The 68130-nt window shown below is 38.6% G+C and overlaps 9 protein-coding genes and 3 pseudogenes across 18 annotated transcripts; 6 read left to right on the top strand and 6 right to left on the bottom strand.

Annotated features, from left to right (window-relative positions):
- Positions 1–5832: 5832 nt before the first annotated feature.
- LOC137741966 (phytochrome A-associated F-box protein-like) lies at positions 5833–9574 on the bottom strand (annotated as a pseudogene).
- Positions 9575–15171: 5597 nt separating this feature from the next.
- On the top strand, positions 15172–16430 carry LOC137741967 (universal stress protein PHOS34-like; annotated as a pseudogene). Its single transcript, XR_015953037.1, has 4 exons — positions 15172–15500; positions 15663–15757; positions 15923–16044; positions 16197–16430. The product of XR_015953037.1 is annotated as a universal stress protein PHOS34-like (transcript).
- Positions 16431–18374: 1944 nt separating this feature from the next.
- On the top strand, positions 18375–21105 carry LOC137742468 (universal stress protein PHOS34). The gene is made up of 4 exons (XM_068482343.2): positions 18375–18631; positions 18758–18852; positions 18980–19101; positions 19193–21105. Exons 1-4 carry the CDS (start codon positions 18442–18444, stop codon positions 19278–19280), a joined length of 495 nt encoding a protein of 164 aa, XP_068338444.2. The 5' UTR covers positions 18375–18441; the 3' UTR covers positions 19281–21105.
- Positions 19514–20836, bottom strand: LOC137742467 (phytochrome A-associated F-box protein pseudogene; annotated as a pseudogene). The gene has a single exon (XR_015953345.1). The product of XR_015953345.1 is annotated as a phytochrome A-associated F-box protein pseudogene (transcript).
- A 1946-nt stretch (positions 21106–23051) lies between the features above and the next one.
- Positions 23052–27701, bottom strand: LOC137741513 (serine/arginine-rich splicing factor SR34B). Of its 5 annotated transcripts, XR_015953143.1 has the most exons (16): positions 27562–27701; positions 27173–27266; positions 26777–26842; positions 26622–26696; positions 26436–26544; positions 26304–26350; positions 26141–26198; positions 25438–25487; positions 25231–25287; positions 25025–25146; positions 24839–24940; positions 24592–24685; positions 24432–24517; positions 23835–24340; positions 23437–23525; positions 23052–23284 (listed from the first exon to the last, which is right to left on the bottom strand). XR_015953143.1 is itself a non-coding variant. In XM_068481219.2 (14 exons), the coding sequence occupies exons 2-14, from the start codon at positions 27260–27262 to the stop codon at positions 23281–23283; spliced, it is 903 nt and encodes a 300-aa protein (XP_068337320.2). In that variant the 5' UTR covers positions 27263–27266; positions 27562–27701; the 3' UTR covers positions 23052–23280. The 5 variants fall into 5 exon arrangements, 2 of the variants coding, with proteins under 2 accessions (XP_068337320.2, XP_088535457.1); XR_015953141.1 differs by lacking the exon at positions 24592–24685; XR_015953142.1 differs by lacking the exon at positions 24592–24685 and having other exon boundaries at positions 24463–24517.
- Positions 27702–28477: 776 nt separating this feature from the next.
- LOC137741514 (NADH dehydrogenase [ubiquinone] iron-sulfur protein 5-B) lies at positions 28478–31115 on the bottom strand. Its single transcript, XM_068481222.2, has 2 exons — positions 30824–31115; positions 28478–28795 (listed from the first exon to the last, which is right to left on the bottom strand). Exons 1-2 carry the CDS (start codon positions 30971–30973, stop codon positions 28694–28696), a joined length of 252 nt encoding a protein of 83 aa, XP_068337323.2. The 5' UTR covers positions 30974–31115; the 3' UTR covers positions 28478–28693.
- A 1203-nt stretch (positions 31116–32318) lies between these two features.
- Positions 32319–34471, top strand: LOC137743496 (uncharacterized). The gene is made up of 2 exons (XM_068483398.2): positions 32319–33126; positions 34025–34471. The coding sequence occupies exons 1-2, from the start codon at positions 32421–32423 to the stop codon at positions 34135–34137; spliced, it is 819 nt and encodes a 272-aa protein (XP_068339499.2). The 5' UTR covers positions 32319–32420; the 3' UTR covers positions 34138–34471.
- A 5316-nt stretch (positions 34472–39787) lies between these two features.
- Positions 39788–40876, top strand: LOC137742324 (complex 1 family protein / LVR family protein). Its single transcript, XM_068482166.2, has 2 exons — positions 39788–40123; positions 40566–40876. The coding sequence occupies exons 1-2, from the start codon at positions 39883–39885 to the stop codon at positions 40640–40642; spliced, it is 318 nt and encodes a 105-aa protein (XP_068338267.2). The 5' UTR covers positions 39788–39882; the 3' UTR covers positions 40643–40876.
- A 182-nt stretch (positions 40877–41058) lies between these two features.
- LOC137742323 (peter Pan-like protein) lies at positions 41059–43666 on the bottom strand. Its single transcript, XM_068482165.2, has 8 exons — positions 43546–43666; positions 43343–43422; positions 43032–43211; positions 42634–42864; positions 42343–42435; positions 42068–42255; positions 41417–41610; positions 41059–41315 (listed from the first exon to the last, which is right to left on the bottom strand). Exons 2-8 carry the CDS (start codon positions 43358–43360, stop codon positions 41185–41187), a joined length of 1035 nt encoding a protein of 344 aa, XP_068338266.2. The 5' UTR covers positions 43361–43422; positions 43546–43666; the 3' UTR covers positions 41059–41184.
- A 1234-nt stretch (positions 43667–44900) lies between these two features.
- Positions 44901–45903, top strand: LOC137741538 (pectinesterase inhibitor 6-like). The gene is made up of 2 exons (XM_068481236.2): positions 44901–45435; positions 45556–45903. Exons 1-2 carry the CDS (start codon positions 45172–45174, stop codon positions 45886–45888), a joined length of 597 nt encoding a protein of 198 aa, XP_068337337.2. The 5' UTR covers positions 44901–45171; the 3' UTR covers positions 45889–45903.
- A 12398-nt stretch (positions 45904–58301) lies between these two features.
- Positions 58302–62606, top strand: LOC137741606 (UDP-glucuronic acid decarboxylase 2). 2 transcript variants are annotated; one of them, XM_068481304.2, is made up of 7 exons: positions 58302–59197; positions 59605–59752; positions 60239–60318; positions 60511–60594; positions 60683–60757; positions 61817–61909; positions 62012–62606. In XM_068481304.2, exons 1-7 carry the CDS (start codon positions 58574–58576, stop codon positions 62228–62230), a joined length of 1323 nt encoding a protein of 440 aa, XP_068337405.2. In that variant the 5' UTR covers positions 58302–58573; the 3' UTR covers positions 62231–62606. The 2 variants fall into 2 exon arrangements, with proteins under 2 accessions (XP_068337405.2, XP_088535427.1); XM_088679301.1 differs by having other exon boundaries at positions 58457–59202; positions 59610–59752.
- Positions 62607–62838: 232 nt separating this feature from the next.
- LOC137741605 (caffeoylshikimate esterase-like) lies at positions 62839–67535 on the bottom strand. 3 transcript variants are annotated; one of them, XM_088679302.1, is made up of 9 exons: positions 67321–67522; positions 67230–67285; positions 66952–67042; positions 66751–66783; positions 64596–64742; positions 64373–64503; positions 63994–64131; positions 63566–63664; positions 62839–63412 (listed from the first exon to the last, which is right to left on the bottom strand). In XM_088679302.1, the coding sequence occupies exons 2-9, from the start codon at positions 67248–67250 to the stop codon at positions 63029–63031; spliced, it is 1044 nt and encodes a 347-aa protein (XP_088535428.1). In that variant the 5' UTR covers positions 67251–67285; positions 67321–67522; the 3' UTR covers positions 62839–63028. The 3 variants fall into 3 exon arrangements, with proteins under 3 accessions (XP_088535428.1, XP_068337404.2, XP_088535429.1); XM_068481303.2 differs by having other exon boundaries at positions 67230–67535; XM_088679303.1 differs by lacking the exon at positions 63994–64131 and having other exon boundaries at positions 67230–67524.
- Positions 67536–68130: the final 595 nt, after the last annotated feature.

Genomic DNA, 68130 nt, shown 5'->3' with positions numbered 1-68130 from the left:
GTTTGAGTGTTTCCTTTTGTACTAAGTTTGTGAGTGAATAAAAACCTTGTGTAATACTTTGAGAATTCTTTCTTTCTCTTGCCTATCAATTCCGCTGCGTTACATTTTTCTTTGTGAGATAAACATCTCTAGAATAGTGAAGCATTTTTAAACCCCAACAAAGTGGTATCAGAGCTATGGCTAGCAACACTATGGCAGCCTTCCAAGTTCCAGTGCTCGACAACAACAACTTCGATAATTGGAGTATCAAAATGAAGGCCCTTTTGGGTGCACACGATGTTTGGGAAGTCGTGGAGAAAGGCTACACTGAGCCAGAAGATGAAGCTACTCTGTCTCAACCCCAGAAGGAAAGTTTGAAAGATTCAAGAAAGAGAGACAAGAAGGCTCTCTATCTCATCTACCAAGCATTAGATGACAATGGCTTTGAGAAGGTCTCGAGTGCAACCTCTGCCAAGCAAGCATGGGAGAAGCTTCAAACCTCTTACAAAGGAGCCGAACAAGTGAAAAAGGTTCGTCTTCAAGTATTAAGAGGTGAGTTCGAATCTCTACAAATGAAAGGGTCTGAATCAATCTCTGATTATTTCTCAAGAGTCTTAGCCGTTTCCAATCAATTAAAAAGAAACGGAGAAAAGTTAGAAGATGTTAGAATTATGGAGAAGATACTACGCTCGTTGGACCCCAAGTTCGAGCACATTGTCGTGACGATTGAAGAAACTAAAAACTTGGAAGAAATTAGTATAGAGCAATTAATGGGTTCGCTACAAGCATATGAAGAGAAACATAAGAAGAGGCAAGGGAATGATGAGCAGCTCCTTAAGACGCATGTTCAGCCAAAGAAGAAAGAAGAAAGCTTCGACAACGAGAGAAGCCGATACGGAAGAAGTCGTGGCCGAGGTCGCGGACGTGGACATGGGCGTGGATGTGGTTGGAACTTAAACAACCATAGCAACTACGAAAGAGGAGAAAGCTCAACAAAAGGTCGCGGAAGAGGACGCTCAAACTCGAGGTATGAAAAATCTCATGTTCAATGCTATAATTGTCAAAAGTTTGGGCATTATGCTTGGGAATGTAGAGCTCCAAACAGCAGACTTGATGAGAAGGTCAATTATGTGAAAGAAGAGAAAGAAGAGAATGGTGTTGTGCTACTAGCATGCAAGAACAATGATGGAGACCAAGACTATACATGGTACCTTGACACCGGCGCTAGCAACCACATGTGCGGAAGAAGAAGCATCTTCGTAGAGCTCAATGAATCAGTGAGTGGTAACGTTTCTTTTGGAGATGAATCCAAAATACCCGTAAAAGGAAAAGGTAACATCCTTATTCCCTTGGAAAATGGCGGTCACCAATTAATTTCAAATGTCTATTACGTGCCCAATATGAAAAGCAACATTTTGAGTTTGGGTCAACTCTTAGAAAAAGGTTATGATTTTCATACGAAAAATTATATCCTTTTTCTTAGAGATGACAAAGGAAGATTAATTGCCAAGGCGAAAATGTCAAAAAATAGAATGTTTCCCATGAACATTCAAAACGATGTTGCAAAGTGTCTCAAGATATGTTACAAAGACATATCTTGGCTTTGGCATCTTCGTTTTGGGCATCTTAACTTTGGGGGATTGGAGTTATTATCCAAGAAGGAGATGGTGCGAGGCTTACCGTGCATCAGCCACCCTGATCAAGTTTGTGAAGGATGTTTACTTGGGAAACAGTTCAGGAAAAGCTTTCCAAAGGAGTCGACCACAAGAGCCCAGAAGCCACTCGAGCTCATTCACACCGATGTGTGCGGTCCAATAAAACCAAGCTCTTTGGGTAAAAATAATTATTTCCTTCTCTTCATTGATGATTTTTCAAGAAAAACCTGGGTGTATTTCTTGAAGCAGAAATCAGAAGTCTTTGGAGCATTCAAGAAGTTCAAAGTCGCTGTAGAAAAGGAGAGTGGTTGCAAGATCAAAGCCATGAGATCTGATCGAGGAGGAGAATTCACTTCGAAGGAATTTCAAGAGTTTTGTGAAGCAAATGGAATTCGTCGACCTTTGACAGTTCCAAGATCCCCTCAACAAAATGGAGTGGCGGAAAGGAAAAATCGAACCATCCTCGACATGGCTCGAAGCATGCTCAAAAGCAAGAAATTGCCTAAGGAATTGTGGGCAGAAGCTGTAGCATGTGCTGTCTACCTATCCAATCGGTCTCCAACAAGGAGTGTGTGGGGAAAAACTCCACAAGAAGCATGGAGTGGAAGAAAACCAGGTATTTCTCATCTAAGAGTTTTTGGAAGCATAGCCCATGTACACGTACCAGACGAGAGGAGAACCAAACTCGACGACAAAAGTGAGAAGTTCATCTTCATCGGTTATGACACCAATTCAAAAGGCTATAAGCTGTATAATCCAAACAATGGGAAGACGGTGATCAGTCGAGACGTGATGTTCGATGAAGAAGGAGAATGGGATTTTGGCCCACATGCATGTGATCTTCACTTCTTTCCTCAATTTGAAGAAGAGAATGAACAAGGGATGATGGAGCAAGCAAGAGAGGTTCAACAAGAATCCACTACTCCACCTACTTCACCAACATCAACCAATAATGGTAATTCGTCAGCATCAGCATTGTCAAGTGAGAGTCTAAACGAAAGAGAAGTACCACGCACAAGAAGTATACGAGATCTTTATGAGGTAGCTGAAAGACTTGATAATCCTACACTTTTCTGTCTCTTTGCTGATTGTGAACCAGTCGACTTCCAAGAAGCAGTGCAAGATACTAAGTGGAGGAAAGCAATGGATGAAGAAATTGAAGCAATCCAGAAGAATGATACATGGGAACTCGCTATTCTTCCGAAAGGACACAAAGCCATCGGAGTCAAGTGGGTGTACAAGACAAAGAAAAATGCCAATGGAGAGGTCGAAAGATACAAGGCAAGACTAGTGGCGAAAGGCTATAGTCAAAGAGCCGGAATCGACTATGATGAGGTATTCGCACCCGTTGCTCGGTTGGAAACTATACGATTACTAATTTCTTTGGCAGCCCAAAACAGTTGGAAGATTCAACAAATGGATGTGAAGTCCGCCTTCCTAAATGGAGTTCTTGAAGAAGAAGTCTACATTCAGCAACCGTCAGGCTATGAGATCAAAGGGCATGAAGACAAAGTTCTGAAGCTGAAGAAAGCCCTCTATGGGTTAAAACAAGCGCCACGAGCATGGAATAGTCGCATCGACAAGTACTTTCAGGAAAACAACTTCATCAAGTGCCCTCATGAACATGCTCTCTACGTCAAAGTCAAAGATGGAGATATTTTGATTGTGTGCTTATATGTGGATGATCTAATCTTCACCGGGAGTAATCCAAGCATGTTTGAAGAGTTCAAGAGAGTGATGACCAAAGAATTTGAGATGACCGACATCGGGTTGATGGCATATTACCTAGGCATTGAAGTCAAGCAGAACGAAGAAGGAATTTTCATCTCCCAAGAAAGCTACACAAAGGAGATACTGAAAAAGTTCAAAATGGACGACTGCAAGCCCGTGAGCACGCCAATGGAGTGCGGAGTCAAACTAACCAAGTATGACAAAGGAGAAAGCGTAGATCCAACATTTTTCAAGAGTCTAGTTGGAAGCTTGCGCTACTTGACTTGCACAAGACCAGATATTCTCTATGCTGTCGGATTAATCAGTCGCCACATGGAGAATCCCACAACAACACATTTGAAAACGGCCAAAAGAATTCTTCGATACCTCAAAGGTACTGTTAACTTTGGCTTGTTTTATTCAAGTTCTGATAACTACAAACTTGTTGGATATAGCGACAGTGATTGGGCAGGAGATTCCGACGATAGAAAAAGCACTACTGGATTTGTGTTCTTCATGGGAGACACTGCATTCACATGGATGTCGAAGAAGCAACCAATTGTCACTCTCTCTACCTGCGAAGCTGAATATGTAGCTGCTACTTCATGTGTCTGCCATGCAATCTGGCTGAGAAACTTGCTGAAAGAATTGAGAATGCGACAAGAAGAGCCAACAAAGATCTACGTCGACAACAAGTCTGCAATAGCTCTAGCAAAGAATCCAGTATTCCATGACAGGAGCAAACACATAGATACCCGTTATCATTTCTTAAGAGAGTGCATTGCAAGAAAGGATGTGCAAGTGGAATACGTGAAGTCTCAAGACCAAGTTGCCGACATATTCACCAAGCCACTCAAACAAGAAGACTTTGTCAGACTAAGAAACTCAATTGGCGTCACAAGACAAGATTAAGGGGGGATGTTGAATTGTAATCTTGTCTTGGCCCAAAGATAATTGATCCGGCCCATACACAAAGAAAGATCCATGCACATGCTAGAGAATTCTAGCAAAGTTCAAGTTGGTGGAAGAGTCTAGAAGAATGGTGAGGATTCCACCAACATACAAGATTAGTGTAGATAATTCTAGCTTAGGAAGGTAGTGGAATTATCTAGATATCTCTAGCATGATGTTTTCATACTTCTCCAAGGTTCCATCCATGCCTATAAAAGGAGAAGGCATCCACACCATTTGTAACAACCAAGAGAGCAAGTAGCAAGAAGTGAGAGTGTCAAGTAAGAAGTAAGAAGAAGCAACAAAGCTTCTAAGAGTGTTTGAGTGTTTCCTTTTGTACTAAGTTTGTGAGTGAATAAAAACCTTGTGTAATACTTTGAGAATTCTTTCTTTCTCTTGCCTATCAATTCCGCTGCGTTACATTTTTCTTTGTGAGATAAACATCTCTAGAATAGTGAATCATTTTTAAACCCCAACAGATATTCACATCTGTATATTAACTTACTAACTAGTTGGCGCTCGAGCTCTTTCTATATACGCATAAATATTAATTTGGTATAATGCAGCTATATATACTCAACTTAGTGAAATGTGTAGGAGGAGCAAAAGTTTTGCCAATTCTGGAGGCAGACTTACAGAAGATAGCCATGCGAGTTGTCGAGAAGGCGAAGAAAATTTGTGCCAGTAAACAGGTAATGATCCTCATGAAACGTACCTACATCTGGGATGTCACAGTGCCGATTTCTCCAATTCTGCAGGGAAATGCTCATAACGTTCTCCTTGAGGCTAATATTTTTGTTTAATTTGATGTTTATGTAGGTGAATGATGTGGTGGTGGAGTTGGTGGCTGGGGATGCTCGAAACGTTCTCTGTGAGGCTGTAGAAAAACACAAGGCATCCATCTTGGTTTCTGGAAGCCATGGCTATGGAGCTATCAAAAGGTAACTCCATTTTCTTGCTGCTTCTCTTCATGCAATGCAAATTTGCAGTCAGTAACGATCAATCGACTCTGGTTCTCTCCTTCTCTTGCAGGGCCATCCTAGGCAGCGTAAGCGATTATTGCGCTCATCATGCTCACTGCACTGTGATGATTGTGAAGAGGCCGAAAATAAAAAAACTAAAATCTGCCACTCTCCAAAACGTCTCTACTAAAGAGCAGTAGCTGTCCGGCAGTATGCCGGCATATAATTTCAGGCATGGTTACTGTTTTGATCCTTGTAAAGAAATGTTACTCGATGGAAAATGTATTATTGTCTATGGATCCCGAGCATCTACATTTAGAAGTTGTGCATTTACTGCATATCACTACGTCTACACGATTCTAACAATTCAAAAACTTGACACACAACGCATTCAAAATCTCAATATAAATTTAGGATCTTATTAAAATCTTACGACATGACATTGAAATAATACAATCTTATTGAAACGCAAACAACAATACAACAAAAAAGGTTTTGAAAACACAACAATAACAGCAGCAAAAACTCTTGAAAAAATTGACATACATCGAAATAAAAACACATTCCTCTCTCCTCAGATCCTCGAGAGCGAAAACTCTATGGTGCTTCAGAGTATCTATCCTCCGAAATTTTTAACCGTTTAGATATTAGTACATGCCTTCATTAGAGAGCAATTTCCATCTAGAGTACAATGGCAGGTCGGTCCAAGCCCCAGAGACATGTCCATTTTCACAGACATAAGCTCGAACAACCGGCTCGCCGTCGTCATGGTACCCGAAAACCCGCCTCAAGCAGAATGCAGAATGCAAATCCCAAGTGTCCTTGCAGGTGCAAAACCCGCAATTCAGATCAATCTTGCTGCGGTTCCCATCCTTGATCGTCCTCCACACTTGGGACCCCTTGAAATCCTTGAAAATCCCTCTGAAAAGCATGTAATTTCGCTTCTCTTCGATGTGCACGCAGCCGGGCCAATCACAAATGTACAAGTGATCGCCGCAGAACCGGCTGTGGAGAAGCATGTTGTAACAACCCGTCCTGAAATTTACGGAACAAAAAAGATATTTTTGTATTTTCATCAAGTTTGGAAGTATTTTTAATTTTAAAATGATTTTTGGACCTTAAATGGTGTGCCCAAGGAGCCCATCCCCTGATTTTGTCCCCCGAGCCTCTCGTCTCTCCTCTCTCTCAGTTTTCTCTTCTCTCTCATTTCCCTCACTCCCTTTTCCCTCATCCCTGGACCTCTCCATCCCCGTGCACTCCCTCTATGATCTCCCCCTCTCTTCTCGATTTCATCACTCACACAAGCAACAGCAACCCCAAACCAACATCACTGGACGTAGGAACCTCGGGAAAACTCAAGCAAACCTTCATGGAACCCCAACAGTGATGGTGTCACTGTTCATCATCTTTTCCGACGTGTTTCGTGGTTTTCCGACGTTGGTAAGCTTCTAAAAACCCTTGGGTTGTGTTTTAGGGTTAGATCGAAGGTTGTTTTAAGTGGTGTATACGTGTGAATCACCGAAAATAGCTCGGAGTAGCTTTTCCAAATTTTCCAGCAAGCACCGCCCCTTTCGAGGAAATTACAGGCCAAACCACGGTGATTTGGCCGGCGTACAAGGTATCAATCTCTTCGTCTCGCTGAGTACTACAACTTTCCTTTTTGTTTCACCCAATTTCGTTGAGTATTGAAGAAGTTATATCCATTTAAATCTTACCCAGTTTCTGGCGACCTCCGCGGCTTTCGAGGGGTTTTTCGGCCAAACCACGGTGAGTTAGACGTCTTGCGAGGTACCATTCTCTTCGACTCTTCGAGAACTACAAATTTCATTTTTGAATCACTTGATTTCATTGAATTTTGATAAAGTTATGAACGTTTAAATTTAAGGAACTTTCCGGCCGAATTCCGGCCTTCTTCTTCCTTGGGTCCGGCGACCCATCAAACATAGGCCTTTTGGGCCTTTCTTGCCGAGCCCAACCTAAACCCATTTCTCCCTTTTTGTTTTGTTTTAATTTTAATTGTTTTGGATTAAAGGCATTTGGGCAGTGTCTAAGGCTCGGGCCTTAGGCCCGTCATCTTTTTCAAACCAAGCCTTTAAAGGCTTAAGGCCTTCGGGCCATGTCCTTTTACCTCGGCCTTTGAGGCCGGGCCCTAAAACCAAATCCTTTAAGCCCATTTCCTTAAAAACCTTAAACCCTTCTAATCCCAAACCTTTAAACCCTAAACGCTTTGTGACCCAAGCCCAATCCCTTTTAAAACCCAAACCCATCAGAACCCAAGCCCAAGTCCAAACCCTTTAACCCAATCTGGATCCAAGCCCAGACCCACTTAACCTGTTGACCTGAATCCGGTCTGACAGTTGACCCGATCAACGGTCAGCGTTGACTTTGACTTTGACCGGTCAACGTTCAACGTCGACTTTGATTGTTGAATTTTTGGGTTTTCGTGCGGAACCCCTCCTAGGTTAATTTCAACGTCCTGAACCCGTTTGCAATGTCCGTTTTCCCAAAATAAGTCGTTTGAGTAGAGTTTGACTAAATATACCCTTTATGTGCTTAGGGGTAATTTATTGTGGCGTTCTGTCTCCGCTAGTTGCGTGGCTGATCGGCGACGAAGTACTGTGAGTGGACCCCTTCTAAAAATGCATGTTTTGATAGTAGAAATGCATACATGAAAAGCATGATTTGATGACTATGTTTTATGAAACGTTTTATGAGATAACATACTTACTGAGGCTAGTTTGAATTATTACTATTTTTCCTATAACCCATGTTCTTATAGAATATCCGATGGATGACGATATGATATTTAGAACATGTTTAGAACACCTCTTTATAGTATAGATGATGGATGACTTTATACTATGAAGTTGTTTTTCAATATATGTATGTTCACTGGTTTTGTACTTACCTAGTGGTCTTTTCCGTTACGGGACGTAGGGATAAATTTCGGTCCGTCCCGGGTGACGGTTTGGTGTTGACATAGGGCCTGGAGTATGTTTCCTCTGGCTATTAGCACAGGGACGGAGAACCAGCATGGGGCCTGAAGTGTATTTTCCTCTGACTGTCTGCTCAGAGATGGGGAGTCGACATAGGGCCTGGGGGTTATCAGACATTCACTAGTGATTATTATATATACAAGTTATGATTTGAGACATTGCACGACATGCTAGGTTTCAGAAAACCTATGTTTATCATGATATATGTGTTTTCATAAAACATGGGGGTTAGTACGTTGATAACTGTTTTATTTTATATATATATATATATATATATATATCAACGTGGTCCACTCATATTTGTTTTGCGCCCCCTTCAGGACTTAGAATCGAGGCATACAATACTAACATCAAGGCACTTTCGCATCGGCATCTTCGAGTCTTCTCGGTGTAAGACCCATTCTTTTATTCATTCAATTTTATATTATTTCCTTTAGTGTTTTAGGATTAGTTGTATGCTCTAAACACGTTCCTTAACTGCATATTCATTATTCTTTTATATTTATAAGCCTTATCTACCCCTTGTTTTCAACATTTGCACTCAATAAATGGCTTTCGTCACCCTCGGGTGTCGACCAGCACGTGCCTATCCTGGTATTCAGGGAATATCTGGATCGGGACGTGTCACTTGTTGCCCTGCTCACGGCTCAAATTCCAAACCCCAGAAGCTAAATGCGACCTTATTGGTCTGCAGACCTTCATTTTCTTGCAAATCGAAAATTTGTTGCCCACTCGAACGAAGCCATTCTCGACGGAGACTTGATCCTCTACCACCTCCGTCACCGCTGATTCTAATTGGGAATTATCTTGCTCTTGATCATGGGCTTCAGAATCGTTATAGATTATCGAAATAAAGATCATCGAACAGAGACCAAGAACAATAATTTCCAGATGAACCACCCTCCTGAATCGTGCCAATTTGGCTCAAGGACTCCTCGGTCGGAGGCTTCGCCGCTAGAGATACGCCGACCGAACCGGAGTCCAATCTCCGGTAATCCTCGTCGAGACCGAGCTCGCGCTCGAGCCCAAAGTTGGAGTTCTCGAAGAAGACGTCAGAGTGAAGGAGGCCGGTGCAACAGACAGTGAGCTTGTGAAGGGCAGCCTAGCCGCTGAGAGGCTCGGAGGAGCCGGCAAGAAGATTGAAGACTACGGAAGGGATGACCTTGTAGCACTTGGTGTTCCAGCAGACGTTTCAGATCATGGAGGATAACTTGGTACAGGAGTAGGCGAGCCGAGCCCAGTTCCACGGGTCCTCCTCGAGCTTGAAGAGGATGTTCAGAAGGACGTCATCAGAGAGCTTCGAGAACAAGGTTCCAGCCATCGGAATTCAAACTTGTCTGAGAAATGATGGTTTAAAATGACGAAATTGACGTTAGTTTTGGGTATTTTGGTGAATTTTGTGAGATGGTTAACGGAATTTCCGTTTGTTTGGTTTGATTTGTTTTTCAGTTTGTTTCCGATGAATTGATTTGGGGAGAGAGAGAAGGGGAAGTTTGCGATGAACAGTGTGTGTGAGAGTGGTTGGTTAAAGAGGATGGCTAGAGAGAGCGAGCAAGGTGATTTCCTTTGCCGTTGGAATTTGGTGGCGCTAAAATGACTCTTTGGGGGACTATTTGATTTATATTATTTTGATAAGACGATACTTTGAATTACTTTAAATTGGAATCGTAGTGACTCGAACTTAAGTACAAAGTTTGAGAAAGGCTCGTACATGGCAGTGTAATATTGAATCGAAACATCATGCAACATGAAATAACTGAAGTGAAATAGGTTGGTTCGATTTTGATGTTCCAAAAACCAAACTGGTTTATATTTAATTATTTAAATCATATACAAATACTCAAAATCGGGAGGTCAGAAGTTTCGAACACCTTACCTCCAAGTTGAGAGTATTTGCTTTAGCCAACTTGACAACAAGCTTTATGTTGCCATAATCGTATTAGTAATATATTTATATTGATTCTGGATCTTTAATTCTTTATAAGATTTTTAAACACAAAACCCTAGCCGTCCCATTTACTCCCATTTCATCTCCTCTTCGTTCTGCTTTCTTAGTTTCTTCTTCTCTTCCTCCAAATCAGACTCTCTATCTCCCTCTTCTCCGGTTCTCCTCGCGAATTTCTTCAAGGACGGTATCGGCCTCGGCAGCATCTTCCACAGCGGCGTTTAGGTTCCTCCTCTTCTCTCTCTGTGTCTTCCTCTTGTGTACTCGCGGTTGCATGTATATGTATGTAATATGAAAGTGGACGTGTAATTGGTAGTTGGAGTGCTGTGAATTTGGGGGAGATTTAGGGCTTTAATCTGAAAGTAGACATGTAATTGCTAGTTGAAGTTAATAATTTTCTTGATTGATTGTAAACCTTTGATTTGAGCTTGATCTGAATGTTGAAAAAGTTTCAATTTTCGCTATGTTAGTTTGGATTTTCGGTATTTGAGTGGAGCTCCTTTAGGCTTTAGCTGTAGAAAGAAAAAATGGGGTTATTTATATTTCGCATTTGGCCATCTAGGTCAGTTCAAGATATGAAATTTATGGTTGTTTTTCTGTGATGGGTATATTATGTGGTTATGTAGATTTAGCTTCAGAGATTTGTATATGGTTATATTCTGTTTATGGCTGCGAACCAATTGTGAACTTTGTCTACATGTCCTTGCTTAATTTGTGGAATCAACCGTCAATGGTGTTTAACCAAAGTTCCTTTTGGCATTTGTATAGGAATTTTTTTTTGCTATTGAAGAAGAGAAAGATTTTTTTGTGGGGGGGGGGGGGGGGTGGTTAAAAACCCCATAAAAAAATTGAACCGAACCTAGCCCTAATTTTGGGGCTTCTGGTAATCATTCATCATGTTGACATGTTCATCAATGAGCTCGGGATAGGCATGCTTATGTAGGCAGCCCAATAGGTCATGTGTCATTATTTTATAAAATAATAAAAAATAATTTTATTTGTAATTTCGGATAGAATTTTAACCAATCTCGTTACATCACGTGTCATTATTCGAAAGTACAATTTTTGGTGATAGATTTTGATAAGATTTTTATCCAATTCCATCGCATCACGTGTCGTTACCTTTTTAGAATCGTTGATGATAGATTTCCGATAAGATTTTTAACCAATCCCGTCACAACACGACGTGCCATGTGGCATTATCTCCAACATAATCCTTTCTTTTTTCTCCATATAATCTATCATCCATCCTAAGAAATCACACACTCTATCCTTATTCATAGTTTCTGCTTCTTTCTTACAATGTTTTCTTCAAGGATGTTGTGGGAAATCGATGAGTAAGAGAAATAATTGTTTAAGCAAAGGGAAGAAATGTTCAATCTCCAGGTGGCAAAAATGAGACGGAAGAGGAAGAGGATGAGGAGTGTAGAATAAGAGATGATGAAGCAACAAGCCAAAGAGGTTGACGAGAGCCAGAGTAGGCGGTGCTTACCTGCCGCCGAAGAACCAAATGTCAAGGTGGAATATGACATTTCCCCGTCCCACCCCAAACACGTCATCCAATTTTGCATCCACCCAGGACGAACAAAAAGCCAGGAAAATGATGGCTGTTAAACTCTCGGAATTATGGATTGGCTTTCCCATGTCAACATCATCGCCGCCAGTGCAGATCTCGTTTGGAAATCTGGTCAAGCACTATTCAAGGCTATGGAAAATGGTCTAAAAGAAGTTTTGAAGGGTGAAACCTGTTGCTTTAACTCGTAGACTCAGAAGCACTTTGCTTCCCTGGTTTGCCAGTCCGGTGAGAATATGTGATGTAACAAGACTGGTTAAAATTCTATCCGAAATTACAAATAAAATTATTTTTTATTATTTTATAAAATAATGACACTTGACCTATTGGGCTGCCTACATTAGGATGCCTATCCTGAGCTCGTTGATGAACATGTCAACATGATGAATGATTACAAGAGGCCCTAAAATTAGGGCTAGGTTCGGTTCAATTTTTTTTTTTTTTTTTTTTTTTTTTTGCCCCCCTCTCTTCCTCTTCTTTAATAGCAAAAAAAAATTCCTATACAAATGCCAAAAGGAACTTTGGTTAAACACCATTGACGGCTGATTCCACAAATTAAACAAGGACATGTAGACAAAGTTCACAATTAGGTCGTAGCCATAAACAGAATATAACCATATACAAATCTCTGAAGCTAAATCTACATAACCACAGAATATACCCATCACAGAAAAACAACCATAAATTTCATATCTTGAACTGACCCAGATGGCCAAATGAGAAATATAAATAACCCTATTTTTTCTTTCTACAGCTAAAGTGTCACATCCCGGCCCGGGCGGGACTACTTCCCGGGCCCGCTCCACCATCGTAGCACGATATTGTCCGCTTTGGGCCCCAACCACGCCCTCACGGTTTTGTTTTTGGGAACTCACGAGCAACTTCCCAGTGGATGGATTGCTCTAGCCCTCTTCTCGCTTAACTTCGGAGTTCCTATGGAACCCGAAGCCAGTGAGCTCCTAAAAGGCCTCATGCTAGGTAAGGATGAGAATATACATATAAGGATCACTCCCCTGGGTGATGTGGGATATCACAATCCACCCCCCTTAGGGGCCCGACGTCCTCGTCGGCACACCCGCGACCAGGGTTAGGCTCTGATACCAAATTGTCACATCCTGACCCGGGCGGGACTACTTCCCGGGCCCGCTCCACCACCGTAGCACGATATTGTCCGTTTTGGGCCCCAACCACGCCCTCACGGTTTTGTTTTTGGGAACTCACGAGCAACTTCCCAGTGGGTCACCCATCATGGGATTGCTCTAGCCCTCTTCTCGCTTAACTTCGGAGTTCCTATGGAACCCGAAGCCAGTGAGCTCCCAAAAGGCCTCGTGCTAGGTAAGGATGAGAATATACATATAAGGATCACTCCCCTGGGGATGTGGGATGTCACATAAAGCCTAAAGGAGCTCCACTTAAATACCGAAAATCCAAACTAACATAGCGAAAATTGAAACTTTTTCAACATTCAGATCAAGCTCAAATCAAGGGTTTACAATCAATCAAGAAAATTATTAACTTCAACTAGCAATTACATGTCTACTTTCAGATTAAAGCCCTAAATCTCCCCCAAATTCACAGCACTCCAACTACCAATTACACGTCCATTTTCAGATTACATACATATACATGCAACCGCGAGTACACAAAAGGAAGACACAGAGAGAGAAGAGGAGGAACTTGAACGCTGCTGTGGAAGATGATGCCGAGGCCGATACCGTCCTTGAAGAAATTCGCGAGGAGAACCGGAGAAAAGAGAGAGTCTGATTTGGAGGAAGAGAGGAAGAAACTAAGAAAACAGAACGAAGAGGAGATGAAATGGGAGTAAATGGGACGGCTAAGGTTTTGTGTTTAAAAATCTTATAAAGAATTAAAAATCCAGAATCAATATAAATATATTACTAACTTCCTGATTTTGAGTATTTGTATATGATTTAAATAATTAAATATAAACCGATTTGGTTTTTGGAACATCGAAATCGAACCAACCTATTTCAGTTCAGTTTTTTTCGGCTTCAGCTCAGTTTTTTAAACCCACCCCTACCCAAAATGACCCATACTCGAATTTTTATAACCTAGGATAGAGGGATTACCCGAATTTCAAGTGCATTGGAAATTAGCAGACCAAGCCATATCCCCCATAGACAGTACAGCAACTGCCGCACCAGATAAGTTTAAGTGCGTTGGAAATTAGCAGACCAAGCCATATCCCCCCATAGCCAGTACAACAATTGTCTCTCCATATAAGGCTGTCTGGGGAATTGGCTTTGATAAATTGATTGAATCCACAAGGTAGTACCTTGATCACAATAAACAGGAGATGTAGAATATGATCGCCTCCACTAAAAATTTAGAAAAACAATTGAGCCAGGTGACTAAGAGAGAAAAGGAAAGATTCCTAGTTAAATCGTCCCCAATCCAAGAGGATCTGAATAATGCAATGCATTCAGGTTATTTGCAGTGGAAAGAATCATAAGAACCATGAATAGGAAAAACATGAAGAAACAACTACAAATAACTCACGACCAACATCTAAATAGGCCCCAGCAGAACCTATTTTTGCTAGGGTGGGTATGGGTCGAGTGGGGCCCAAATTTGGAGGGATTGGACCAGAGCCGTTTTAAAATGCAACGAGACATTTTGGGCCAGGTATAAGATTTCTAAGATTTGGACTTTTATAATTTGCCATTTCCTCCTTTGACTATAATTTTAGCTGATTATCCCCTAAACTTTTATAAATAGTCAATTTTCTTTTTGATGCTAGATTTTAAAAATTTTCATCCAATTTTTTATCCATTTTGATCATCAAACAACACATGACAACTGTATAGGGGCAAAAAAAAAATGGAAAATTGGATGACAAATTTAACATCTAACACTAGGGGATAAATAGGCTATTTATAAAATTTCAAGGGGGTGATTGGCTAAAGTTAAAGTTTATATGGGAAATTGGCTAATTATAAAAGTTTAAACAGTTAATCGACTAATATTAAAGTTCCAGAAGAAATTGGCACCTCTATACAAGTTCAGAGGAGCAAATCGACAAATACCTCTTTTACTAAAGATTGGTTACAAAAACATTTTTACAAAAACGCTTTCAATTATTTTAAAAACAGTTCCAAACAAGCCCTTAATCTAACCAAACAAGAGTGACACTATTAATAGCCTTAATCAACAATTAACAATTACTAATTATCCATTGCCAGTAGCAGAGAAACAGGAATACCATTAAGCTGTATTCACGCGCCAGTCTGTGATTGTTTTGCCTTAACCGCCCGTCGTTTCTTTTTAGAGATAACCCGAATGATTAGGAATTAAGCTATATTACGTCCACCAAATCAGACGACGCTGTTTGTACCAAGAATGAAGAATCAAGCAAGCAAGCTCGCTCGTTCGAACCGATTCCATTGAAAGCACAAGTCCTTCGTATAAATAGCTGGCCAGAAAAGCTCTTATTCCAAACGCTAATAAAAAAAAAGCTGCTTTTCTAGAGAGAGAAACGGGAACACAAGAAAGAAGGTGAAGAACTAGAGAGAGAAGGGTAAGCATTAATGGCGGCAGAGAAGCAAGTGATGGTGATCGGGGCGGACGAGAGCGACCAGAGCTAGTACGCTCTGGAATGGACTTTGGACCACTACTTCAAGCCCTTCGGCGGCGACAAAGCTCCCTTCAAGCTCATCATCGTCCACGCCAAGGTCCAGGTTTCCACTGCCGTCGGCTTGGCCGGCCCGGGTAAGAATCTAACTGCGACATGAAGTGATTTTCACCACCTCTACAATGCAAAGTAGAGGAATAAACTGCTGCCGCGGAAAATAACAAATGTGCAGAAGTCGCTTTGTTTTCATTGTTTAGTTGATTATGATTAGCAAATTTGCATGTGTGCTAAAACTGCAGGAGCGGCGGAGATTCTGCCGATCGTGGAAGCTGATTTGAAGAAGAGTGCTGCCCACGTAACTGAGAAGGCCAAGGAATTTTGCGCCTCTAAATCGGTATTTAGATGGTTTCCATTCTATATGATGGTTTCAACACGAGATTCGTAATTCTTATGCTATCATAGAACACAGCGGAGCCAAATGATTGCACACCGATGTGATACGAAGAAATTGCCCTTCGCTAGCAGCTTTTCTGAGCACTACATATTCTAATGCTTGCAGGTGACCGATGTGGTTGTGGAGGTTGTGGAAGGAGATGCTAGGAACGTTCTGTGTGATGCTGTTGAAAGACACCACGCATCCATCTTGATTGTGGGAAGTCATGGCTATGGAGCCATCAAAAGGTATTCCCTCAAACTTAATCTAATCTTTTCGAGTTGAACGAACAACCATCACTAATTCGCACGATTAAGTTTGAGCCGAGCTTGAGGTTTTTCATGGAAAATGATGTTACTTATCCGTGGAAATCTTAATGTTGTATTTGATTCTGGTGCAGGGCCGTTCTGGGAAGCGTCAGCGATTACTGCGCTCATCACGCTCACAGCACCGTGATGATCGTGAAGAAGCCTAAAACCAAGCACTAAGCTTTCACTGGGTATTCAGTTAAGCACGACAAAAAGTCCGTCGTGCTTGAAAAATTACAATACACACATAATAAATTCGTCCTTTTGAGAATTGAATCTTGAAAGGTTATATGTATATATATACTTTGTGCTTAGAGTTTGATCGTTCAAACTTCGGAAGTCTCGCATGTATTTATAGGTCGAAAGTTGAAGCCTTCAAACTTTTGTATGACAGTCGATCCGTGTATCAAAAATTTGATTGGTAAAGTTATGATATAAGTTATACTTTCATTGCTGTTTCTTAATCTGTGCGCTACCTACATAAGAATCAAGGTGTTAAAGTTTCAGAGAGACAGGTTGTGGTCCATCACTAATAGCATCGGTATTATTCCCATTTAATCATCCGTGTAATCAAAAGGTGTGAGATTTTTATGCAAAGGTCTCAATGCATTTACAAGTGGAAGTATTTGATATAATGAAGTCATGATTTGTTTTGTAAGATGGTTGATGTCAGACTTTTTGCTTTATTCTACACAAGGAACATAAAAACGCAAAGGGGTGTGTTATCCACACATAATTTTATACTTTTCACATACCTCTTGTTCATTTGATCTTCATATGTGGAAAGAAAAAAAGGTGTGTAGATAGCACACTCCAAATGCAAAATGAGAAAACGAGATTGTGAAGAAAAAAAAAAAAAATTTAACGAAAATCTCTCGGTACTGTTCACTTTAACGAAAAACCATATTTGTACACTAAAAAATCAATTCTGGTACTATTCACTTTATTCTTTATTTTGTCATTTTCATTCAAACTTAAAATTTTCAAATTTTTTTCATTAGTTTTCTTAAATAAAATTATATATATATATATATATATATATATATATATATTCTTGGGCGATAAGAAAAGATGTCAAATCGCATCGAGAACCTAAATTTTCAATCGAAAAATCACTTAGGCCGCATAATGATATTGGGCGGCGTTTGTGCAACAACAGACGACATCAAAAGGGTGTTGGAGTTGTTGGTTTGGGAGAAACCAGGGTGGATATATACGTCGTTGTTTATGGGAAAACGACTGCCAAATATTGTGTTACAAAACTCCAAAGGGTTGAAGATAAGAGTGAAAAAGGTACAATAGAATCAGTTATAAAAAAAAAATAATAATAATTAAATATAAAATTGATTGGACGAAACAAACAATAGGTCATGCACAAGCAATACTAAGGGATAATGATTGTCTGCCCTCTCACTTTCGGTGCCTTCCGTGCTCTCCTGTTTGTGTGGTCACGGTTAAACCACGTCAACATTTTATATTACTATTCATTTTTGTCTTATTATCTCTATAAAAATAACAATATAAAATATTAACGTGACTTAACCGTGACCACATAAAAAAGGGGGTCACGAGAGGGTAGACAATCCTTGTCCATACTAAAGAGATAAGTAAGTTGAACACATGACCTCATGTGCAAAAGTAACTCAACACTTTAAATTAATTGAACCACAAATACTTTGCGATTGACCTTTTATTCTAGGTCCACGACCATTTTTTATTTTTTATTTTTTGAAGAAAATTCGATACTAGATTATTGGAAGAACTCATGTCAATACAAAGATTGAGAAAAACTGGAGCCCAAAGGCATTAGGTAGAAATTGAAGGCTTAGACTGGTCATACTACACATAAAAGTTTTGATTGTCGTACTACAATAGTAACTTACTCTTTAATCCATGCTAAGCTGACACAAAGAATCAAGACTCGGAGATTTAGTTATCAACGAAGTATGTTACTTCCTCATCCCTCATAACCATCAGAAATGACCAACTTCTTGATATACAAGATGTTTTTATCATTTCTTATATTATACTAGCCAGCTTCTTAGATTAAGGTATCTATTGGTAAAATCTTCTATTTTTTATCTTTAAATATAGACTCGAACTATTTTTATTCCAGCCGACGGTAAGACAGATATATTCCACCAACATATCCAACAGCGCCAGTGGTAATGTGTTATTTTAATTAATTATGATTAAGATGATCATTAGTGGGGTCTAGCCAATAATTAATTCCATATACTGTACCTACAATATAAGTAGGCACAGAAGATGAGCAAATTATTCCTACCTAAATATTATTACGATTTAGAAGATAATTGCTATCGAAACAAAGCTGCAATGGCGAGTAACACTGTCGAGAACTCGAAGCAAGTAATGGTGGTTGCTATGGACGAGAGCGACCACAGCACGTACGCGCTCGAATGGACTCTCAGTCACTTCTTTATCCCCTATGCATCAAACCCTGTTTTCAAGCTCGTCGTCGTCCATGCCAAGCCCCCTCCTCCCGCCATGGCCCTTGTCGGACCTGGTATGTAGATATTCACGTCTATGTATTAACTTACTAACTAGTTGGCGCTCTAGCTCTTTCTATATACGCATAAATATTAATTGGGTATAATGCAGCTATATATACTCAACTTAGTGAAATGTGTAGGAGGAGCTAAAGTTTTGCCAATTCTGGAGGCAGACTTACAGAAGATAGCCATGCGAGTTGCCGAGAAGGCGAAGAAAATTTGCGCCAGTAAACAGGTAATGATCCTCACGAAACGTACCTACATCTGGGATATCACAGAACCGGTTTCTCCAATTCTGCAGGGAAATGCTCAAAACATTCTCTTTGAGGCTAATATTTTTGTTTAATTTGATGTTTATGTAGGTGAATGATGTGGTGGTGGAGTTGGTGGCTGGGGATGCTCGAAACGTTCTCTGTGAGACTGTAGAAAAACACAAGGCATCCATCTTGGTTTCTGGAAGCCATGGCTATGGAGCTATCAAAAGGTAACTCCATTTTCTTGCTGCTTCTCTTCATGCAATGCAAATTTGCAGTCAGTAACGATCAATCGACTCTGGTTCTCTCCTTCTCTTGCAGGGCCGTCCTAGGCAGCGTAAGCGATTATTGCGCTCATCATGCTCACTGCACTGTGATGATTGTGAAGAGGCCGAAAATTAAAAACTAAAATCTGCCACTCTCCAAAACGTCTCTACTGAAGAGCAGTAGCTGCTGTGTCCGGCAGTCCGCCAGCAAATAATTTCAGGCATGGTTGCTGTTTTGATCCTTGTAAAGAAATGTTACTCGATGTAAAATATGTTATTGTCTATGAATCCCGAGCATCTACATTTAGAAGTTGTGCATTTATTGCATTTCACTACATCCACGATTCTAACAATTGAACGACTTAACACACAGACGCATTTGAAATCTCAATATAAATTTAGGATATTAATAAAATCTTACAACACGACATTGAAATAATACAATCTTATTGAAACGCAAACAACAATAAAACAAAGAAGGTTTTGAAAACACAACAATTACAGCAGCAACAACTCTTGAAAAATTTGACAACATCGAAATAAAAACACATTCCTTGCTCCTCAGATACTCGAGAGCGAAAACTTTATGGTGCTTCGGAGTATCTATCCCCCGAGATTTTTAACCGTTTAGATATTAGTACATGCCCTCATTAGAGAGCAATTTCCATCAAGAGTACAATGGCAGGTCGGTCCAAGCCCCAGAGACATGTCCATTTTCACAGACATAAGCTCGAACAACCGGCTCGCCATCGTCATGGTACCCGAAAACCCGCCTCAAGCAGAATGCAGAATGCAAATCCCAAGTGTCCTTGCAGGTGCAAAACGCGCAATTCAGATCAATCTTGCTGCGGTTCCCATCCTTGATCGTCCTCCACACTTGGGACCCCTTGAAATCCTTGAAAATCCCTCTGAAAAGCATGTAATTTCGCTTCTCTTCGATGTGCACGCAGCCGGGCCAATCACAAATGTACAAGCGATCGCCGCGGAACCTGCTGTGGAGAAGCTTGTTGCCCTGCTCACGGCTCAGATTCCAAACCCCAGAAGCCAAATGCGACCTCATCGGTCTGCAGACCTTCCTTTTCTTGCAAATCGAAAATTCGCTGCCCACTCGAACGGAGCCATTCTCGACGGAGACTTGATCCTCCGCCGCCTCCGTCGCCGCTGATTCTAATTGGGAATTATCTTGCTCTTGATCATGGGCTTCAGAATCGTTATAGACTGTATCGAAATAAAGATCATCGAACAGAGACCAAGAACAATCATTTCCAGATGAACCACCCTCCTGATTCGCGCCAATTTGGCTCGAGGACGCCTCGGTCTGAGGCTTGGCCGCCGGAGATACGCCGACCGGACTGGAGTCCAATCTCCGGTAATCCTCGTCGGGACCGAGCTCGCGCTCGAGCCCAAAGTCGAAGTTCTCGAAGAGGACGCCGGAGTGCAGGAGACCGGGGCAGCAGACAGCAAGCTTGTGAAGGGAGGCCCAGCCGCCGGGAGGCTCGGAGGAGCCGGCAAGGAGATCGGAAACGACGGAAGGAATGACCTTGTAGCACTTGGTCTTCCAGCAGACGTTTCGGATCATGGAGGAGAACTTGGTGCAGGAGCAGGCGAGCCGAGCCCAGTTCCGCGGGTCCTCCTCGAGCTTGAAGAGGATGTTCAGAAGTACATCGTCGGAGAGCTTCGAGAACAGGGTTCCGGCCATCGGAATTCAAACTTGTCTGAGAAATGATGGGACAAAAGGACGAAATTGACGTTGGATTTGGGTATTTTGGGGGATTTTGAGAGATGGTTAACGGAATTTCCGTTTGTTTGGTTCGATTTGTTTTTCAGTTTGTTTCCGGTGAATTGATTTGGGGAGAGAGAGATGGGGAAGTTTGCGATGAACAGTGTGTGTGAGAGTGGTTGGTTAAAGAGGATGGCCAGAGAGAGCGAGCGAGGCGATTTCTTTAGCCGTTGGAATTTGGCGGCGCTGAAATGGCTCTCTGGGAGACTATTTGATTTATATTATTTTGATAAGACGATACTTTGAATTACTTTAAATTGGAATTGTAGTGATCGAACTTGAGTACAAAGTTTAAGAAAAGCTCGTACATAGCAGTGTAATATTGAATCGAACTGTCATGCAACATTAGAGAATTTCTTCAAGAAAGCAGACATATCTTGACAACAGAATGAATTAATTTTAGAACTGCACTACTATGACTAACTAACTTAAAAGAAATACGTGCAGTTTGATTCCTTTTCATTTGTTTGTTTGTTTTTTTTTTTTTTTTAATTAGAAAATTTGTTTATTTTGTGACCCCTCGAGAAAGGATAGAATTCAAAAGCAGGATATACAAGGTAAAGATGGAGTGGCCGTAATTGAAGATAAGATGCGAGAAAATGATTAAGGTGGAGAGAGTCTTTAAAAAAACATAAAGTATTTGGAACTAACAAAAAACTCAGTGCAAAACCAAGCACATGACGTTTTAAAATTATACAAACAATTCCACTTAGTAAGATAGGATTCTATTGTTATTTGTGACCGCACGAAATTCCTCATGAGTGTACGTGGGACTTAAAAATTGTATATTTCACTGTCATGTTGTCACACACACTTATTTTTGGGGGACACTTTACTTCCTCATCACTTGTGAGCCTTTTGACCACACTTTATTAGGAGGAAACGTGTGGCTCTCCCCCACCCCACCCCCACTTTCTCATATGACATTCGAGGAATTGTGATGCTCTTATCCAAACTTGTTGAGAAAATCCATCATTTGGTAAAATAATAGTATATTAACACTTTGTGTTTGATTCACTTGCCTCAAGTATAATAATTGAGTCATCTAGTTTTCATTGTGGCCATGTTTGATTCGTGGAATAAGATTGGTTAGTAATCCAACTCTCGTGTCTGATCACAAAGTAAGTTCATTAAAAAGAGAATTCTCATGTCCAATTAAGAAATAATTCTTTTGAAAATGAAGTACTTGTGTTTGATAAAATAAGTTTACAGGTAACGAAATTCGTGTGTCTAACTAGGATACAGTACTTTGCAAATGAAACTCTCGTAGCTAATCACAACATATATTTTAAAGAAAACTAATGAAAAGAGTTTGAAAACTTTTGAGTTTTAACGAAAATGACAAAAAGATGTTGTAAATAAATAATACCATGATTAACTTTTTAGAATAAAAATGTAATTCTTCGTTAAATTGAACAGTGCATGAATTTTTCGTTAAAGTTTCCTATATTATATTTTATTTCGTGATTAGAAATGAGACTGGAATGCGGCTGCTTTTGGTCGCAAGTGGTATGCGGTGTTCGATGTAGGACATTTGAGTCCACAAATCTGAACGTTGTCGTTTTCCTCACTCTAGGCAAAATATTGAATGGCATAACCACCAATCAAAAAAGGCCAAAAAAATTTCAGCGTGCCCGAAACAAAAGACAGTACCCCATTTGTTATTATCCTATCTTCCGCAGATTGCACTGCCACCGCTAGTTTGCATCATGTGCATTTCATAACACCTTACTGCTACAACACGTGACATTCTCCCTTGCAACTAAACATAATTCATCGTCGCCCATCTAATTGATGCTTGCTACGTCTCCAAAAAGAGAAATACTCATCCAATAGACAACAAGTGGTGAATCTATCAAAATTCAAGAGTATCTCTCTAACACTTTCATATCACTTGACACAAAATAGTGCATCAAAATAGATAAAGTCGGGCACACGCGAGTCAGACCAGTTCACCAAGGCAGCGTGTCATCCCTCTTGCACCCAAATTCATATCACATATCCCCTAGTTTAGAATATCACACTGTCAAAAGAACATACGAGGGCCTTCAACATACATTTTTCCGTTGCTGGATGTTCATTCGAGTATATCATCAATCGCGTCAATGTTAAACAAACAAATGAACAATGAGACTTCAAGCAAAAATGTAGTAAAGAATCTCAAATGCATTACAAGGTGCAAAGACGGTAAAACGCCAGTTTCGGTTAAACAATAGCCAACAATGTAACAGACAGTGATTTGAAAATGAATCTATCCATAAACTTACAAGTCTGCTAAATAAAAGGTGCCCGTATTACAGTCCCTTAACAAGGATTGTAAACCTTTCTCCGAGCGATAACTTCAGGTCAGGGATAACATCATATCACCTATCAAATAGAATTGCAATCAGAGTCTAAAACGAATTGTTGCACAAGTTCAACGTTCACAAAGCAATAGCAATTCGAGGAAAATGTGTCAAGAGAAGAAAAAGATGGTGCGACACTGATGACACTAACAAAATAATGCTCGAGAATGATACCGTGACAAACTCTTGCTCCTGCTCCTGCTGGCACTACGCTTCTTTGGACTTTTACTAAGGTGCTTCTTCGGGCTTTTACTTATGCGTTTCTGATTATGCCAACAAAACAAAATTATAAAGGGCCAAAGAGCCGTAATCCAATTGCAGTTATCACACGAATCCAATGTCAAAACAAATCCAGAGAGGCCGTCATTAGTAAAGGAGAAATCAAATCAGCCAGCCAAACTTTATAAACATTAGACTTCACTTCATCCACTATCACAGTACAAAAATGTCATAAACAAACCTCAATAATATCTTAAATTAACCCCAGAATACAAAAAACTACCGAAATGGGGCAAGTAACAAGATATTGAACTACTTTTTAAGTGAAACAATATTACAAAAATAAGACTTACTGAAGGCACTGGAGATTTGCTTCTTGATCTTGATCTGCAAAAGTTCCAGAAACAACCGAATTTAATAACCATGTTCCTATTACCAATTTGATCCAAGGTCCTTGATGCCTCTTCCATGTGAAGTTACCACATCCAATAAGGATAGAAGAAAAAAAATATAAACATTTAGCATACCAATAGAAGAAAAAAATGAATGAAAGAATTGACCCAAACCCCACCAAAACAGATCACAAAATCAGAGGGAGAAATATTTGAAAAAAAAAGAAAAATTTATAATTATTTATAAGACAACAGTGGGAAAGAAAAGGAGCATTCTTCCCTACTGTAACACAAGAATCCAGCATATCCAGATAGTGTGACCTATTAGCCTGGCAAAATGTTGGAGCATGAAACGAAAATCAAATTGTCTCTACTGCTCATTGACGATGACTTCCAAGTCCCAATGGCACTTAGTTCACAGATATCCAGCTTTACTAGTGCAATCCAAGACTTCCATTGATCCCAATCTAGCACCCATGGACATTCACAATGCCAAAAGCATTAGAACAGAGGCACCATGAACGTTTTGCAAAGATGCCTATCTAAATAACAGCATACCTCCATAGAAAAAGAGTTGTAAGCAATTGACCTTATCCAATCAAGATCCTAAAATCCAATCCCCAGTTCGCCGCATATATCCATATCTAAAAGAAAAACAAAGGTAATTTTCATGCAAGCAAAAAGGGAAAAGAAAATAAAAACTAGTTGGATATCTGACTCTTTCTTGGCAACCCCAACTGCTGAGCAGGAAACAATGGAATTGACCAACACGAAAAGATTCCAGCACAAATGAGATAATTCATACTTTAGAACTGCAAGAAGACATTTAATTCTACACATGATATCTTATTGCAATAGTAATCTCCATCATTATTCACCACATGGACCCATGAAAACCCAGATCAAACGTAATCAACATACCAATAGGTAACTGACTATTTCAAAAAAATAAAAATAACCCATACCCTGATGGAGAGCGAGACCTTGATCGTGAACCGGGGAGAGAAGCAGATCTTGATCGAGATCTAGCAAGTGAGCGGCGTGAAGATTTGGTTTTTGGAGACTTGCTGCAATCATATGTAAAAGTCACAACATTAAATAGAAATGTTTATTCCCCACATCTAGAGTTGTGGAATTGACAATGGTCAAACCTCCTGCTTCTGTCCCGGCTATAACTTGGACTACGACTGCGACTGTAGCTCCTGCCTTTTGAATGAGATCGACCGTGACTAGGGCTCCTAGATGAGTCCCTCTTCGCATCATATTCCCTCACCTGTTTAATAAAATGAGATAATAAACGAATTTAACAAAAAGTATAGAAGGTAAGGAGAGAGATTTTCAACTGTAAGATTCATACACGAACAGATTGGCGGTCAAAAGCATTCCGGAACTCAGAGCCATCAAGCTTTTTGATCTGCAGAAAACAAATTTATGAAGCTTGAGATTCTTACATAGATGCTTCAGAGACATCAACATACTAATATTTCACACCTAGAACTCATGCTTCGTAGAAGGTTAAAGAAACTATGTATATCTGGAGTGAGAAAGTAAAAGGAACACTTACCGCATACTTCATATCTTCTAAGTTCGTGTAATCCACAATCCCAGTTGTGCCTACAAAAAAAAAAAAAAAACATAGGATAAAAGCTAAAACGATTGAAATATGAAGACCCATGAACCACTAAACAATATTAAAATGACACTATATGAAAGAGCAGAATATATCCCAAAAACAGTCTGAACATTGGTTGAGAAGCACTATGAACCACTGAGCAACTTTTATCGTACCACATATCATAAATTTTTCTAAGTCACCAACATGACAAAACCAGCCAAATCAACAAAAACTAGCAGGAAACGGTAGGAGAAAAACTGGAAATTCTATTAAGCTATGTAGGAACTCGAAAATGCTAATTCTAAGAGCATCTCCAATGGGATCTCGAAATGACCTCCTAGCCAAAATATAGGGAGAGAGCTGGAAACTTTCATCTCTAAAGAGTGAGAAAGGAGTTCATAGCATTAATTACGAATGTTTGAATAATATTTTACATGAAAACTTAATTCTTATTGGTTCACAATCATAATGACTCCATAAATTAGCAAGTATGCTAAGAGTATAAATTTTCTAGAGAGCTCCTAAAGTAACTTTTTAACTAAATTTTGAATTAAAAATGGAGATCATGATTGGAGATGCGCAAAAAAATATCCAAGCAAATATCTGACACATGATACCAAAGGAATACCCTCGAATATGAAAAGCAACTTACCACTACCATCACGAAAAACTTGGGAGAAACAGACATCTCCTGCCCGTCGCATGTGATCCTAAATAAAATGCATCACATGTGTCAGATATGAATTGACAGTTACCACATCAAGGGAGAATTATAATGAAAAAAAAATCTTCATCTGATAAATACAATAGCACACCTTAAGATCTTGCCATGAAGCGGAAGGGGGAAGTTCACTGACTAACACTGTGGGCGGAGAAGGTTTAGAAACACATCAGATGCATCCTACCACATATAAAACAGCACAACGTATATCAAATGAAATACACACCACGATAATCTGAGCGCCTAGACATCCCACGTCCACCTCGACCACCACTATAGTTACTTTGACGATCTGAAGAAGATGAATGCCCACGCCCTCCATGTGCAAGTTCAACCTACAGAGATATACATCAGAATACTATGTCTAGGCAAAGTACCATGGCTACCATGAAAAGTAAGCATAATAGCCTACCCGTAAACGATGCCCATCAAAATCATAGCCATCACGACCACGGAGTGCATCTTCAGCATCACGAGAGTCTTCAAACTGTACCAAAGAACTTGTTCAAACACAGAAAAAATGAAACATAAATGAATAACGTAAAGAAAGTAGCCAAGGGATCTCACCTCAACAAATGCATAACCAGGAGGCCTTGGAGGGACCTTCAGGTCAATATGGGCTATGCGTCCATACTGTGGAGAAAATTAGAAAATTCAGTCAGTCTATTCATGGCTATTATTTTAAGTCCCATTATTTAGAAGCAAGTTTTTCAAAAGATAATATGATTGTTCACACCCGAGAAAGATAATACGAAGGTTAAGTTTTGCGAGAGAAAAAAACACGTGCTTTTCCATTCCTAATCTCAAAATTCTATTCGTTTTTAAACAACATGAAACCCATCAATGTACAGTTCTACTTCTACACATACAAGTACAATCAAATGAATTCCAAACAACAGTTTCCCATCAAAAAACCGCGTAGCATTGCGTCCGCATATCAATTCAAACAACAAACTGAATTACCTTGAAAAACAAGTCTTCCACCTCTCTCTCGCGTATATCACCGGGCAGATTCCCAACATAGAGAGTTCTGCTTGTACTACGACTGCTCATTGTACTGCCAAAAAACAAACAAACCCGTTGAAAATTCGGATACGAAAAACTCCAAAGTTGCATCTTCTGTAAACAAATTGAATTCCTCAAGGATCCTATTTTCTTAGATAAGGCATTCAATGGAAAATAAATTAAAAATTCAAATCACAGAAATTGTTTAATTTTATTGAGTTCAGTCAACGAGAATCCGAAAACGATAATCAAAATGCAAATTCACATTCGATTTAAATTCTATCATCCTACGGTTCTTGCGAAACGAAATCGAAAACAATATGTATTACGATTTTAATTTCTATTACCTTCCGATGAAAATTGGGGATCGCAGCGAAGCAGAGAGGGGCCAAAAGGGCTGGAGTTTCAAGGGTTAGGGTTTTGAAATTGGAGAGAAGATCTGTGGGGCTGCCAGATATAATTATGGGTTCGGATAACCTGTTGCGCTGAGTACGGCAGTATATACGACTCTGTTTTTGGTTTATTAGTTTAAACCGCCCGATCGTTAATCGGTTTTGCGAGAGTTTGTATCTGGACCGTTGAATCTCACGCGGGACCAAAGAGTGCACACCGCACTTGCGGACGTGGTGTAACGAATCTGATTACGAACTGCAGTGACTTGTCCTCGTCGTACTCGTAGGTTTGTGTTTCGAACTCAAACTATTCAAAACCAACGATGATGTTGCAAATATGAACTTACTCTAGCTAGAATAATGAACAAACTGCCGTTTAACCTTTTGAACTGTTATACGAGTTAAAATCAACACCTTAAATATTTTTTTAGTAAATTAATCCGAACTATTTAAAATTAGCCAATTAATACTACACCATCAGATTCGATGAAATTTCATCTACTTTTCCGTCAAATTCTGGCACGACTTTATTCTCAAGAGTGAATCATATGTTGATTACGTGTCGGTATCTGGCGAAAAAAAACGGATAAAAGAACACGGAGCACAGCCATACAAGAAGTAACAATCACCCTTTCAAATGTAAGAGACATATAACAAAATCCTACTCATTCCCTTCGTTTTGGACAACAAATTCCTTATTCATTGCCCCACAAGAAGTGACAGAAAGGACAGAACATGGTAGATAGACATTCGATGTATGGAGAATTCGACATCTAAAAAACCGTAGCATAGCTTTCAAAACCACACGAAGCAATTCATAAATTTCAGCCTGTAGGAATACTTCCGGAAAGAGAGAAAAATAAACAAGGAATTTGAAAAGGAATCGGGTTTATATTCCACGTCATATTAGTCTAGAGAGGGCAGAAACACCAGTTTAAGTCACCAAGCAAATGAATGTCGAATCTGCAGCTACTAAAAGCAAAACTAAATTGACCATAATCAAGTAAAAGACAAGTCTCGGCAAAGATACAGCGTTCGTTCTCCACACATTTATTACTCTTTCAGTTCAAAAGATGGTCGATTTCTGCTATGGATGCTGATGCTTATGAACCTCTCCACCCTCCTTGGCCCGTGCAGCTGCCCTTATTTTACGCTGCTCCTCCTTGTAAATTCGATTCCTTCGTTGAAACTGCGATAATAGATATGCAATAAATTATGATGCAAACAAGACAAAAAACTTCTCTCTTTAAGAGAGAGGTAAATATTATTGTAGTAAATGTTCTCCTACGACGAACCACATTACCAAGTTGCAAAGTCTCATACTTGTTGTTCAGCAAGTTCCAAAAAGTTATGACATGATTATGTATGTTCATACCCTGAGATGAATGGCTCATGCGTGCAGTGAAATAAAGCCATTTTACAAGTTTATTACCTTGACTTGGGAACCTAATCATGAGAGGGATGAGAAAGCCATCTTGATTCCAAAGTTTACAAATCAGGGAAAATACTATATAGCTTCACCTCACCCGACACTATATGATGACAATCATGTACTTTTTGACATTTTCTTCTCACCTTTGCTGATGAGCAAAACTTTGTAGAAGATTGTCTTGTTCAAACTATACATTATATTGCCAATTGCGTTACCAATTATATAATATATGCCAATTATGTTGTCAATTTGTTATTATGTTTAACCTCCTATTCTTAAATGCTACAGATAGTGTATAAAGTCATAGAACTCAACATTTAACATAAGGTTGAACCATTTTGTACTCGATGAAATCTAAAAATATAGTGTGATTCACAATAACAAACAGAATCAGCCATACACAACACATAAGTAAACCCAAGCAACTCCTATGTTTCTATCTCCCAAATATTTGATACATAAAACTTCATCTTTTTTCTCTTGAATTTTAGGAGATACATAGAACTGTATAGTGCACTCGGATTCAAGATTATTCCCAAGCGGTTCTACAGTTATATGTTACTACAAGGTGGAGAATAGAAAAATAAAAAAGAACCTGAAAATGCATCTGCAAGTCCCTACAAAATAAAGGAGAAAATGGAATAGAAAATAGAGGTGGCAAACTCGTTACTCGTGCAATGTAAGACCATTGGCATTTGATTTCATCCTCAAGCTAATTCATGGGTTATGACACTAGCTAATTTCACCATCGTGAGGCCTTTTTTCATGTAGATAATCCAGAATATGTTTACATATGTTTCACGTAGATACTACATCATCAGGATATAATGTTGATTTGATATTGGGTTAACGATCAAACTATGGATCATATCATATGGGGGACATGGACTACAAACCACACAGAGGAAACTGGAAAGCTAAGGTCCCGTTTGATAACCATTTAGTTTTAGTTCTAAGTTTTACATTACCTCCACCTTTATTCAGTTTTCCTCTCTCCCACATACAATACTACAAAAACTGAAACCTAAAAACTAACAACGAAATGGTTATCAAAAGGGCCACAAGTAGTCAATATTAAAGGCTCTCATTGAAGATGAGCCATCATTCTATTACATAAAAATCATCCATGAAAATAACTAGTCAATCTCCCGAATCCCGACCAAAAGAAAAACTCGTTTAGCTTTGCAATTTTGACCTATTCATCAGTTAACTCTTTAAATGCCTAACAACAACAATGTCGCATGAAATATTTTGAAAAGCTATTATGCACAATGCACAAGCAACGCCATGCTTCAGTTCTGCATACTACTTTCTCTGTTTCTAGGAACGATTCTAATTTTACTAGTCCCCTTCCTTTCGAACCAGAAAAAAGGTATAGTTTTCCTTAATCTTCCAAACAACCATCCCTCTCAATCTTCGCAGTAGCCATGCCACTCAGGACACAAACACTTCAATCGCAAATGCAGACTTCGAAGATGAATGATATGTAATAAGCGAAACCATAATCATAAAACCAATTTTTCAGAAAACCCTAAATTAGCTATCCAATGAAGACTTGGAATGCAGCTGTTAATCAAATCCTATGGCTTTAAACACCACATTATCTACAGCAAGCTAGAAACCCGCATCGACGGATCATTAAATCAATTGAGGAAAACCAGAGCTCAAATTAAACACATCTGAGCTAGATTAACAAATAATTAACCAACAATAATACAACCGATCTGAGTAACATTAGAAATGAGATTAGCAAAAGCTAATTAATTGGAAGAGAAATTGACCGACCTCTTTGGAGTGGTGGAGGCACTCGAGGTAGTCTTCGCGGAGGAGGACGCAGTCCTTGGGCTCACGGCAGCGAGACATGCACTCACTGAAGTCCACCCAGAAATCGTAGCACCGCCCTTTGTTGCCGGTGATTCCCCACCCCGATGCCATTTCTTTCTCTCGCGCGGCGGATGATCGAGTCGAATCAGTTGTATCGACGGTCGGTGGAGGTCAAGAGTTATCCGCGATTGCGGTGGTTGGTTCCCTCTAGCTGCTGACTGTAGGCGGTATCAACGGTGTTGGTCTATCATGTAAACCGATGTAATTTTCGCCTGTGAAAATAGTCCTTAAAAAATAAAGAAATAAATTAGTTATTCAGTTGATCACGTCTGTCGATCTCGTACTATTTGTGTAAATGGACGGTCAAAAATGAGTCATTTTTTTGTTTGTGGTACTGAAATTAAATTTTGTTTCCTAATTTTTTCAGTAATTTGCTTTGTAAAATAATTGCATTTTTTTTTTAGGTTTTCTTGTAATTTTATTAACTTAAAAAAAAAAAAAAAAAAACAAAACAAAACAACAACGGGCGATTATCCATCCTTTTTGGAGGTTGAAAAGACTCACATAGACATTTCAATCTCCCACTAGCTTCCACATTTTTGTAGATTTATTTAGTATTTTTTTCTTTTGCAATTTGTTCTGCAATATAATAATTGGGATCGAACTCATGAGAGCGATCACAATCATAATCAATTAGCATATAATTAACTGACACATCCATGTCTACCTAAACTACTCTAATCATGTATAATAAAGCATATTAAAAGATGCAAAGAAATGTTGAACTTAATGATGCGAATTTTATATTAAAATTTTGTGCAGTTTGATACTTACGATATATAACAATTATCCCGACGGTCAAATTAATCATTCGAAGTTAATCTTATATTAGTCTCATTTCATTACCAAATCAATGTGTCTTCCTCGTATTTAAGAGCTCGTCAAGAGTTTTTGTTGTCTCATCAGCACGATAGGTTGTGTTACACTTCACGTGTTACTTTGCTCGTGGCCTTTTATTCACTTTCATTTTATAATTACAAGGTTGTCGATATGGAGACAAATGCTTATTTTCTCACAATGAAAGTCTACCAATTACATCATCGAGCTCAACTTTATGCCGACCAAAAAGCCGTGAAGCCGAAGCTACACCACTTCTACAACATCGCCTAACATCTAAATAGAACTTCGACAGCACTAAGTGAAAATTTTCAAAAAATTGCATCGATATAAAGTGACATACAAATGATATAATCGAACACCTCTAAGCAGTTTTTGGTATGAACAAAACAAAACAAAAACAAAAAAAACAAAAAAACCAATAAAGACGCAATATCTCAACTTCTCAGGGCTGGGCAAGTGATCGATAAGTGTTAAGGTGCCGCGTTGTAACTTCATATATTCCCGCGCGTGGGAACAGAATATCCTTCACCAGAAAAATAAAATAAAATCATAGAATATTCATTTATTTCAAAAAAAAAAAAAAAAAAAAAAACGAACTCCAAATTCTCTGAGAAAATGCTGAAACTCCTCCAAGTAAGCTGCTGAAATTCTCATCCCAATGTCACACAAATCCCTAGATTCACGGCGCACTTTCCAGCTCCATGGATGGAGACCTTTCCACCTGCAGCAGCAGCAGCAGACCTCCACGCCCACCTCCAAAACCCTAGACTCCTCCGATCCCAAATCCAATGGCCTCCTCGTCCACACCAAGCGTCCCTGTTTATCCAATCGATCGACTTCATTTTCTGTCGACGCCATCGACATGTCCCGGCTGACCCTGGTCGACGACGACAGGACGATCTCCGGCGGACACCATAATGGGACCGGGAGCTTTCGGTTCATCGCTAAGAAGCGGCGGCGTCGCGGGTCGAGGTCGGTTTCGGGGAGGAGTAGTGATCGGAGTGGGACCCGTAGGTGCTGCTCGGTTGGGGCTTCGGCTGCGTACGGGACGTGTTCAGATTTTCCGGTGGCGGTGGGGACGGACTCGAGTGGGGAGCTGTTTGGGAATGGGGATGCGAATTGGGCGTCGGATGTGAGCGAGGCGAGGAATTCGAGGAAGGAGAGAGATGGAGGTGGGGGGAGTGGAGAGAAGGAGAATGTGGGTGCTGGGTTTGGTCCCGTTGGGGGTTTTGATATACAGGGGAATGAGTCCGGGTACGGCAGTGAACCGGGTTATCGCGGGGACGCGGAGTTCGGGTATGGCGATGAGGTTGATGAGGAGGAGGAGGATACTCGGGTATTGTTTTGGGGCGATCAGTTTGGAGGTACATTTTGTCTAAAAACTGTTTAATTTGAAGCACAATGAAGCATTTCAGATTAGCATATATGGATTTGAGTACATTTCACTTGTGCAGCAGCTACAGTTTCGTTATAGGGTTTCGGGAAAGTTTCCGGATTTGCGAATTTTGTATATATAGCTTTAGTTCTCTGCATTGTGTTCTAGTTTTGATATTCAAGTTGCCTGGTGGATAGAATCTGAACAAAGACGCTCGCGGAAATAAAAGTTTAGGGTGACGGATGAGGGGCGAATTTGAAGGCTTAGCTTGGTAGCTCACTCTAACGCTCATTTAGTAAACTAGAAGGATCTTAGTTGGAACTTTGAACATAAATGGAGTAGCATCACCAGTGTTGCATTTGAATATGTTAGGCAGTAATCAGAATGGGCACACCATGAAGTTGTTTCGGCATTACAAGTTTATAGATTAAGATAAGTTTGGACAAGCAAGGACATAGCTTTATAGTCAGGATTAAGTGAATATGACCGACCCCGACTTTCCTTTTTGGACTTTGGTCGTAGTTTTATAACACTAGAGTAAAATGATCTATCAGTATGTTTGCTTGCACTTGTTTAGTCGCTGTATGCCAGTGTGATAAAGAACAATATTGTGATACCCTCGGGTAGATGTTCGTGTTCCACTCTTGCTTTATCAGCTTATCAACGTAGGCAAATAGATGGATATAATAAAATAGTAAAAGGAGGAGCAAAAGAAGAAGAATACCATCAAGTAGTTTGGGAAATTGTAGAATCTTCTAATTTGCTTAGCTCTTTTTCTTGTGTTTGTTTTTATGTATGTATTCATGAGATTCTAACCTTAGGTTTTCCAAATTGTTTGATTCAACTGGATATATATATGTATATTGATGCGTCCCTTGTTGCTTCAGATGCTGATTCTCCGATGGAGACAGTGGGGGAGAATACATTTGTGGATCAAAAGTCCCATCACAGATGTCGGCGGAAGAAACATGATTGCAGAATGGTTGATGCATTAAGGTAGCCGAACTGGTTGGCGCATACAAAAGGCTTCTACATATCCTTTTTCTCGGTAAACAAAGTTCCTTTATATCACTTAGTCATCGGGTTTCTATTCGGAAGGATGGATGTTGGCCCCCTGATGAAATCTGTGTATGCTGTAATCACTGCTGTCCCACTTGTCGGGTCCATTTAGAGAGTGAGAGGTTTTGGTATGTATACGCAAAAGAATTCGGATTCATGCCACAATGTTGCATTCTAAAATCGTGTGTGGAGGAGTATGAACGTGCATTATGCTATTGTGTGTTGTTCATTCTGCCACTGATTCGAATTTCTATCGACTTTTCGGTTTATGTGGAGTCCTTATCGGCATAAAATGTGGGACTTGCTTATGCCATTAGACTCGCAAACGTCTGAATGCATGATGAATTCACAGGTAGGTTTTTGGTCAGTCAGTAGGGTTTTCAAAGGTTGGGTACCAGCTTGAAATCGACCTTGTACTTGGAGCAAGTCCAGCCCGTGCAGAATGGACTGGCACCAAGTGAAGAAAATGGCCTGGCATGCAGTGAATTTGCTCCAGCCCGCAAAAGTGACTGGCACCCAGCCCGTGCCAGTCAAGAGCCCAGCCCAAAATGGACAGACCCAGAGGCCGGTCCGTTTCTTGGCGCGTGCACAACACGCGCTCCGCCTCGCGAGTAGCCGACCGCGTCTGCAGGCGGTGGGGCCCGCATGTCGCGCAAGTGGACTCAGCCCTCCTCAGAGCCGTTGGATTTCCAACGGTAAAAAAAATTTATATTTCACTTTTAAATTGGACCGTCTGATCACAGATCAACGGTCCACGTGTTTTTCACCAAAAATTAAAAAAAAAAAAAAAAAAAAAAAAAAAGGCCCAACGGTCAGAAATTTGACCGTTGGCCACGTGGCAGCGTGTTGGCTGTTGGATTTGATTATTTTTCAAATCCAACGGTCCAGATTAATTACAACATTAAAATTTATTAAAAATTAATTAAAAATTGTCAAATTTTTTTTAAAAAATACAGAAAAATTTTAAAAAATTAATTTTTTTTTTTCTATAAATACCTAACCCTCATCTTCCACCTTACACCACATTTCAATATTTTCTACACTTTCTACACTTTCTACATTTGAATATTTTGTACACTTTAAGAGAAAAAAATGACTTCGTGGAAGCTCAGTGAAGATGTTACGTTGTGTGAATGTTGGGTTCGCACTACTCATGACCCGATTACGGGTAATGAGATGGATAAGCGAGAAATGTGGAGTAAAATTACGAAATCGTTTTGCGATGTACATGGAAAAGATGTCAGATCTAGTCAAGGTCTTCAAGGTCGTTGGAAAAAACTCAACGCATCCTTTACTTGTTGGAAAAACGCCCTCTCTCATGCTTCTGGTAATCTGCGTAGTGGGACAAGTTTAGCGGATGAGGTAACAATATTTTTATTTATTTATATGCATTCCACCCACATCAATATTTTAATTTATTTAATTTCTTATGTAATATGCATTCCACGCCCATCAATATTTTATGTAATTTCTATGTAATTTCTTATGTAATTTATATGCATTCCACGTCCATCAATATTTTAATTTATTTATTTGTGTTACACCCGTATTTTTTAATACTATCTTATCCCACATTTTTATAGACACTACAAGCACAAGCATTCTACAATGCAAAGAACCATAACAAATCATTCAACAAATGGGAATGTTGGCAAATTGTCAAAGATTGCCCTAAATACAAAATTGTGGCAACCGGTCCAGAAGTTGTCATGCACGGTATGGGTCTACACAGTTCGCCAGAAGCAGACACAGCCGAACGAGAAGCCAACACATTTGAAGACACCGAAGGGACGCCTGAACTAGTGCCAGAGACCCAACCGACTCGTCAGTCCCTCAGGCCTCAAGGTAAAAAGGCATCAAAGAAAAAAGGTAGTTCTTCCAAAAATGACTACAGTAAATATATGGAGGAACTTACTCGTCAAGGTGAACTGAACATGGCATGGGAAAAGGAACGAGATGAGGAAAAAGCTACTGCTATGGCAGCAATAATAGCAGCTACTGAGGCTCGTGATGCAGCGGCTGAGAGACAAAGAGAAATAGTTAATCGAGAGAACGAGATGATTAGAGAAGCACTTCATCGAGAGAATGAGATGCTTAGAGAAGAAAGCATGACTCAAACAGATCGTGACACTATGAACAAGTCTCTAGTAGGACTGTCTCCGAATTCAAAATATTTTTGGACATCAGAAAAAAGAGATGTCGTGCAAAGGAGGCGTGCAAGAGATGCCGAAACAAGTCAAGGGGGTTCCAGCTACAGAAATCCTAGCAACCAAGATCCTAGCACCACATATCCTAACTCCACAGACTTTGTATAATTTCGCATTTATTTGTACTACTTTATTTAATTTCTAATTTCGTATTTATTTTTAGAACTTTATTTAATTTCTTATGTAATTTCTTATTTATTTTTAGAACTTTATTTAATTTCTTATGTAATTTCGTATTTATTTTTAGAACTTTATTTAATTTCTTATTTACTTTTAGAACTTTATTTAATTTCTTATGTAATTTTTGTACTTTATTTAAATATTTGAATAAGATTACATAAACTCACCAAATAAACATTTAAAAAAAAACACCAAATAAAATTACATAACCTCACCATTTAAACTTAAAAAAAAAAAACAAACACACTAAATAAGATTACTTAAAAAACAATACACTTTATTCTTCAACCACAAGCCTTATTTTAATTATCTTCGCCTTCGTGCAATCTCCACTGATGGTCAATCAAGTCATTCTGGCGGGCTATGTGCCAGTATGGCTCTTGCAATGAAGTGTATCGTTGAACGATCAATTCATTGTAACGTCCATCCCATTCCAACGGCTCGTGTTGCACGGGATCTTCGGTCCGGTCATGAGCATAGTAGATTTGTGTTCTTGAGTTGTTCATCGGATCCAGCTCGTATTCATCGACGACATCATAATCATACTCATCTTCAACAATCATGTTGTGGAGAATAATACACGTCATCATGATGGATCGAAGAGCCTCGACATCAAACATTCTAGCTGCAGGTCTGACAATGGCCCAACGAGCTTGCAGGATACCAAAACAACGCTCGACATCCTTCCTACACCCTTCTTGACACTTTGCGAAGTGTTTATCTTTTTCACTCTGCGGGTGTGGCACTGTTTTGACAAATGTTGACCACCTTGGGTAAATACCATCTGCAAGGTAGTATGGTCCCTTGTATTTATTACCATTAATCCAATATGTGCATCTCGGCCCACGCCCTTGTAGCAGTTCGTCAAACACTGGAGATTGGGCAATGACATTTAGGTCATTCTGAGCTCCTGGAACACCAAAAAAAGCATGCCAAATCCATGTATCAAAAGAAGCCACCGCTTCCAGAATGATGCTTTTGGCTCCTTTTCTGTCGCCATAAGCTCCTTGCCATGCACTTGGACAGTTTTTCCATGTCCAGTGCATGCAGTCGATGCTTCCAATCATGCCAAGGAAGCCTCGCATCTCACCCTTCCTCAGAAGCCTTCGCATGTCCCTTGTCGTGGGTTGCCGAAGGTACTCATTGGTGTAGAGGGATTCAATTGCAGAGCAAAACTGCATCAGGGACTCCAGAACTGTTGTTTTTCCCATCCTTGCGATCTCATCCACTTGATCTGCAGATGCTCCATATGCAAGCATTCGCAAGGCAGCCGTAATTTTTTGCTCAGGAAGAAGACCTAGAACATGAAAAGCATCCTCTTTTTGCACAAAATATGGATCATGGTTGCAAACATCACTCATGATTTTAGCGAACAAACTTCGTTGCATTCTAAAACGACGTCTAAAAATATGATCACGGAAAACGTTGTTGGGAATAAAATAATCTTCCAAGAGATCTTTACCTCGTCTTTCCCTTCTTCTATCGATGTTTGCCGCACGTCCGGGTTTGGCTATCTGACCCATAGCTTCCATGATACGGCGGGAATGTGAGGCCCTCCGCCTTCTATGGTGATCATCCTCATCCTCCTCCATTGCGAAGGCCTCATCTCCACCTCTACCTTGGTCAAGATTGACCAATTTTTCCTGTTGTGCCAACAACCTTTTCTGCTGCTCTTGCAATTGTTTATACGCTATCCTTGAAGAAGACATTGTAAGAACTCAAGATTTGAAAACGATAAAGAAGAATTCTGAGCTAAAAAAAAAGATTGAGTTTAGTGTGAGGATGGATGTATGGATGTAGGGTTTATATGGACAAAAAAGAAGAAGATGAGGTTCTGGACAATGCCACGTGGTACTACGTGATTGGTTGAAAATCTTAGCGGAAATCTATTCAAAAAATAGTACGTTCGGATAATGACACGTGGCGTGACGAGATTGGTTAAAAATCTTATCGAAATCTTGCCTAAATTATTGTAAACAGGAAGTGACACGTGGGTTGTCGGGATTGGTTGAAAATCTTAGCGGAAATCTATTCAAAAAATAGTACGTTCGGATAATGACACGTGGGTTGTCGGGATTGGTTGAAAATCTTAGCGGAAATCTATTAAAAAAATAGTACGTTCGGATAATGACACGTGGCGTGACGAGATTGGTTAAAAATCTTATCGAAATCTTGCCTAAATTATTGTAAACAGGAAGTGACACGTGGGTTGTCGGGATTGGTTGAAAATCTTAGCGGAAATCTATTCAAAAAATAGTACGTTCGGATAATGACACGTGGCGTGACGAGATTGGTTAAAAATCTTATCGAAATCTTGCCTAAATTATTGTAAACAGGAAGTGACACGTGGGTTGTCGGGATTGGTTGAAAATCTTAGCGGAAATCTATTAAAAAAGTAGTACGTTCGGATAATGACACGTGGCGTAACGAGATTGGTTAAAAATCCTATCCGAAATTAAAACTATTTTTTTTTTATTTTATAAAAAAATTATTTAATATTTTAAATGGACTGGGTGCCAGCGCATTTTGTAGGGGTGGAGATCGTTTGTGCCAGCGCATTTTTTAGACTAGGTGCCAGCACATTTTTTTTGGAGTGGAGATACTTTGGCCTATTACTGTTCATTGGGTCTATTACTGTTCAATTAAGTGGATAAATGCGCTGGGTGCTGGCGCAAAGTGGATAGGGGTGGAGTTGCTCTTATATATTTCCACATAACCCAATAGACTATGGGGTCAATTCGTGAATATGAAGAAAATATGATGTTGTTTCTACTTCTGTATATGCACATGTGATTCGGGTCATTTTGTTCTAACTTTTTTCACCCTTCCTCTCAAAAATAAAGAAATAATTCTGCAAATTCTAAGAGTTGGTCAAGTGGAAAGCGAGCAAGGGTTTCAAACTCGCAATGCGAGTCGAAACTCTCACGGATGCATTTTTCGGAGTCATTAGCTTTGTTTTGGCGTACCCATTTAGTCCAAAAGCCAAATCTATCATACCACCTAATGTAGTTCCAAGAATCCACATAAAAAAGAATTAGTCTTTCATCTGTGCAGCGAGATACTTTTTATATTTAAAAATAAAATATAAAATAAAAAATGGCATGCTAACACTTGCTGCCCGGCCCAAAAGAGAAACAGCTTCACTGAAATAGCCCATTATATTTAATTAATTTTGGGAATGAAATAAAGGTTAAAAAAATGACGAAACAACGTCGTCGTAGGAGCAAGTACGAAATAGTAAAAGACGGCCTGAAGGTAGAGAGAGAGAGGACTGAGAGGGGCGGAGCTGTTAGTCTGAGATGGCGAGAGTAGAAGTACTGAGCGCGTACAGAGCGGTGCTACGAGCGACGCGGAAGTCGTTCGCCGGAGACACGCCGATGCTGAAGGGTGCGGCGGCGGAGGTTCGCAAGAAGTTCGAAGAGAATAGGCACGTGACGTCAGAGGCGGAGATCCAGAGTCTCCTGGAACAGGCACGTGAGGCCTCCCGTTTCATCAGCGAAATGATCGTCCAGGCCAAGCTCAATCCCCGCGGCGGTTATGGTAAATTTTCAATTCCAAATAATCTCTCTCGTAAATCCCTTACATTGTTGCAGTAGTAGCAAGCGTGTGTTCCTAATGAAACGACGGCGTTGTGAATGCCTTGGGTGTGTTTGTTAAAATGCTTGTGTGGGTTGCTTTTGTGTACATTTTCTGTTAGATTTCAGTGATTGGTTTTTCTTATCGTGCCGAAATTCGAAATCTGATATGGTAAGCTCCAATGAAATGGCAATAGTAATTTAGCATAAGGAATCATTGAGGAGAGAAATGTTGCTACACCGGATGTCATTACAGTGGTGTTTCAGATCGCGTGTTTGACTTGAGATACCGCAACAGTGACCGGGAAGTTGAGATTGATGAGAGTTGCATATGATATATTTGCTTCTGTCATGAGCAGAATTCCAAAGAGGTTTGTTTACCGTTCGAACTCTGATTGGTTTTGCAGAAGTGAAGCCGGATAAAGATCATGCCGGGGCAACACTTGAGGTTCCTTCCGAAGAGCTTCTTCGCACCAAATCTTGACTCGAGGAGAGGCATTTGCAAAGGTATGGCGGCACGCTCACTGCTTTTTTGAGGGTTGGGGGGTTTTTCTCCATTCGATTGTCTACCAAGCTTTCAAGAATTAGTAGGAAGTTGAACCATTTGTTGATGAACAAGTTGTTCTATTTTGATTAGTAAATGTAATATGATTTTGGATGCATAATTTCTGAATGGCGACACGAGAAGAATGCACAAATAGAACTGTAATAAACTTTCTATCGTCGGTTCCACTCAGTTTTACAATTTATTAAATTTGTAACCAGTACTATTTATGCACGGTTTTTGGTGTACTATTTATGCACGGTTTTTGGTTTTCATCCTTGCCAATTCATCAAATGAGTTGAGCCAATTAAACAGATTACATTGCAATTGCAAATGAAAGAAGTAATATGAAGTGATTGGTTCCTTAAAACATATGTATTGATGGGTGCATCAAAATTTCTGTCTTTAAATAGACTGCAAACACTCAAATTGTTGATGCTGGCATATCAAATTACAAAAGGGAAAGACACCTTCGGAAGTTGCTAGTCTTCGTCAATATCTTCACCATCTTCTTCGTTATCATTTTCCTCATCTTCATCATCAATTTCTTCATCTTCGTCATCGTTTTCCTCATCTTCATGGTTGTCTTCCTTTTTCTTCCCATCGCCATTTCCTAATCAAAGATAAGGATTTATAATCTTCTCTTAATCATGTCATAGTGCAGACTCTTATCAAAATCACTAGAAATGGTAAGACAGAACAAGATTAACGTACCGTATTCACTGAAGATGACTACACCGGAGCATAATCCTTCCTCAATCTTCATGAGTTGAAGAGTCATTCTGGGTCCTATCTCTTGAAGCTTGACAGCACTTTTTGAGGAAGCCCGATTAACCCTACCTAGATCATTAGCCAAAGTCACAGTCGCTGCCTCATCATCTGCTTCACTTTCTGATCCGTAACCAGCCCTTCGGAATAAGATAAAAGATCGAGTTTAGTCCACTTTCAAAATGCAAAGCACACAACCGTCTTATCTTTTCCTCTATTGTACTTCATTATGATCTTTTTCCCGTAAAAAAACCTTGAGGAATCGAATTAAATTCACGCGTGAATGATGTATCAAGTATATGACTGAAGGAAACAATCCAATTGCAAAATCAAATAAAATAAATTTGAAGGCAGATAAGATCATAAGCATTCTTTAACAAATGCGCTTAAAACATTTCCAACTATCAACTCTAGTAATCTACTCGTGTTTCCCCAACTCGGTCCACAATGAAAAATCGGTACGCCTCAATGACTTTTTATAAAATTAAATTGAAAACGCAAGTTCTAATTTCCATTTCCAAGCTGATTTAAACTGCTTCAAACCCAATAATGGAAAATGAAATAACTAAACAATAGGAGGGGATAAAGAAGCCTTACTTCGTGACAAAGTCACTCACGTCTTGAAGATTTCTCAGATCAGGGACTTGATGGTTCTGAACAAATCTTCTTAATCTCTGGGAGACACCCACAGGCTGTAATCTTATGGAGTAATGCCGAAAATCGATCAGTTTTGTGTCTTTGTTGTAATTAAGCAACACTATTCTTTGGCATGAAGAAAGTTTCACCTGAATCATTTACAGCAAAACCGCAGTCAGCGGGGAACATAAATCCTTTTAATATGATAACTGGTTGATATCATTTCATCAACTTACAGTGTTAACATCAATGGCTGGAAAGATGTTCTGAAACAGTATGGTTGTGAGCTTCAAATGTTGCTCTCCAGTCCCAAAACCAGAAAGAACAATCTACGAAATAAAAACCACCGTTCGTTAGAACCCATTTCATGATAATCTGTTCATGAAACTTTAAACAAGCTGAATTTGCCTAAGTCGATTGCAACTGATTAATTATGCATCAACTAAATTTCCATTTGAGAATGAAAGAGAGAGAGGGCATTTAAATCTACTTTTCTCTTGTGTATTATGATAGAGATATAAGATTACCAAAGGGGCATTCTTAAAAAGATCTGCTGGGCATCGAGGACGCTTTTGAGACCGCGCAATATCTACTGCCAAAGAGTACTCCTGTATCTTAAATGTAAGCGTTGGGCCTTGAGGCGTCCTCGCAACCCTAAGGTACGGAGCAGTTGGAGTTTTCGACAACATGAGGAAGTGTGTAACCCCCATAGGCCCGGCCACATTCAAAAAGTCTCTAAGATTATTCCGCCTCTTCTCCTGCATAAAAAAACATTGCAGAAAAAGCTCAACTCTTTACTCGAGGTTTTCACTCCAGAATAAATCGGCGACTGAATCAATCAGAACTGAAACAAATCAAAGATTATAGCACAAATCAAAGATTATAGCACATATAGAACCAATTGACCGGCCGAATATTCGCATACCTTAAGCTTAAGGGCAGTGTAGGGAAGCATCAGCTTCCTCAAATCAGCTTGAAGTTGCCTCAGAGGACCAGGCAACTTGCATCTGGAAAACACAAAGCTCCTTGGGATTTTATCCCCTGTGACATGGTCCACATTAGCCTGCTTCTTCAACGAAACCGGTTTCACAAACACCTTCTTCTTCTGTTTTCAAATTTTCCAAACACAACAATCAACTACGTTTCCGATAAAATTAACAACAACAACAACAAAAGAACCTTTCTTTGATTCAATTTTCTCGGCAACCAAACAGAACCCAAAAATTTTAAGCTTACATTTTTGAAGCGAGCCATGTATTCCAAAAATATTGAGTTTCTGTGCTTGCAATTTCAGCTTCGTAGCTTCGTGTTTAATACTGCAAAAAATATTTTTTATAAAATTACACGCATTTAGCATACAGATAGATTGAATTTATGCTAGGGAATCGTCAGATAATTAAAAAAATAAATATTAATTAAAAGTTAAAAAAAAAAATTACCTTTGTGCGTTTAGGGTTTTGGGGGAGCTCTCTGTGCGAGGTTTTAGACGAAGGAAGGTGATGACTGAGGAGAAACAGCGAAGAAGAGGACGCGCGAGGCAAATTAGGTTGTTTATTAGGCGCATCTGGACCGTTGAATCGTACTAAGGAAATGAAGAAGGGACGACGTCGTTTGGGCAACTGATTGTTGGGCTTATTTTAGAGAACTTTAACGAAAAATTCTCGGTACTGTTCACTTTAACGAAAAACCACATTTTTACACTAAAAAATCAATCCTAATACTATTCACTTTACCTTTTATTTTGTCCTTATCGTTAAAACTCAATGTTTTCAAACTCTTTTCATTAGTTTTTCTCTTATTTATTTTATGGTGCTCTTTGCCCGAGTCCGGTTGGCGTTGGGCTTGGTTCGACTGGTTCAGCCTCCTTTGTGGGCAACCCAAGTTTGGTCCAATCAAAAGTAATGCGGTTTGTTTTCGGAAAATACTTGAGTTCTGACTAGTCAGTACTATGTATTTATTTTTCTATCATTGGTCTAAAATCACTATGATTGGCCTAAGAATAATTAAATGTGTGTCCTTCGTTTTCATTCTGTTTTGTGATACAACGATCTTTACAGTAATGGGCAGGGGAAAAAATTTGTTACGAACTCATTATTCATGAAAGGAATTGTTATTGACACTACAAAAATCTCATTCTACATTCCAAACTTTCTATATTTAGAAAGGAAAATACATTTGTGAGGAGTGTAGAATGAGATTTTTGGAGTGCCAATAATACTTCCCTTCATGAAATTCAAACTTAAGACATTTCACTTACAAGTAATAGGAATATCACTAGACCATAATACTAAATGACTTAGTTTTGATATTATTACATATACAATCGATGTGGCATAATATGACATCATGTTGTTACCCGAGCTTGGTCCAATCAAAAGTGTTGTGATTTGTCCCGTAACGAAACGATATCATTTATATGAGATACGTTTAAATATGATGATAAAAAACTTATAACATGAGTGCATTGGTAACACAGCATAGCAATTCGATAGTTCAACCCAAAATTACTCAACTATATAAGATGGGAAAAGATAGTTTATGCTAGTTGCCAATAAGGAAAACTAAATAAAAAAGAGATGTTCGTGACAGAACAAAGGTACAAAACATTTATCATGAAAGATCCAAAATTAATTTATTCACGAGAAATGTCGGTAATCTTACATATTGGCGTGAACTGGACAAAAAAGGATTTGTGGCCTGCAGCCCCTTCACATGTTTTTCACCATTTTTCAACCTAAAATTTCTGCTCATCAGTCATATCCCTCTCTTTCCAGCTTCATCTTTTGTATCACTCACCAGCCTCTCGCCTATGAAAAAAAGTTCCCACCCTCTAGGACCCTTTATAATAAGCTTATTAACCCTCTCATATTTCATCATCTTTCTCCGATTTAACGCTCTCATGCTCTGCATTATGATTTATATGGGGTGACGGAGGAATCGTACCATTTGAGCCTTTTGTTATTTGTTTTTCCTAGATTTCCAGAGAAATATGCAACCAATAGGATTTTCTTCCTAGTACTCTCTTTTGAAAAGCAAAGCGTTGAAAATTCTTTTTCCTTTCCGCAATGAAAATGGCATCTTGTAACAGTTTTATTTTCGTGTCGCTCATTTTTCATGTAATATGGCTGATTTGTTCAACCCAATTATTGGCATCTGGAAAGGGGGACAAAAATTATGTCCAAGAGGCCTGCAGTGTGACCAGGTATCGGGATGTTTGCATACACTCGCTCTCACCGTTTTCGAGCTCAGCCAAGAACATCCCCAGCAGGTGGGCACGAGCCGGGGTTTCAGTTTCATTGAGCGAGGCCGAGAGTGCCACTCGGTACTTGGTAATGTTGCCTTTTATCATAAACGATCGCTGTGGTATTAGTAGTAGAACAATTCACCTATATATTTGTATTTTATTTTGTAAAGTTTCCGACATGTAGATTTGTTACATTCTTCAACAGGTAACTCTGAAAACGCACGGGGGTGGTTTGAACGGGAGAAACACAGTTGCTTTGTCCGACTGCATTGAGTGCTTTCAGAATGCGATCGACGAGCTTCACAAATCACTCGGTGTTTTGAGGACGCTGACTAAGATGACATTCGACACGAAAATGGCGGACCTGAATACCTGGCTCAGTGCTGCCCTAACTGATGGAGATACTTGCTTGGATGGCTTTGAGGGCCAGAAAGGAAAACCAGTCAAATTGCTACAAGACAGGGTTTTAAAAGTTACCTATATCACCAGTAATGCACTGGCTCTTGTTAACAAACTTGCAACTCTTCCTAATTTGTAGGAATGTTATCTTACCATATTTTTGTACCATAATTCTATATCACCGTTGATGGTCTCTGATATGGACAGTCACATCATCTTAATTAATTACCATTTAATTTCACAATGTTAATAAATAATTAATAAAAAAGATTGTTAATTAAATGATGATTGTGATATACGAAGAGCCTCATTCTTCCACCTAAGATTATTTAAGTGTTTTAATTAATAAAAAGATTGAAATTAAATGATGTAGCTTGTCCAACTCATCTGCCACCTAAGATGGTAAAGAAATGTGGTATAAAATTATGGTAAGAATAGCATTACTCTAAGATTATGACTGTATATGTTGTGTTTAATTAAAATGTGATTGGGTGATGGGCATGGGCGGATTCATAGAGGGGCTTGTGGTCTGGGAAAAACGCCTATGGAAGTCCTTCTAGGACCCTACAAATGTTAGGTAAGGGAGGACCGTTATATTCCTAAGGTTCTACAGTCTTAAGCAATTTTATTTTGTATTGTTAAACGCCATATGGTTATAAATTTATAGTCTAAGCAATTTCATTCAAGGAGGGTGAATGAGTTGCAGGCTTGCAGCAGACTTCTCATGAGGAAGAAGACCCATATAAAACCCTCTCTATTCCTTTGAACGTCCTCGTTCTTGCTTTGTCATATTAATTTTTAATGAAACGGTACAATTTTTTGTGTAGGGGACAGATATAAAAAAACTATTAATGAGTCATAAATTGAGGGAACATATTTTTTTTTATATACATAAATGACATTGCTAGAAAAGATGCATACAGTTTAGACTTTGTAAATAGTAATATTATTTTCGAATCTTTTACATTGGAACCCGCAACCAAAAATTCTGAATCCGCCAGGTTTAAGGGTTTTTCACAATGTGACTATATATTATGAAGTAAATATGTGATTGTATATTGTTTGTAACGAACAACATTAGGTTACTAGCAAATTCAATTAAACAAATTGCGCTTGGTATAACTGGATGGTTTCATATTTGTAATGGTACACTTGCATACACATTCATGACTTGGTGTACAAGTAACATAATAAGCTTTTACAAGAAACCCAAGCCCACAGGACGTACAACCAAACCTAGCCAATACGTAGAAGAACTCTAACAGTTCAACTTAACCACCTTCTAACATATACTTGATATCGTGGCAATGTAGGAAGCCGTCGTCTTGGATTCTTGGGAACAATCACAAGTTCAGCCGGCCTATATTTAAACGAGAATGTCACGCTATCCAACATTTAACTATAGAGTTTTTATCGTAAAATGTCTCGATACAATCACTAATTACCTTCATGACTTCTAAAGACTGATCAACAACCTTGCTAAAGACTCACATAACCTTAACACTCATGATAAACTACAATTTAACCATAGTTAACGCGGGAGGTGGAGCTGGGATCAACAACCATGCACACCTGTGTTTGCAAAAGAGAACCATAATGAATTCGAAATTCGACCAGTTTGATGTTTGTTGTTGCAGGTATTTATTTTCTTCTTCATGTTTGCAGTGGTTGGTAGGATTCAGTGTCGTTATGTCACCACTTGTAATACTGTTTTTTTTTAAATTAGCAAGCAATTATTGAAGTCGTTGCCATTATTAATACGTAACATGGAGGGCGACAAATGAAGACTGGACTTGGTATAATAATACAAAGATTTCTCAGCTTCAATCGATTCTCAAATTTGGTGTTTCCATCATTCTTCATGACATTATCGGGGCTTCGTTTGAACTGCCTTGTCTTGTACATATTAAGGGTTCTTCTAATAACTACTTTGTTTTTCGATTTTACTTTTAGTGCTAGTGACTGAGAAAAAGAGGTATAAAGAATGATGGCGATGAGAGATTCTTAAGTGTCCTGAAAACACGGCCTAGTACACTGTACACCGAATATCATAATACAAGTGGTTAGATACTTAAAAATGGAATTTACAATCACTTGTATTATGACACTTGGTGTACTGGAGCATGTTTCCGGCACACTAAAAAATATTCTCGATGACAAGGGAGGAGGGAGAAATATCAAAACTAAAACATCAATGCCAAAACAAGTTAAAAATAATAAAAATTATAAACGAAACAATTATCAAACATTCTAAAATTTATTTTAATTATCTTGAAAAACATAATATATTCATTCTTTTATCATATATAATGGCAATGTCGTATGGCAAACTCCATGTACATGAGAGACTTTCTCATCCAACAAAGATCTAGTCTTAATGGTTTCACCGTCCAATATTTAAAAAAAGGCACTATTTTTCAAATAAAAATTTGACATGTGATGAATTTACGACATAAAAAATATCTACATGTGATCGACTGTGAGACTTAGTTAATTTTGGATCAATACCATACAACTTTAACTTTTTAAAACTTATTCCACATCTTGAAATTGTGGACATTAAATTTGAAAGTCTGTCTAAACCCAATTTAAACAGACTTCAATTTGGATATTTTTACTTAAAAGTATTGGAAGTCATTTTCCTTGCAGAAATTTGACAGCATGTTATCGACCACAGTGCCTGGAGTGTTTGGACGGCCCAAATGTCGTTTAGGTAGATACCAGTAGATACATACATAATGAATATTGTCTGGTCACAGTTCATCTTTTATGTCTTGAATAGCCTTGATGGGTCAATTTATTTGCAGAAATCTATATGTCAAACAAATAGGACGGTCTATTTTTATGCATTGGACCGTTTTACATTTAACCTAAAAACTATTAATTTCTTGCGGTCGAATATAAATTGACCTTCGAACTTTAAGTACGAATGACTACTTAATTTAAAAAAATAAATAAATAAATAAATTGGTTTAGTCTTTTAAAATATCTAAATAATTATTTTATATTTCAAAATTGTTCTCTAACTTCACTAGTGTTAAATAATGATATAACTAATGTTAAGTGATGACATCGCCATTGTTAAGTGATGATTTGAACAAAATTATGAGGGACGTTTTTGTGATTTCACTAATATGACCATCAATGAACTTTAAATTCTCAAATTGGCCCTTTTAGCTAAGTGAATTTAGGGTTTAAGTTAAAAAATGACTGATTTAGTAAAACGCCCTTTGCTAATCTGCCATGTCATAATGCTAGTAACATAACACATATACATTTTTTAAAACGATATATAGTTATTTTGAATATTTTCCATACTTAACCCTAAAATGTTCTTCGTAAAAAAAAAAAAAAAAATGGAAAAACCTAAAATTGTAATTTTGAATTTCGTGGGGACCAACCCCGACAAGAATAGCCAAGAAAATTCTCACGTTTATAACAATTTGGCCTTATATTAATATACTTATTAGACAAAGTTGTTGATGATATATAAACTAAAACAAGAATAAACAATAAATAATAGAATTAAAAGGTACCTAATTGCATTTATTTGCTCAACTTTCACAAATAAATTAACTTATTGGCACCAAGCGAATGGATTTCAAGTTTGATGTGCCTAATATGCCCTCTACAACTACAAATCATTATGTCATTAAGTGGGCTACAAAATTTTTATGTATGAGAAAGGTTGCACATTGCAGTCATATGTGACAGTTCCAAATATATGCAAACATATATATATATGCCAACAAATATTATAAACAATAGGGGATGAATTATTAGGGTAAGGGCATGTCCACTACAAGTTGCCTAAAATCTGGTGGGTGGGAGGAGTTTAAAATTAGAAGGCTTAGGACTAGGGATGGGTTTAAAAAACGAAAACCGAAAAACACACTGAATTGAAGCTGAAAAAACTGAACTACAAGAAAAACCGGACTAAACTATAAAAACTTGATGCTTTAGATCTGAAGTTGTAGCCTGCTGGGTTGATTGATTCGGTTGAAGATATAAACTTTTCATTTTTACTTTAAATTACAGAGGTTTGATTTGGTTAAAAAATAAAAAAATTTAGATAAAAATCCTGAATCAAACCAAGAAAAATTAAACTGAAAAAACCAAACAAATAGTAATTTTGGTTCACTTTTCAATTTTGACAAAAAACTAAACGATTAAAACCGAACTCACCCCTACTTTGGACGTTGGTCATAGAATAGGCAATAAAAAATAACAACTAAAGAAAAAAAATGTTGGTAAAGAAAAAAAAAAATGTGAGTATTGGGTTATGAACTTTGATCCGATTTGAGATTAGTTTCTAAATAAAAAATCTCTGAAATTGTCATAATGTGAAGACATAATTATTTGTGTAACCTTGTTAGGATTTCCGTGTGACAGCCCGTTCCGAAAATTTGAAAACGTACGCATGAAAAGACGATTTTGCCCCTAGTGTTATTTTTTTTTTTTTTCGTTGTGTGATTGTTTGAGTTGGTGTGGCTGGTTGTGGACCACACACACACTCCCATAATTTCCCTCACCCTTTCCCCTTATCCCTGCACCTATCCCGTGCCCATTTTCCTTCCCATTTTCATATCCCTTGTACGGACACACCCCCAAAACCCATGTAATCTTCACAGATCGAAGAAACAAAGTACATATCCATGCTCGTGAGGTCCATTGGAGTCCAACTATACCTATTTCAGGTAAGGATACCTTTGTTTTCACGTCGAACTCGGGATACCCGATATGTGGTACTGTTCATGCACATGTAAATTCTTATGTTTTTGGGAATTTCAAGCTTGTAGGAAACTTGGTGAGGTCCTTAGGAGGCTCGGGGTGGTTCGTTTGAAGGTTTTGGACGTCGGGATCGCGAGTTTCGAGGTTGGCCGGAGTTGGGGGTATTTTCCTGGCGAGATTTCGTGGATTTTAGCACTTGAAAGTGGTATGATTTTGTTCCTCTCGTTGTAAGCTTCAATTTGGTACCAATTTTGTGAAATTTGGTTGAAAAACGAAGAAGATATCACGATTTGAATTTTTCCTGATTTTCTAGTGTCGGCGACGGCGCCGGAGAAGACAACGGAATATTCCATCAGTTTGGACGGAATATTCCTAACGCAGTTGACGGAATCCGTTAAGGTTAACGTAATATTCCTGACGGCGTTAACTGACGCCGTCAGCGTGCCAGACACGTGCCTGCGCGTGGCCGGCACGTGCGGCGGTGAAATTTTTTTCTAAAAATATGGGGATGATCCTGAGGTTGAGTAGATCACGTTGGTGTATTCATGCACCCCATTTGAGCATTGTGTGAGAAGTTATTTCTTAAGTTTGGTTATGTGCTTTAAAATTAACGTTTTTATAGTTGTTTCGCATATAGGGGAATCCTATCCCGAGGACGAGCGTGGTCACTCGAGGCAGGGGGGTTACGACCCTTCCACTTACCAGTGAGTGGGCTTTTGGTTTTCCGTATATACCTATATACTTATACTTTTCCCAGAAATTGATTTAGAACGTTTATTCGTTATATGCCATGCCTATAGTTTTGCCGTGGTTTATGCATTGTTAATTGTTTATATATATGTGTGTTTGGTGCTGTGGACGCACAGGTAAGCGCCAGGTGAGTTGTGATTTATGTTTACTGTCAATAGTGATTTGAGATGCATAGAGAGCTCATAACCTGCACCCCCGGTGTTAGTGCTCCCGCACAGAGTTGGGCACAGTCCTTCACGTGATGTTCACCTCCCGCACCACACGCTCATCTTGGATCCAAGTTAGGTGCACAATCCTGTCGTACAGACCACTTTAGGTGGTTCTGAATCGTAGGTGACCCGCGATTATTCGCACAGCCTTCACGTGATCGTAGCACTTGAGCGTATATATATGCTACACCCAAGCTTGTCGTACATACCACTTTAGGTCGTTCCGACTCTGTGCAGGTCTAGTTAGTGAGATGGAGATTTGAGCTCTAGATTCAGCTGTACAGGTCACGTTAGGTGACTCCGGCTGACAGATTATATGATATTGATGCGATATTACCTGAGCACTTGCATTTTACTTTGAGGTTTTGGCATAGCATATTCTTGAGCATGATTTATATATATGTATACACTCTATTTTCTGGGAAGTATACAGGTTTTACGGCGAGGGGTTAGAACTTATTTATTAAATGATTTTCGAAAAGCTTTGTTTTTGCCCACTCACGCTTTTGTTTTGCGCCCTTCCATGTTCTAGTTGGCTAGCACGTTTGGTGGCTTCCCTGAGGATTTCCCCGGCATATCTGACAGATCACCACCAGTGTAGGACCACCTTCGGGTGTGCTTTTGTTGCATTGTTTTCTCCTGGACTACATTAGGCTTTCTTGCTCTGATTTTAGTGTCACACTTACGCTTGCACTTGTTGTTATTACTTTGTGTAAAGCTAGTTTTTATTTATTCGTACTATTTATATTACTATTTTATTAGCTTCCGTATTGTGCACATGGTTACGTCACTTCCACGTGACGGCCAGCATGCCCTGATCTCGATCGGGGTGTGTCATTCCGTCTCTCATTTGTCCCGTGATATCCTTTATTTTAGAAGTTCTAACATTAGTGTTTTTCAAAAAAATCATTACTCTACATTGTAAAGAGTTTATAAATCATTATTCGTGATTCTTTTATTTAGAAATTAAAACTCTAATGAAGCAAACTCTCAAGACTTACACTCGAATTTTGAATTTTCTCAAAAGAAAAAGCATTAATAAATGAGTATTCTCTTTGTAAATTAATAATATTCTTCATGGTAAATAAAAGTACGATATTCATGGGTGAGCATTAGAATCTGCACCACAATGCATCGTTATGAAAAAGTTAGTGTCTGAAATCTGAATGGTCAATTTAGTACTATGTGAGCACAATCATGGCGATTGGTGGCCAAGTTTGGCAGAAAAACGCGCTACGTCGTTAATATAATTAAGTCACGTGTACGGCGCAGCGACATCAACGTTGATTTTATGTGAATGCTCCTTGTCCTCCGACGTGCAAACCAAACCCTATCTTTGTGGGTCTCGTTAACATGCATCCTGTTCATGCATGATGCACCTAAAATTCACTGAGTTTAAATCTTCGGCAACCAAATTTCTTTCTGGCCTCTTTACGATTTTTTCACTTGATTGACACGTGTTATTTCGCCTTAATTTAACATTACATTTTCATTTTTTTTTTCAATTGAGAAGATAAGTTGAGGAGTTAAAACTGTCAAGTGAAATTTAAATAAGTGGACTGGTATCAACAAATGAGATGAATCATAAAGAGGCCATAAAGAATTTTGAGTGCAGAAGATTTGTAATTAGAATCTTCTACTATGACACAATTTTTTTTTTTTTTTTTCAACTAGCTCACCCAAATCAACATACAACAAAAACGACGTGCAAACTACACAGGCGACAAGAATATCAAATGAATTCTTCATAAGTAAATTGAGCTATGAACGATTCATGTTTAGACTTCTAGTGACGTCTAATAAAATGATTGCAGCTCAGTTGGTAAAGATCATTTACTTGTCAACGCAATATTGAAGTTTATTTGGTGCACTTGTATCCAATAAAGAACTTTCACCAAAGTAAAAAAATATGAATTTGCTTAATATATCTGTGATTTGTATAATTAGGGTTTAAAGTTGACCTCCATTAGTTAATTAAATTACAATTATTGACTAATTAGGTGATTGCTGTCGATTTTGTATATGTAGACTACAAACTAATACTATTTTTGTGGGCAAAATAGTACCATATATCTGCTGGTTAAGATTCTTAAGACAACTGTCCATCGTTTTAATTTTGTAATAAGGATCCCCACTTCCCCAGTACAGAAAACGAGAGAGATACCCCCCACCCTAGCTCCCTCCATTTTGCTTCCTTCTTTAGTCATGTTATTTTATCAACTTAAATTAAACTCCATATTTTCTTATTTGCTATGGTAATTTTTCGGTGGCTAAAGTCTTATTTAAAAAAATCAATAATTAAAATTTAACGGCAAAAACTTCATGTTTATCCGATATATCGAAGCAAATTTTCACTTAAACTTGGTATCAAATATTCATGGAAATTTTTGCTATGTTTTGACTCACCCACAATTGAAGATAAGATGCGAGAAAATCGGTTAAGGTGGTTTGGACATGTGAACCGAAGACTTACAAATACTCTAGTTTAAAAAATGTGATTTTGAGACAGAGGCTCAGGGCAAAAGGAGACATAAGAAGACTTGAAAAGAGATTCTAAAAAAATATACAAAGTACTTGAAGTTAACGTAAGACTTGACTCAAAACTTCAAGTGTATAAGATAGATCGAAGCAAATTTTCACTTAAACTTAGTAACAAATAGTATTAGTCGTTCGAGTGGTGCATGGACAATAAAACGGGAAAGGGAAAGGGAACGTGCACGTTCATATTGACCAAAAGAAAAAGAAAAGAAGGTAAAGTGTCCATATTCATCAAAGGCACCACGTAAAGGGAGTCAATTACCTTAGCGACGAATCCTTAGAAATGAAAAATGTAAACAAAAATCAAATAGAGGGAAACGAACCCACGGATAGATTCATGTGATGTGAGAGCGAGAAAGAGAAAAATAATATCATACTAGTTATTCTCAGAATTTTATCGACTAGTAATGATGTAACACATAAATTAACCAAGAGAACGAAACTAAACACGACACAAGTGGAAATGAAGCGTCCAAACTACTCCAAGTTTCAACAAATTGCCTTCAATTGTAGCATTAGGCCATTAGGCCATTTGTTGACCTTTTGAGGCGGCATCTTCTTTATTTAGGGTCATACGTACTCAATTAGTTATTGTGACCCAATTCTTATTCTTTTCAATTTATCTACCTACTTTTGAAAGCTACAAGTGGTCAATTTAAATTTCCAACTCGATTGAAAGTATTTGATAAGTTTATGGACTTGTTTGAAAGTATTGTTAAAATGACAGAAAATGATTTCAGCGAAAATGTTTTTCGATTCTAAAAGCACTTAAAGTGCTTTATGTAAGAAGTCCATGATTCACTTGCATTTTTAGTAAGAATTGATTCTAAGAACATTTTAACCATTTTAAACACACTTCTATTAGTTTGCCAAAATACTCATTTATGTAAATCACAAAAAAAAAACCCTCAATCATAACCTCTAAATCTAGTGAATAAAAACAATTTACGTGCATGTATTTACTATATGTATGTATGTATTTAATCTCAGCAACATAATTTCATTAAAGTCAAATTTAATGGTTAAGAGGGTGTCCCTAATTTTTTTTAAAAAATGGGAATCCGAGAATCCCTTCTCTTAAAGGACCTGTATACATACATACATACATACATTGTAACAACCCGTTCCAAATTTTACGTTTTTATTTTATTTTAAAAGCGTGAATTTACGAAATTGCCCTAGAGGCAAGGACTTTGACTTCCGTAGACCATCGACTTGAGAGATGTGGGACTTATTCTTTTAGCATATCCTCGTAGTACTCATTGGTACGAACGTATAGGCGAAAGCCGTTTGCGAGTCCAGATTATAACGGTATAGTTACGGACGTTCGAAATTGGTTATTCAAGGTTTAATGTTTATTTAAATTAAATCCCTACTTTGTGGGGGAAGCCCAATCAGAAAATGGAGGGAGGAAAGAAGAAGTAAAGTTGACAGCCAATCAAAAAGAAAGAAGAAAAGAAAAAGAAAAAAAAAAAAAAAAAAAAAAAGAGATCAGAGCCTAACCCTGGTCGTGGTGTACTGACGAGGACGTCGGGCCCCTAAGGGGGGGTGGATTGTGACATCCCACATCGCTCAGGGGAATGATTCTTATATGTATATTCCCATCCCTACCTAGCACGAGGCCTTTTGGGAGCTCACTGGCTTCGGGTTTCATAGGAACTCCGAAGTTAAGCGAGTAGTGCGCGAGAGCATTCCCATGATGGGTGACCCATCGGAAAATTCTCGTGTGAGTTCCCAAAAACAAAACCGTGAGGGCGTGGTCGGGGCCCAAAGCGGACAATATCGTGCTACGGTGGTGGAGCGGGCCCGGGATGTGATGGGGGCCCGGGCCGGGATGCGACATACATACATACATACATATATACATGCATGTTAAGGATATTTTAGTTTAAGTTTAAACTTTGGATAAGTTTCTGAAAAATGATGGATTTATCTCAGTACGAATTATATTCCATCGATAGTGACATTTTGTTCTGTATCAAAATGCCCTTTATGTCAACTCAATCAGTAAAAATTTGAATATGGATCCATCATCAATTTTAGTATTCCTCCCATGCCATCCATAACCAAGTACTTTATTCAAAATTCCAAGAACTTTTACCACAAAAACAATAATAATAATAATTCCAAGGACTTTCATATGAAAAGAAAAAAAATAATACTTTCAAGTGTTTTATGAGTAAGCATCTAACAAGTGCTTCTCCTCAAGTGAAATGGCTAGCAAACAAGTTCATTAGGCAGTTTGACAAGCACATGCCTAGGAATAAACATTTTTGAGTACATCTCAACGTTCTTCCCTAGGAGGCTCGAGCCTTATTTTCCTTATTTTATTTTATTTTTAGAAATATTTTTCAAAAAATTAAGTGTTATGTTTATGTATTGTTTCAGTTGAGCATGTTTCACCATTTCCTAATTTATTTTCCTTGTGGAGGAGCTAAGGTTTGCTAGGAGTGTGCAACCAACTTTTGAAGTTGTATTCATATTTTCTTTTTCTTATCATCAAATAAACTTGCGGCTGCCTCATATCCTCGTTTTAGGAATTTATCGTTGAATAATCCTTCATTTTTTGGTTGTTTTCATCGCATTATCTCCGGAAACTACTTTTATAACCTAAAAAGCACTTTTCAATTTTTTTGGTTGTTTTCAGTCGCATCAAATATGATAATAGGCACATGCAATGTGTGCCAATTGCGTCTATAATCCATCGAAAACAAAGTTGCTGCGTGACATGTAGTCTGCAGGTTTGAAAAATTAGAAAAAAAAACACACAAATATGAAGTAACCGTGACTTGCTATTAGTTCTCATTTTTTTTTCTTTTAAGAAAAAGTAAGGCTCATTAGAAAGTTTTTAAGTTAATTTTAATAGTACTTGAAATGCATATTCTCCAGCTTAGTGAGTATATTATATATTAACATGCCCATTCCCTTGTGATACAAGATCAACATCTGTCCTGCAAACTGGACAAGTCTTATTAAAACCAATTTTTTATTTTTTGGTCAAATTATTAAAACCAATTAATCCGTACTGCCGAGGTCTTTAATTTTTAATAGGTTTGGTTAATTTGCAGTTCGTTATTATTTTTTCATCATGTCGGCAGTTTGCACACAACTCATGTCCGACGAATGAAATGGTGCTCCCTCTCTCTTTTCTGAACTTTAGTGAATTTGGGTTTTAACCTCGATGATCTGGAAAAATCTAGTATGTATACGTGGGTTTGTTTGGTGGGCTGATTGAGATATGTTCTGATAAATTAAAACAGTATTGAGTTTAGTTGTTTATTTGTTGTGTTAAAATGTGAGATGAATATGATTGAATATGATTGATTATGAATTCATATGAAATAGTTTATATAACCGATCTTTATACATAAGTTACAAATCTTATCCTACGTGTCCTTGCCAATTAAATTTTATTCTCAACAGGATCCTCTCTGGATCTGTTTGGTGAGGATCCTAAGAATCCGTGAATTGTGTTCGTTCATTCTATATTGTGCGGTCAGTTTTTGTCAAATATTGTTTGTGTTTAATTTTAAATAAAAATATTTAAAATGATTTCTGATCGTACGATGTATAGTAAACAGAGACGATTCATGAATCTTTAGGATTCTCATAAAGAGAATCCGACGAGAATTCAGATTCATTTTATTCCTAAAACCCAATCTCATTCAATGCATCAAACAGATCCCTACAGTAATATATTAAGATCTTTAGTTATTGGATTTTTAACGGTTTACGTAACTCTTTGTTTATTCGACATAAAACTACAAATATGAGTATTGAAGAATATCTGGTCAAATCAACCGTGCCCACGAAGGAATTGACTTGACAGTCATCATGATTTACAATTGAAAAATTAATTCACCCTAATCCGCCTCCCCCAGTTCAAGCAAGCTAGTGACCACCAATATTAATCCATTAATTACAATTAGTTAATTAATCAATGAAAAAAATTCAAAATACATTAACGAAACCCAAAACCCACCAAACCACCCAACTATTAGCAATATATAATTTTTCAATATATCAATATGTTTATATGAAGAAATAAATATTTCTGTTAAAATAATATTAGGTAAATTAATTTTTTATTGATATATTTAAATTATATAACATATCATTAGTAAGAAATAAACATATTAATTAATAATTAAATGATAATTTAATCATCAATAATCACTTCATATAATTTAAAAATCTAATTTAATTAATGATCGTCCTAGCATTACTTTTTAAGTTAAATCACCCAATAAATTTATCATAAACTATTGATATCACGAATCTGAAGTTACAATTTTTATTTATAAATAAAAAAATAATATCAGTAGATTAGACGACCGTCTATTATAATTGCTTTTCCGTAAAATACCAAATGATAACCGTTATACTTTTCAAACAGGAAAAGGCACGAAGGGCCGTTTTGTAATTACCGCCAAAACCCAGAGCCTATTTCGGACTCCCCCACAGCTTAAATACCCGGAACATACACGAGTGAGACCGCATCACGAAAACCCGCCACAAAGCGAGTTGCCGGCGATTCCAACTCGTCCGACTCAGAACTCTAAACTCACTCTGCTTCTTCCGACACAGTTCCGACAAATGGGTTCGGAGCTGATTTTCCGAGGGCACGAAGCTGACCAACATGTGGCGGACACCTATTCGCCCAAACGCCCAAAGCCGTGGGCCTCCGTGACCCGCCCGATTCAGTACTTGCTCCGAGAGCAGCGCCTCGTTTTCATCCTCGTCGGCATTGTTATCGCCACCGTAGGGTTCACCCTCCTCCCATCCTCCACCCCCCGCTCTCCTTACGCCTCCGGCAACGTACCGATCTCGAACTACGTCCGGTACGACTTCGATTCGTCGGCAACGACCCAGTACAAGCCGGCCTACGAACGCAGATTCGGGTTGACTAGCTGGGGTTCTAGCGGGAAGGTGCCACTGGGGCTGAAACGAAAGGGGCTCCGGATCGTCGTGACGGGCGGGGCCGGGTTCGTCGGGTCGCACCTTGTTGACCGTCTGATTGCGCGAGGCGACAGCGTGATCGTGGTGGACAACTTCTTCACGGGAAGGAAGGAGAATGTGATGCACCATTTCGGGAACCCGAGATTCGAGCTCATCCGACACGACGTCGTTGAGCCACTTCTGCTCGAGGTCGACCAGATCTACCATCTGGCTTGCCCTGCCTCCCCTGTTCATTATAAATTCAACCCCGTCAAGACCATTATATCCTTTGCTACTACAATTTCTTTCAACTGGTATAATTCACATTTTCTGAGAGCAGATATTCTGTCTCAGCCAATTGGTCAGGTGGTCAACACTCCTTGATAAATTGGCCGAGACAGAACAGTATCTTGGCCAATTGGTAAGACGGTCACACCTGACCAATTGGGCTGAGACACAACAGTGTCTTGGCCAGTGTCTCAGCCAATTGGTCAGGCGGTCCCTTTCCTCGGCGTGAGGCAAAAATGACTGCATACCAATTGGCCAAAGTGACCGCTGGACAATTGCCCGAGGCGGTAACAGGAACGCTGTCGTATTCAACTGACTTAATTCACGTATGCGTATGATTTTTGTTTCAATTTTTAATATCATTATTTGGAGGCCTTAATTTTGAATTTTCGGAGATGCACAAAACCAATGTGGTGGGGACTCTGAACATGCTGGGTCTCGCAAAGAGGATCGGAGCTCGGTTCTTGCTGACGAGCACCAGCGAGGTGTACGGCGATCCTCTGCAGCACCCGCAGGTTGAAACCTACTGGGGCAACGTTAATCCAATCGGTGAGTTTCCGACAGCATCTCTTTTCTCTCCGTTTCTGAGACGTTTGTACCTGTCGTCACGGCGCACGTTAGCTGCGAGATGCGTGTTTAGTCTAACATGCGCGAGACAGGCGTCGGAGTGTCTGCGTCTTAGATTCGAATGAAGTTTCGGATCCTGTCTTTTTCTTAAAGGAGTCAAATGCACGTTGGACACGGTTAGTGGGGCCCACGTGGCCAAACGTTCCTCAGACCCGTTCCGGTTTCCACGGTCAATGAGATTACCCGTGATTTTTGGGGTCCACACATCGGACGGTGGAGACTGATGTGTTATCCACGCCCCGCCGTGACCAAAGGTGTTGGGCGGTAAAATGAGGAAATAGGTGGACGGCAGGATTGTAAAACCGACAGGTGTCCTTTGGTTTAGAGTAGGTCTAGATCTGACAGGGTCTACAGAGTTTTTGGTCCGTTGCCTGACAAACAACGTTTGATTGTCTGAATGGCTGGCAGGTGTCCGAAGTTGTTACGACGAGGGAAAACGTACGGCCGAGACATTGACCATGGACTACCACAGAGGAGCCGGTGTTGAGGTATGCTAACATTTACCCTTATCACATTTACCGAAATAAATGTGATGTGAACATTGCAGTAATGTTACATATATAACGTTTATCAGTCACATCAATCACCCTATACAGCGGGGTTTATAACGTCACGAATTGTTTTTTTGCTTAAATCTTAGATGTAATGTTTTCTGTTTGAAATTTCGGATGTTGTTGCAGGTAAGGATTGCTAGGATTTTTAACACTTACGGGCCGAGAATGTGCATAGATGACGGCCGCGTTGTTAGTAACTTCGTTGCTCAGGTAAATTGCTTGTATATTGAATTATCTTTCGTTGAAACGATGAGCTCTTCGTTTTAGTGCTAAATGCGGGATGATGGCCATAATGCAGGCGTTGAGGAAAGAGCCGATGACAGTTTATGGTGACGGGAAGCAAACGAGGAGTTTCCAATATGTTTCCGATCTGGTGAGCGAGTTTGCTTTAACACAATATTTTAAGACGTTGGTACCATTTACGTTTGCTTTGTTGCGTCACGCCTAGCTTGGTGGTTTAAGGCTGGTTTGGTATTGCTTGTTTTGAAAAAACTACTTCTGCTGTGCTGTGAGAATAAGCTCATTTTTGCTGCTTCACGTTTTCAGTTTTTTTTCACCCAAAATTGTGAAAATAAGCTGTTTTTAAGTGTTTACTACACACTTTTTTTAGCTCAGTTTTTTTTTATACCCACTTTTTATAAAATCACTTCAGTACCAAACCAGTACTTACTTTTATATTCCGAATTGCTTCTTTTTAGGGTTTAAAGTATCTATCGAGCCATGTGAAAATTTTGTAATGCGAGATCAGAGACTAAGATTGTGACTAAAAGATATTAGTGAATATTATGTTGCCCATGTGCATGGAACAAAGCATTTAAAATCGGTTTGTGAACCAAAATTTGTACAGATTAATACAAAATTGATGCTTTTGTGCACATGCTGCGCACTTGAGCACTGATGCAAGCAAAATTAGTCAATGTTGTGCATTTTGATCAGTTTCTTCGTATGGCGAGTAATCATCGACATGCGTTTCTTAATACCACCTTATGTTGGTAAGTCTGGGTTGACTTGTCTGTATTCTTGCACCATCGTTATTTGCTCGGAGGAGTAATATGTATTTTTCAAAATCAAAACTAGTAAACCTCAGAAACGCAGGATGTTAGTGTCATTCACGATGTTTCTTTCGAAATGCTTATAAATATATTGGAGGAAGTAAATAGTCCAATTTTGGGTATCTGGCGCCCGGCAGTGATATGTTTTAGTAGATATGGTACTACAATTTCCGGTAGACTTTCTTATTTTCTTATATGGAAGTGTGATTTGGGATAGAATACCTCGTAGTTGGGCATTTGGGGTGTGCTTTCGGCTGTTACGCTGGAAAGCAGAAAGTAGTTTCTTCCCCGCATAAGTGATTTTCTGGTTTAGTACTGCTTGCTGCTGATGCTGAAAAGTAATTTGACACTGCTGTTTTGTGTATTGCAATACACAACAGGTGGAAGGTCTGATGCGTCTGATGGAAGGTGAACATGTGGGACCTTTCAATCTCGGAAACCCGGGTGAATTCACCATGCTCGAACTTGCAAAGGTAAATTGAGATCAGATGAAATCCCTAATCAAATGTTGCAACTTAATAGTTTTCTGGTTCATTTATTTAGTATTTTGCTTGTTTGTTGGTTGGTGCTTGCAGGTTGTGCAAGAAACCATCGACCCAGAAGCAAAAATCGAGTACAGGCCGAACACAGAGGATGACCCCCACAAGAGGAAGCCTGATATCACAAAGGCTAAAGACTTGCTGGGCTGGCAACCAAAGGTGTCCCTTCAAAAGGGTCTCCCTCTCATGGTCTCTGACTTCAGGAAACGTATCTTCAGTGACCACAAGGAAGCTGGCACTACAACCGCCCTGTAATAATCCTACCGATGTTAATGTCTTGGCATGGCAATTGGCACATATACCTGAAGTCTCACTCGCAAACCGGCAATTGGGAGAGACAGCTCCTTTCTTTCCCCTCTCCAATTTCCAAACAAAATACGGCAGCAAAGGTCTCACGGCGGCAGTAGTAGCAACAGAAACAGTAGCATATAAGCTCCAGCAATCGTTTTTATGTCCATCTTTTGTTCGTTCTGTGTTGTTATCGTCTTAAAGCTTAGTAGAACAGCGAGTGCCTCTCTTTTCCGTCTTCCTATTCTTTTCTGTGCAATCAGTCTCCATTAGAGGCGGCGTTGATTAGATTACAAAATTTTTAATGATATTTACTTGATGTATTCTAAATTAGCTTCTCCAAGTTATTGATCCATTGCTAATTGGGATACTCTTAGATTTCTTTAGTTATATATCAACGTTCTAGCTAAGATGCTTGTATCAGTTGTATGCTCCAAAAGCCCCAGGGTTAGGGAGGTAAATGTATTACAGGAGAGAATTTTTAGGAGACTACGTTTTAGCAGATGGTGCTGCTACGGTGGCGAACTCGCTTTAGGGAAACCCGTATTAGGTTACAAACAAAGGTGTGAACATCATTTTTCTTCTAAAAATACGATACTCATTAGTGAGAGTGTCCGATATTTGGAGATGAATTATTATAGAGCACCATGAAACATTATATTGTGTTACATGAATAAAAACGGCAACGCTTATTTCCAATGCCTCCCTTTTGTGACGCTTCAGTTCCTAACATTTCTCATCCAGAGGAAAATTTAAGAGCAAGGGCTACATTGCCGAGTGATGTAGCAATCTGCGCCCCTTCAACCCGCAAAAATACGATGGTGTCCACGGTCGCTGCTTGTTTATTGGTGTCGGGGGTGGTGGTGATGCCGTGCCGTTCATTGTCAGAATGGCATTCTTAAACGTGTGGATTGGTTGCACCACGATGGAGTTGTCATCACTCGTGTGCTTCTCGAGCCAAGTTATGATGTCTGCAAAGACGATTTCAACGTTCCCATCTGGCTCTCCCGACGTTAGACCATGCCACATTCCGGGGTACAATTTTATGGTTTTGTCTGTGCTGCTGGCTTTCTCATACAGTGCTCTGCTTACTTCTGGGTCTGTAACTGTATCTGCCTCCCCATGCAACACAAAGAATGGAAGTCTCACCTGCTCAAATTATCAGTCTAATATTAGTTGGCTAGGAACGTGTATCGGCCATCTTGCACCCAAGATTGAATTCTTCCCCGTAAATTAGAGTAATTTAGAATAGAATATCGCTTCGTCGAAAACGTATTGAATAACATGGAAGCAAGAAAAAACCTCATGCAAAGTGTCTTCAAGGCTCATGCTAGTTCTCAGCATTTCCAGTGCTGTTTTCAGCCTCGGCTTGTCTTGATATATCAGTTTGTTGCTCCTTATCTGAAAGAGACACCGTTTAAACATTTAAATTCCATCCCATCACATCTAAAATTTTGAAAAAAAAAGCGTTACAAATTTGAGGCTATTTAGTTCCTGCAGCTTTCGCACAAGTTTCACTTTCGTTCCTGCATCTAGTTTTGCAAATTGGACAAATTCGAGAAAATTGTTCAACTTCTGTTAAGTAAATTTGACGGACTTGTACAAGGGACGTCTTCGGATTGGTACAATTTGTAAACTATAAAAGTTTAATACAATGAAGTGGAACTTTGCAAATGCTACAGGGACTAAAAATGTATTTTTGTCAAAATTTAAGATTATTTAGTTATTACCTCTTCGCGCTTTACAGGGTCTTTGAAGGCGGAGTCAATGACATCTTTGGTGGGTACTATCTTCCATTTGGGAATAATCTCCTCCACTCTGGTTAATACATTGATCACCAGCGGGTGTGGCTTGACCTTTTCTGATATCTACCAAAATGTTGTATGGAATAAACGATCAGTTTAATTTGGTAAACCAAGCTTCACCAACAAAACCAAACTCCAACTTACACCCAAATCGTTTGTTATTGTTTTATTATTTTTTTAGTTTTTGGAACAAAAAACGAGATTAAGTGAGTGAAACTATACATAAAGGTTCGGTGGTCGGATTAGCCTAGCAAAACTTACGCACAATTTAACTAAATGTAAATGTAATGTGCGTTACTGTTACCTTACACATGGGTGCAACAAGAACAGCTCCATTCCAAAACGTGGGATCCTTCTTGTGAAGCAGTAGAGAAACTGCCCCTCCCATGGATTCTCCATACAAAAACCTACACTTGTCTCGATACTCTTCCTCGGCTGTGATACCATTTTAAAAATGCATTCGTTAAAAACTAAAATTACTTTGTATCGTCACACTAAAAGATTTTGTAATTCAATTGGATACGTACCACAAATCGACTTGAAGAATTCATCGCAATCGTTGACTATGTTTTTGAACTTCTTGATGTAACATCTGGCCCCTCTCGAACGTCCGTGGCCCTCGTAGTCAATTCCGAACACGGCATATCCCCCGTTAGCTAGGCGGATTCCACATTCTATGTAAATGATCATAGCAGATCGAATTAATTTGTCAATTAATAGTTAACTCTAGAAACAAAAAGTAATTAAAAATCATTCAGTTTTGCCACACCTAGAGTCCCTACAGCAGAAATTAAATTGGTTTGCCAACCAAATCCAAATCCAATCCAAACCAAACCAAACCAAACAATTTCAATTTCAATGATGGGGCAGTTTAGGATATCGATAGAAGGTTGCTGTCAATGATGGCCCCACAAAATGATTTTAAAAGTAAATCCATACTTCACATGAAAATTGCTTAAATTATTATCATTTTCAAATAGGATATTTTTATGTCAAGAGAAGGCCTCTTTATGAGAAAAATTTGCATGCATAAGTACTTGGGATTTGCTACATGCATTGTCTCTCTCTCGCATGTATATTCATGTGAATGGTACTTGAAATATATGTGATTGAGACGTTGCATGTATCGGGTGTGTGCAAGTACTTCTCGTTGTACTAATTATAAAATAAACAGAATATATACACACACACATACGTATGAACAGCTTAATAGGTAACTCGCTCCACTGTTCATAAAATGCGAAGTAAGATAGTGTCTTTGTATTTACCGTTTCCTCCCGACGTAGGAAACGTTTAAAGCTCAACATTTTATCAAAAATAAGTTAATAAGAGGACACTATGTATCCCGCTCCACGTTTAACCGTATGTGGAGCAGCGTCCCCAAAAAGGAACTTATATATATATATGAACTGAAAGAAACCCACGTTGTGCCCCAAATAATTGAACATAAACCAAAAAAAAAAAAAAAAAAAAAAAAAAACAAAAACCAGAAAGGTGGGATAAATGATAAGGTCAGCAGTTGCACAGTGCAGTAGGCATTGGGAATGCGAATGGGATTATTGTGCCCCAAATAATCCAGGGCTGGGTGGGATAGGACATAAAAGGGACAGTGCAATACAAATGTTCGGCAATGATTTAAGCATGTCCGCACTTTGTTTGTTTTCTAATTCCTATCCCCTTTCTGAATCGCAAGGTGCCAATGCTAAACAAATGCAGTGAAGGAATAGAGGTGCAAATGGATTTACATGCACCTGTTTCCCAGAAGATTATCATCTACTTTTTGATTTGATAACATTGACCTGCTAAACATATTTCTTTTCGCGGCAGAAGAGTAATGATTTTCACACTTTTATTTTACATTTACATCGAGTGTTAATTCTTCTTGATTTGTTTGTTTATCAATTTAATAAGCTAGAAAATTAAAACAAGTGTATCGGAAGAGAAAAAAAAAAAAAAAAGAAAAAAAAAAAAGAAGCAAAGATCACTTTCCTTACATCGAGTGTTAATTCTTCTTGATTTGTTTGTTTATCAATTTAATAAGCTAGAAAATTAAAACAAGTGTATCGGAAGAAAAAAAGAAAAAAAAAAAAGAAAAAAGAAAAAAAGAAAAGCAGCAAAAATCACTTTCCTTTCACAAAAAGGAAGTCCATCGGTTGGGTTGAAACTTTTTAGCTAGTAAATTGGTTTGCCTAATTTTGGTTTTGCTTGGCATCCACTAGATTTCCTTCTTATGCAGAAAAAGGTGGAGATGGTGAAAGGTGAAAGTTACCCTAAAACTTATTACTATTAAAAGAGTAAAAATACGTATTATATACGTTTTCTTAACTCTCGTAAAGTGGAGTCTTGCTTTTTACGGGAAATTACTATCTTTAACACCACCAATATTTTGAAGAAAAATGTACTGAATAAATTCTTTTAATGATTTACAACAAATTTAACAATTAACAGTCATTATTTGATTTACAAAATATGGTCTAAGTAAACGACCTCTTTAGCGTCACTCGTTAATAAAATTTATGAAGGAAAGAAATTAATTGTCGATTTATTCTATTTGTATATTGGGAGTTAATTAAAAGTTAAAATGCCAGATTAATTAAAGAAGTCATAGTAACGGAGATTAAAGAAAGAAGAAAGAAGGAATGAAAAAGAGGAAGATGAGTTATTTAAGATGGCATTCATTACCTCTCATGAAACCGCTGCACTCCATGCCATACCCTGCAACTCCATTAATGAGCACCAATTAATATCCACACATGCCCCATCAAACAAGGAAGCTGATTCGGGAACGGTCCAAGATATAGCCAAGTTGACTAGAACGATGTATTCGCTCGAAGCCCAAGTTTGAAAAGAACAAAAGAAAGGAGAGAGAGAGAAGAAGAGTACCATGGCAAAGGAACACAAGTGCCTTTGGAGAGGAAAAGGGCAACCATCTGCAAGTAAAAAGCTGCACTCCTCTTGAATTCCTTATGTAAACCTTCTCTCATTCAAACATATATTTATCCCCATCAGACAAAACACTATATATATACATATATATATATATATATGTATGTATGTATGTATGTATAAAAACATGTGTATATATCAACATTGTATAATTCAAGCAAACATATATATATATGTATATCTGTGTGTGTATATGCATGTATATATATACTTACTTCTTGATATTCTACCTCCATGTTCACGCAAGAGAGAAAATTTAAAGAAAAGAAAACGACTCAGAGATCAAATGGAACCCATGTTTTTTCTGCAACTGCGGATCTATAGCCAGTGACGATGACAATTTGGAAAAAGAGAAGGTTGGTGAACGGCAATGTCATAAATTATAATATTAGCCAAAAGGGAAAGAGATTCCGAAAGAAGATGGCGAAGAAAGTGGAGACTCTGAAACGGATGATGAGAGAGAGAGAGAGACATATAGAGAGAGAGAGAGAGAGAGTGACGGTGGGTAGTTATCTGGAAATGTGATTTCTTTTCCGAAAGCTTTATAATATAGAAGAATATAGTAAAGATGCTTCGTGCGTTAATGTTATGGTAAAATGTGATGTACGTGCCTAGCTCAGCATAGAGTTTGTCGAATTGGTTCCTATCTGTGTTTGAAACCATATGAATTTTTAGATTTTAAAACATCATTGATAGATCATGTTTATAAAAAAATCATTGAATTTGAAACTATGATGGTTGGATTAAGAGTTTGGGTTTCTTTGTAGAACCATACTCATGTTTGTGCATTTTCTTCACTATAAATGAATGTCTTAGTAGTTTTGGATTGTCTAATTTTTTGCAAAAATGATGTACGAAAATATTTTAAAAGATAGATAGTTCAGATCCTTTATCCACATTACGAAATGGGTTCTAAAGAATTTATGTCAAAAATTACTTAAAAAAATATTCCCTCATTTAGACCCAAAAGAAATTTGTCTTCATTATCTCCTTAAAAAGTGAAGCCAAATAAGCATTAGTGTATGTATAGCATTATTTGTGAAAAGAAAAAAAATATATATTTCTGTCAATTAAAAGCGTTTTTGTAAAACGTTATAGAAAATCTAAAAAATAAAG

This window comes from Pyrus communis, chromosome 11 (genome assembly GCF_041283825.1).
Source record: "Pyrus communis isolate YQ-2024b chromosome 11, ASM4128382v1, whole genome shotgun sequence".
NCBI classification, from domain to species: Eukaryota; Viridiplantae; Streptophyta; class Magnoliopsida; order Rosales; family Rosaceae; genus Pyrus; species Pyrus communis.
This window is presented reverse-complemented; position numbering and strand designations above follow the sequence as displayed.

Bases quoted from the DNA above. Each gene is read 5' to 3' on its own strand.
- LOC137741605 (XM_068481303.2), bottom strand. From the start codon at position 67,250: ATGGAGGTAGAATATCAAGAA. The intron at 64,743-66,750 runs GTAATGAATGCC...TCATTTACATAG, and splicing joins GTGCAGCGGTTTCATGAGAG to AATGTGGAATCCGCCTAGCT. The intron at 63,413-63,565 runs GTTTTTTCTTGC...TAATTTGAGCAG, and splicing joins TTGAAGACACTTTGCATGAG to GTGAGACTTCCATTCTTTGT.
- LOC137743496 (XM_068483398.2), top strand. From the start codon at position 32,421: ATGTCACACAAATCCCTAGATTCACGGCGCACTTTCCAGCTCCATGGA. The intron at 33,127-34,024 runs GTACATTTTGTC...TTGTTGCTTCAG, and splicing joins TTGGGGCGATCAGTTTGGAG to ATGCTGATTCTCCGATGGAG.
- LOC137741514 (XM_068481222.2), bottom strand. From the start codon at position 30,973: ATGGCATCGGGGTGGGGAATCACCGGCAACAAAGGGCGGTGCTACGAT. The intron at 28,796-30,823 runs GTCGGTCAATTT...CTATTATCGCAG, and splicing joins GCCTCCACCACTCCAAAGAG to TTTCAACGAAGGAATCGAAT.
- LOC137741606 (XM_068481304.2), top strand. From the start codon at position 58,574: ATGGGTTCGGAGCTGATTTTCCGAGGGCACGAAGCTGACCAACATGTG. The intron at 60,758-61,816 runs GTGAGCGAGTTT...AATACACAACAG, and splicing joins TCCAATATGTTTCCGATCTG to GTGGAAGGTCTGATGCGTCT. The intron at 61,910-62,011 runs GTAAATTGAGAT...TGGTGCTTGCAG, and splicing joins CCATGCTCGAACTTGCAAAG to GTTGTGCAAGAAACCATCGA.
- LOC137742323 (XM_068482165.2), bottom strand. The intron at 42,865-43,031 runs GTATGCGAATAT...TTTTTTATGCAG, and splicing joins ACACTGCCCTTAAGCTTAAG to GAGAAGAGGCGGAATAATCT. The intron at 42,436-42,633 runs GTAATCTTATAT...TTTATTTCGTAG, and splicing joins TTTTTAAGAATGCCCCTTTG to ATTGTTCTTTCTGGTTTTGG.
- LOC137741538 (XM_068481236.2), top strand. From the start codon at position 45,172: ATGAAAATGGCATCTTGTAACAGTTTTATTTTCGTGTCGCTCATTTTT. The intron at 45,436-45,555 runs GTAATGTTGCCT...ATTCTTCAACAG, and splicing joins AGAGTGCCACTCGGTACTTG to GTAACTCTGAAAACGCACGG.
- LOC137742468 (XM_068482343.2), top strand. From the start codon at position 18,442: ATGGCGAGTAACACTGTCGAGAACTCGAAGCAAGTAATGGTGGTTGCT. The intron at 18,853-18,979 runs GTAATGATCCTC...ATGTTTATGTAG, and splicing joins AAATTTGCGCCAGTAAACAG to GTGAATGATGTGGTGGTGGA. The intron at 19,102-19,192 runs GTAACTCCATTT...CTTCTCTTGCAG, and splicing joins GGCTATGGAGCTATCAAAAG to GGCCGTCCTAGGCAGCGTAA.
- LOC137742324 (XM_068482166.2), top strand. From the start codon at position 39,883: ATGGCGAGAGTAGAAGTACTGAGCGCGTACAGAGCGGTGCTACGAGCG. The intron at 40,124-40,565 runs GTAAATTTTCAA...TTGGTTTTGCAG, and splicing joins CAATCCCCGCGGCGGTTATG to AAGTGAAGCCGGATAAAGAT.
- LOC137741513 (XM_068481219.2), bottom strand. From the start codon at position 27,262: ATGAGCAGTCGTAGTACAAGCAGAACTCTCTATGTTGGGAATCTGCCC. The intron at 26,545-26,621 runs GTAGGCTATTAT...ATATCTCTGTAG, and splicing joins TTGATGGGCATCGTTTACGG to GTTGAACTTGCACATGGAGG. The intron at 25,288-25,437 runs GTAAGTGTTCCT...TGTTTTCTGCAG, and splicing joins TAGAAGATATGAAGTATGCG to ATCAAAAAGCTTGATGGCTC.